This window comes from Rutidosis leptorrhynchoides, chromosome 4, assembly GCF_046630445.1.
Source record: "Rutidosis leptorrhynchoides isolate AG116_Rl617_1_P2 chromosome 4, CSIRO_AGI_Rlap_v1, whole genome shotgun sequence".
Taxonomy (NCBI): domain Eukaryota; kingdom Viridiplantae; phylum Streptophyta; class Magnoliopsida; order Asterales; family Asteraceae; genus Rutidosis; species Rutidosis leptorrhynchoides.
In genome coordinates, this window is record NC_092336.1 from 78,583,942 (window position 1) to 78,647,131 (window position 63,190).

Sequence of the window (63,190 nt, forward strand, 5' to 3'; positions counted from 1 at the left end):
AGTATGTAAAATGTAAAAAGCGCATGTATTTTCAGTCCCAAAATAATTAAAGTAAAAAGGGATGCTATAACTCACAGTGAATAAGCAGTAAAAGTCGTCACAAAAGTGTGCAAGTAGTAAGTCGGTCCGAAAGGTCGTTGATGTTGGGGATCGAGACCTTTATTTATGAACGGATTTGAGTTGTTTTGTTACACGAATTGATTTATTGTATATGTGGTATTTTATTGAATTCAGGTTGATTTCACACATATATAGGCAACTAGTCCTATTCATGTAGTTTAGTTTGTTGGTAAATCCGATTCGTTCCACAGGGAGATGGAGTGTTTAATGGTTTTTAATAGTCTTTGATGTCAAACTTAATTAAAGGGGGGTTTTGGATTAGGAATTTATAATATAACAGTAACAGAAAATAACTTAACTAATTTACTTCATAAATAAAATTACAAGATTACAATAAATAACTTAAAAAGGAACTAAATGAAATTATGCTAATTATGATGCATTAATTATATTACTAGATGGTAATTAGTAAAATAGTAATTTTTAATAAAACTATATGTTTAGAATTTTGTTTTGAGTAATTATAATATAAACTTATTTAAATTAACTAAATGACAAGTTTTAATTATATTAATATAAATTATTAGGAATAGTAATTTAACTAATTACAAACTAATTATAAGTTATAAACTTTTAATTAACACTAATTATAAGGTTAAAACATGTATTAAGGTATTTTATAATAACTAATATTAATTATATAGTAATAACCTAAATATAAATAATTAAATAATTAAAACCCTAATTTTACCCTAACTGGTACTGTAGCCGCGTTATTACCTTACGCGTTTCGCGTATTTATACGCGTATCGCGTATAATTTAAAACCTACACGAATTGTGTAGATCTGATCGTACAGTTTGATAAACAGGCGTACGCGTTTCGTGTAGACCATACACGATTCGCGTATGAGTAATACGATGTGACAAAACTAACTAGTACAGATTCGAGTGTTTTTATGTATTCTTTTTATATTTTAAAATAATAATTCGTAAATAATGATAATAATACGTTCACAAGAAATAATAATGGGATAAATGGGAGTGTTTACTTAAATGTGTCACCCCTAGGTCCATGGATTGTTTTGAGTTTACGCCCTATTTAAAATGTTTTAGTAATAAACTTTATATTTTTCTTTCGAATAAATATAAGGTTAAGACTAACTAAATAAAATCTAATTTTCATCGGATTCTTTTTAGATAGCTACTATTCCTTAAGTATTTAAATTGAGACCTAGCCTAGTTTTGACTTTCGCCAATACCCAAATCGTAACGGTTTCCCTTTTTACAATTTCACTGTCATATAATTTATTGATATCACCCAAACCACCGAAGTTTATTTCTAAATTGGTGTTAATAACTTATCCATAAATTCGTCTAGATCATTTTTAATGTTGAAGCTTAATTTATGTAAATAAAAACAACTTTCGTTATTTAAATTTAATAAATTAAGTGGCAAGGGTTAAATACCTAATTACATAAAAATGGTTCTTTTAACTAGGCTCAATATTAAAAATACTAAAGTTACATTTTTAACTTTTACAAATGGTAACAATCCATTTCACTAGGGGCTCTACATTTAAGCAAACACTAGGGAAATTTAGCTATTCATTACACTAGGGTAAACATAAAAATATAGATATGCAAACATAATAATAACACTAATTTTAACAGAGTAAACTTACTAAAATATCTTCACTTTCATTAACTTCAAACGGTAGGAAAATTACAATAATAACACCCCTTTCACGCGTACAAATACACCCTTAATCACGAACAATACCCCCTAAATATTTGAAACTAATTTTACAGAGTAATAAAATGACAGTAGTATTTATGTATAGTAATTGATATGTGTAAACTTGTGTTGTATTTTTTTATATCTTTTGTGTTGATAGTACTCCGTATTTATCATTGAACTTGAAGTAGTAGTTGAGTCAAAAAGCTCCACTTGCTGTAGCACTTAGACAAAAGAATTGTTTTAAAAACATAAAAGTAGCCGCCCCCTTCTGGAAACTGGAACAGTAATCTGGCCTAACATTACGCGTTTCGTGTATGGCTACACGATTCGCGTATGACCAAAAGGCTACACGTTTCGTGTAGTGTTACACGATTCGTGTAAGACCAATCGACAGTTTTCTTCATTTTTTCCTTTTTGTTTATTCTTTGTTGATCCCTTATTGATATATACCATTTTGGACGACTTGTGTAACCTTTTTCTTCAGTCTTCTTTGTTCTTGAATTCGGATAAACGTTTTTTTTCAATATATATTTGATTTAAACTCATCGTTTTATCGTCGAATCTTCAAATAGCAAGCTCTTGTCTACTTTTGTCGTTTTTCTCGTGAAATGCGCATTGAATGTCTTTGTAGATGGTAAAAACCTATGAAATATAAGTGATATTGCGTCGAATAATATGTATGTTTAGAGCAATATCAGTCGTCAACCTAAGTCAAAGGTTACTAGGTCAGTAGTTTGTCCTCATAAGTTTTAATAGTGCATAAAATAAGTTTAAGTGTCATCATCATCATCATCATTCATCATCGTAAAATCTAAGTAAGTTTAACAAGTATAGAGGTCGAAACAATAGGCTGACTTTGTGAAAGGACCCGTTCATATACATTATAAACGATTCACAATAGTTGATTACATTGCGAGGTATTTGACCTCTATATGATACATTTTACAAACATTGCATTCGTTTTTAAAAGACAAACTTTCTTTACATCGAAAATTGACAGGCATACATACCATTTCATAATATCCACTATCCAACTATAAATTGATTGAATAATAATCTTTGATGAACTCAATGACTCGAATGCAACGTTCTTCGAAATATGGTATGAAAGACTCCAAGTAATATCTTTAAAATGAGCAAATGCACAGCGGAAGATTTCTTTAACACCTGAGAATAAACATGCTTTAAAGTGTCAACCAAAAGGTTGGTGAGTTCATTAGTTTATCATAATCATTTATTTCCATCATTTTAATAGACCACAAAAATTTCATTTACAGTTCTCATAAATATACGTCCCATGCATAGAGACAAAAATAATCATTCATATGGTGAACACCTGGTAACCGACATTAACTAGATACATATAAGAATATCCCCTATCATTCCGGGATCCTCCTTCGGACATGATATAAATTTCGAAGTACTAAAGCATCCGGTACTTTGGATGGGGTTTGTTAGGCCCAATAGATCTATCTTTAGGATTCGCGTCAATTAGGGTGTCTGTTCCCTAATTCTTAGATTACCAGACTTTAATAAAAATGGGCATATTCGATTTTGATAATTCAACCATAGAATGTAGTTTCAATTACTTGTGTCTATTTTGTCAAACATTTATAAAAGCGCATGTATTCTCAGTCCCAAAAATATAAAGGGTAAAAAGGCAAATGAAACTCACCATACTGTATTTCGTAGTAAAAATACATATAACGTCATTGAACAAGTGCAAGGTTGGCCTCGGATTCACGAACCTAAATTAATTATATATATTTATGTGTTGGTCAATATTTGTCTAACAAATTAGGTCAAGTCATAGTGTACCACAATCCTAATGCTCGAGACTAATATGCAAAAGTCAACAAAAGTAAATTTGACTCAAAATAATTTCCAAAAATCTATACATGATTAATATATAGTTTAAATATCGTCATTTTATATTTTTTAAATATTTTTTAAAAGATTTATTAGAGTAAATAATATAATTTATTTATTAATAAATAAAATTTTATATTAAATTTATATAATAAAATATACTTATATATATACTAAGTAATAAAATTTATAGGGTTCATTTAATATCATAAAGATAATATGATAGGTATTATTAAAGTAAGTTATTACACGTAGTAAAATATGTTTGTATCACATATTTATTTGATAAAATAATATCTATAATGATAGTAAGTAAAAGTTGTATTATTTTGTAATAATAATTATTATTATAAAAATATCAATATTTATAATCACTAAGATGACATTATGATAAAACGATAATTCTAATTATGATAACTTTAATATTTACGATAATTTTTAATATTATCTTTAAAATAATAATTCTATTTAAAATAATAATAATAATGATATTTTATAGTAACAATGACATTTCTATTGAAATGATAATTTTTGTTAAAATGATAGTTTTAATACTAACGATACTTTTAATAATAATAGTAATGATAAAAATAATAAGAACGATAATTTTATCTAAATCAATATCTTATAATATTTTAATTTCATCATGATACTCTTACTCATTATTTCCTAATCGTTTCGTTTAATAGCTTTTAATCGTCTTTTATATCGTGTTCATAATAATGATAATAATAGTAATCAAAATAATTAGGTGTTACAAATATTTATTTTAATTACACTAATATTAATAATGAAAGTTACTATAACATTATTAACGATAATACTAATAATTATCTTAATGATAATATAGTAATAATAAAAATAACAATAACAATAACCGTTTTTAAATAATGATATATATATTAATAATGATAATAATAATAATACTAATAATAATAATAATAATAATAATAATTGGATAATAATAATAATACTAATTATAACTTTAACGATAATAACGATAGTAATAATAAAAAAAATAACAATTTTTAATGATAAATCCCTTTTATTGATAAAGATAATAATAATCATAATAATAAGATAAAACTAGAACGACGATAAAAACGACGATAATAATAATCATTTTTAATAAAAATATCGAAAATTCAATTGATTATAACTTCTAATCCGTTCATCGAAACCATTCGATATCTAAAGGAAAAGTTCTTAATTTTTCGCTAGCTTTCCAAGGACATGCATATCTTATACCTTATCTCAACCGCAAGTGTAACTAATTCAAAATTCAACCTAACCTGTCTAAGGGCAATATCAAAAGTACAAGCATGCATAATCCTAAATACTCGAGCACTAGTCAGGGATACACTATTATTGTGTAAAAGTTAAATTATGAGTACTCACGTATCAATATTGAGATTCAATATTGCAGGAAAGGTACGTAGACGCAACGGAAATGATAAACACTATATTGACCTCACGAGCATACCCATGAACCATACTCAATCACCTCCATAGCTATAACCCATAATTTCCTTAATCCTATCCTACTCGAAAAACAATTTCGAAACCACTCGGACAGCACTCCGTCGTAATATTTTATGTATACTAATAATATCTTGAAATAATACGGAGTAAATATATATATATGTAAATCGATTGAGAGAGTTTAGAGAAAAATATTTTCAAGTTTCTATGAAATAATAAAACCTATTGAATTCTATTTATAATAGATTTTTGAATTATTAAAGTGAATTATTAAAGTATGAATTATTAAAGTGAATTATTAAAGTATGAATTATTAAAGTGAATTATTAAAGTATGAATTATTAAAGTGAATTATTAAAGTATGAATTATTAAAGTGAATTATTAAAGTTAAAGTAAAGTAAAAATAAAGTAAAGGTAAAGTATAAAACTATGTACGTATAATACGCGTATAAATATATATAATATTAATTTAAATCGTTATATATATTTAATAAAATAAAATATAAATATCGTTATCTTTATCATACTAGTTAAGTAATAAGTTGTTAAAAGTGGTTCTAGATATTTAAAAAAGTTATATACATTTTAATAATAAAGTTCTTTTTAAACTGAAAACGTTTTTGTACGTTTGAAACTAAATAGATCAATCGAGTCTTTATGAGATTCAATCTTCCACTATCCTTTGTCTAGTTCTCAATGATTGACAATTTGTACTTATTTATAAATCACTTTACCATTTTCCGAATATTGTTAAAATGGAAAGATTTCTCAAATCAACGTGGGCCTTTCAACAGAGACTTGTAATCATAATTCAATATATCTGATAATTCAATCATTTGATCTTATCTTCTAATTCCATTGATAAACATTTTGAAACAGATACAATCATATAAAGTATTTAATCTAATATTTTGTTTACGTTTCAAGTTATAATATATATACACATATACATATATAATCATATTCGTTTAATGGTTCGTGAATCGTTGAAACTTGGTCGAGGTTGAATGAATGTATGAACATAGTTTAAAATTCTTGAAATTTAACTTAACAAATATTGCTTATCATGTCGGAAACATATAAAGATTAAAGTTTAAATTTGGTTGGAAATTTACGGGTTGTCACACTTTGATCAGCTGCTACGGCCTCTACGTAAATCAAAAAGACGCAAAATTAGTGGCTATGGCTCCGTATTGGAGTCCTCTAGTGGCTGACCAATTTGCAGAACCAAACTCATCTTTGTTTGACCGTGGCGACTGTTTAAGTACGAGTAGGTCAGAAATTTCAGCACAATGTTACAACGGCGTAGTGACTTTCGGAGGGCTATAAATCCTAAACCGTATGTCGGATTAAGTCGAAGCCTAAACGAAAAGTCATCTACTCGAAACGAAATAACTGAAAATAAATTTTCCAGAAGTCCAGGAATCTGATCAGATCCCGAAAAACAGTAACAAGTGCTCCGGTGGGGTTCTTGGTGCTTGATGCTCATCACGGTTCTCATTCTTGATGCTTGTAGCTTCAAGTGTACAACTCGTTGATGGGTTAGCATCACCTTGACCAGGATTCTACCATCAACACACAATATGTTAAGACCAAGTAAGAATACAACTCATTTAAGAGTCTTAGATGGATGATGAACCAAGGTTACATCATATCCTTAGTCTTAACACAATTACAAGTTCCATTTACAACTAAAGCTACAAACTTTACTTCAATTAAACAAGTATGAATATAATCTAAATCAAATAAGGTGATGGAACCCTAAGCTAGAGAGCTTGGATCCTTTTCACACAAGTTATAAGATTACAAAGCTAGAAAGCTTGAACCTTTGGTGTTCTTGAAGACCTTGAAGCATAAAGCTTAGATCTTTAAGTTACATGAAGACCATAAACACAAGTTTTGATCTTTATAATAAAGTAATGAGATCATAAGTTAGAAAACTTAGATCCAACAAAAGATATGAAGATTCAAGCTAGAAAGCTTGCATGTTGGTTGTTCTTGAAGAACTTGAAGCATAAAGCTTGGATCTTTAAGTTACATGAAGATTACAAACACAAGTTTGAATCTTTATAACAAAATAACAAGATTAAATTTAAAAGATTTAGATCTTCAAAGTAGGTGAAGATTCAAAGCTAGAAAGCTTGAATCTTCCATGTTCTTGAAGGATTCAAATCCATGTTTGAATCTACAAGATGTAATCAAGATCAAAGCTAAAAAGCTAGATCCTTAGATGATGATGAGGATCACATGAAAGGGAAGGGAAGAAGAAGAAGAAAAATCAATTACTTACACTTTTTAGAGAGAGAAAGACTAGAGAAAGAATTAGAGAGTAAGTGTGTGTGAAATGCAAATGAGAGCAAGTGTAAAATGGATGAATCAAGGCTTGTATTTATAGTGTGGTGATGGTGGTGGTGGTCTTCCAAAACCGTGGGCATGGGGGGACAAAAGGGAAGACAACTCTTGCTTTTTGGTTAATGGTTGTCTAAAGTTGGTGCTTATGTTGGGATCCCATGCAACATTAAGGATAATACTTGACAAAAATGCTAGCATGTTCCCTCTAATAAATGGGCATTTGTTTTACTTATTAATGGGTCACTAGTTACTTATAATTGGGCTAATTAAATAGTGCACTAACTAGTGTAGGGTGGACTAAAGTCCAACAAGGTAGAAAGTCCAACAAGACTAACTAGTAAGCATAAGTAAATTACTAAGCGTAATTAAGCATCCAAAAACCCAATTAATTGTTATTATAAAATAACAATTAGTATTTCGTAGTCATAATATTCCGATTATGACCAAAGTTAAACATGTACGCAGTACGCAGTTCGTTTTAAACGTCAAGTGACACCAACGGTCATAAAGGCTTCCGGGGATCAAGTTAAGTACCCTATGTACTTAAAGGCATGTTTTAACATATAAACGAAAGTAATCCACATGTAGTAAGATCCCAGAGTATAATATAGCTCAGTACACACAAATACGCAGTTTTGTGAAAGCACAAAGCACAAAAGCAAGTCGAAACAGCCGGGTCGTTATATTACCCACCTGTTAAAGAAAATTTCGTCCCGAAATTTTAAGGAGTAACCGACAATAGTACCGTGTTTGAATAAGAAGGAGCGTATCAAAGTTCTGAGGGACTCGTGAGCTCAGAAGTGAGGTATTTACCTTGAAAGGTACTTGAGCATATAAAAGTAAGAATAGGAATATGCCATTAATTAAGTCTCTTGTCCTAAGAGATCAACAGTGTGGTTTCGTTTCTTGCTAACACGAATATGTCATCGTAATATATACCCACAAAAGGAAAGATGATATTTTTAGCCTTACAGGCATCTTCAGTAAGCTGGATGCATGGAATGCATCATGAATGTTACCAAACTCATCTAAAACATTGAGCGCTTATGTCGCAATACAAAGCTGACAGGTAGAATGGAAAACATGGTGATCATAACCATGCGATTTGATGTCTGGATAGTGTTAGCCACAGATTTTGTACTAATCCCTTAATTTCAGAAGGAGACCATAGGTATGAAGAACCCGATATTTAAGAACGTTTCATTTGACTAAATGAACTAAAATTTTAGCTGAAAGTAACTAATCGGACTTATATGCAATGCAAGCCATATTTATAGTGTCTTCAGGACGGTCTGAACGAACAATGAAGGATATCGCCCAGTTTACCATACTGCAGGTGAACTTATCCTTAGATGGAATGGAAGCACAGTTCCATATTGTAACTTTATCCTTTCAGTTACATGTTGAAGTTAGGGTTAACATCGACTAGAACAACATATAGTTGCAACCAACGAAGGAAGAAATGTGTAGAGTAACTATATCCGTGTTACAGACATTTTAAGCAGTCCCTTCCAAGAGGATAACAAGATTCATAGATTCTTAAAGTATTTTATACTACATTTCTGAAATAAAATCGCACGAAAGGTGTAATCTTTGAACGAGAGTGAACTCTTCGAGCGGATTGATCCGAATTTATCCTTATACTTAAGGGGATGCGCGGATTAGAAGATATGTGAACCCTAGGTTATAAAGAATGGTTTACTCCAAGTGAAAAGAATCCCCAAAAATGATTTCTTGTACCTCAAAATAATGAATCCTAGAGATGACGTTTACGAGGGTGTTGTGATTAGTCATGAAATATTGAGAGTAGAAACCCACCTAGTGCCTTTCCTACGATAGGGTGACCACTAAGTATACCCCAGAAAACTGATTTATCGACCCGCGTTTCTGCCATGTCTAACCTTAAAAGGAACATTTTACGAGCGCAGAGACTTTCTAACAAATTTTGTAAATCTGCCATCCAACGTGGCTCAAGAGTTTTTAACAAAGATCTTGATGGTCAGTTTCATCCCTAACGGAGGGCGAGAAGAAGTGTGATCCATACATGGTGTAGTTTAATACGAAAACCTTTAATAAAATCAACTGAGGAAGTTTTGAAAACCTTTAAACGTTTGATGTGACAACATAAACGGAATGAAGTTCCTAGTAAATTTAGAAGTATGTACGACGCGTACCATTTTGCACAAAACTATTTGACTTAAGTTAAACAACTCAATAAAGGAGTTGTTTTTAAATAATGTGAATGTATAACTCAGTATGTACTAACCAAAATAGGTAAGGGTAAACTTATTAACTTCATTATATATGTACATATATGATTTTATAAATCACATAAGTGACAGAAAAATTTTTATTACTTTCGTTTGTCCATAAATCTTATGAGGACCTTACAATAAACAACGTGTAAAATTTTTGATGAACATAGTTTTTCGTATTTCAGAGGTTACGAGTTGAAAAAGGTCAAGTGAAAAATCTTTGAATCATCGGCTGTCATGTTACTAGGTAATGAAAACTAATGAATTAAATGTAGTTTTGATGATTATCAGGGACTTAAGTCTTTGGCCCAAAAATGTTCACGTGCGAAGCCGTTGCTAAAAAGTGAGGTATGAAGGATAGAGTATGAGGATGAGAAGTTAATCGTGAAATGTCCCGTTCTTATTGATTAAAAACGTTCCATATTAATTGATTTCGTTGCGAGGTTTTGACCTCTATATGAGACGTTTTTCAAAGACTGCATTCATTTTAAAACAAACCATAACCTTTATTTCATCAATAAAGGTTTAAAAAGCTTTACGTAGATTATCAAATAATGATAATCTAAAATATCCTGTTTACACACGACCATTACATAATGGTTTACAATACAAATATGTTACAACAAAATAAGTTTCTTGAATGCAGTTTTTACACAATATCATACAAGCATGGACTCCAAATCTCGTCCTTATTTAAGTATGCGACAGCGGAAGCTCTTAATAATCACCTGAGAATAAACATGCTTAAAACGTCAACAAAAATGTTGGTGAGTTATAGGTTTAACCTATATATATCAAATCATAATAATAGACCACAAGATTTCATATTTCAATACACATCCCATACATAGAGATAAAAATCATTCATATGGTGAACACCTGGTAACCGACATTAACAAGATGCATATATAAGAATATCCCCATCATTCCGGGACACCCTTCGGATATGATATAAATTTCGAAGTACTAAAGCATCCGGTACTTTGGATGGGGTTTGTTAGGCCCAATAGATCTATCTTTAGGATTCGCGTCAATTAGGGTGTCTGTTCTCTAATTCTTAGATTACCAGACTTAATAAAAAGGGGCATATTCGATTTCGATAATTCAACCATAGAATGTAGTTTCACGTACTTGTGCCTATTTTGTAAATCATTTATAAAACCTGCATGTATTCTCATCCCAAAAATATTAGATTTTAAAAATGGGACTATAACTCACTTTCACAGATTTTTACTTCGTCGGGAAGTAAGACTTGGCCACTGGTTAATTCACGAACCTATAACAATATATACATATATATCAAAGTATGTTCAAAATATATTTACAACACTTTTAATATATTTTGATGTTTTAAGTTTATTAAGTCAGCTGTCCTCGTTAGTAACCTACAACTAGTTGTCCACAGTTAGATGTACAGAAATAAATCGATAAATATTATCTTGAATCAATCCACGACCCAGTGTATACGTATCTCAGTATTGATCACAACTCAAACTATATATATTTTGGAATCAACCTCAACCCTGTATAGCTAACTCCAACATTCACATATAGAGTGTCTATGGTTGTTCCGAAATATATATAGATGTGTCGACATGATAGGTCGAAACATTGTATACGTGTCTATGGTATCTCAAGATTACATAATATACAATACAAGTTGATTAAGTTATGGTTGGAATAGATTTGTTTCCAATTTTCACGTAGCTAAAATGAGAAAAATTATCCAATCTTGTTTTACCCATAACTTCTTCATTTTAAATCCGTTTTGAGTGAATCAAATTGCTATGGTTTCATATTGAAGTCTATTTTATGAATCTAAACAGAAAAAGTATAGGTTTATAGTCGGAAAAATAAGTTACAAGTCGTTTTTGTAAAGGTAGTCATTTCAGTCGAAAGAACGACGTCTAGATGACCATTTTAGAAAACATACTTCCACTTTGAGTTTAACCATAATTTTTGGATATAGTTTCATGTTCATAATAAAAATCATTTTCTCAGAGTAACAACTTTTAAATCAAAGTTTATCATAGTTTTTAATTAACTAACCCAAAACAGCCCGCGGTGTTACTACGACGGCGTAAATCCGGTTTTACGGTGTTTTTCGTGTTTTCAGGTTTTAAATCATTAAATTAGCATATCATATAGATATAGAACATGTGTTTAGTTGATTTTAAAAGTCAAGTTAGAAGGATTAACTTTTGTTTGCGAACAAGTTTAGAATTAACTAAACTATGTTCTAGTGATTACAAGTTTAAACCTTCGAATAAGATAGCTTTATATGTATGAATTGAATGATGTTATGAACATCATTACTACCTTAAGTTCCTTGGATAAACCTACTGGAAAAGAGAAAAATGGATCTAGCTTCAATGGATCCTTGGATGGCTCGAAGTTCTTGAAGCAGAATCATGACACGAAAACAAGTTCAAGTAAGATCATCACTTGAAAAAAGATTGTTATAGTTATAGAAATTGAACCAAAGTTTGAATATGATTATTACCTTGTATTAGAATGATAACCTACTGTAAGAAACAAAGATTTCTTGAGGTTGGATGATCACCTTACAATATTGGAAGTGAGCTAGCAAACTTGAAAGTATTCTTGATTTTATGAAACTAGAACTTTTGGAATTTATGAAGAACACTTAGAACTTGAAGATAGAACTTGAGAGAGATCAATTAGATGAAGAAAATTGAAGAATGAAAGTGTTTGTAGGTGTTTTTGGTCGTTGGTGTATGGATTAGATATAAAGGATATGTAATTTTGTTTTCATGTAAATAAGTCATGAATGATTACTCATATTTTTGTAATTTTATGAGATATTTCATGCTAGTTGCCAAATGATGGTTCCCACATGTGTTAGGTGACTCACATAGGCTGCTAAGAGCTGATCATTGGAGTGTATATACCAATAGTACATACATCTAAAAGCTGTGTATTGTACGAGTACGAATACGGGTGCATACGAGTAGAATTGTTGATGAAACTGAACGAGGATGTAATTGTAAGCATTTTTGTTAAGTAGAAGTATTTTGATAAGTGTATTGAAGTCTTTTAAAAGTGTATAAATACATATTAAAACACTACATGTATATACATTTTAACTAAGTCGTTAAGTCATCGTTAGTCGTTACATGTAAGTGTTGTTTTGAAACCTTTAGGTTAACGATCTTGTTAAATGTTGTTAACCCAATGTTTATATTATCAAATGAGATTTTAAATTATTATATTATCATGATATTATCATGTATGAATATCTCTTAATATGATATATATACATTAAATGTCTTTACAACGATAATCGTTACATATATGTCTCGTTTAAAAATCATTAAGTTAGTAGTCTTGTTTTTACATATGTAGTTCATTGTTAATATACTTAATGATATGTTTAATTATCATAGTATCATGTTAACTATATATATATCCATATATATGTCATCATATAGTTTTTACAAGTTTTAACGTTCGTGAATCACCGGTCAACTTGGGTGGTCAATTGTCTATATGAAACATATTTTAATTAATCAAGTCTTAACAAGTTTGATTGCTTAACATGTTGGAAACATTTAATCATGTAAATATCAATCTCAATTAATATATATAAACATGGAAAAGTTCGGGTCACTACAGTACCTACCCTTTAAATAAATTTCGTCCCGAAATTTTAAGCTGTTGAAGGTGTTGACGAATCTTCTGGAAATAGATGCGGGTATTTCTTCTTCATCTGATCTTCACGCTCCCAGGTGAACTCGGGTCCTCTACGAGCATTCCATCGAACCTTAATAATTGGTATCTTGTTTTGCTTAAGTCTTTTAACCTCACGATCCATTATTTCGACGGGTTCTTCGATGAATTGAAGTTTTTCGTTGATTTGGATTTCATCTAACGGAATAGTGAGATCTTCTTTAGCAAAACATTTCTTCAAATTCGAGACGTGGAAAGTGCTATGTACAGCCGCGAGTTGTTGAGGTAACTCTAGTCGGTAAGCTACTGGTCCGACACGATCAATAATCTTGAATGGTCCAATATACCTTGGATTTAATTTCCCTCGTTTACCAAATCGAACAACGCCTTTCCAAGGTGCAACTTTAAGCATGACCATCTCTCCAATTTCAAATTCTATATCTTTTCTTTTAATGTCAGCGTAGCTCTTTTGTCGACTTTGGGCGGTTTTCAACCGTTGTTGAATTTGGATGATCTTCTCGGTAGTTTCTTGTATAATCTCCGGACCCGTAATCTGTCTATCCCCCACTTCACTCCAACAAATCGGAGACCTGCACTTTCTACCATAAAGTGCTTCAAACGGCGCCATCTCAATGCTTGAATGGTAGCTGTTGTTGTAGGAAAATTCTGCTAACGGTAGATGTCGATCCCAACTGTTTCCGAAATCAATAACACATGCTCGTAGCATGTCTTCAAGCGTTTGTATCGTCCTTTCACTCTGCCCATCAGTTTGTGGATGATAGGAAGTACTCATGTCTAGACGAGTTCCTAATGCTTGCTGTAATGTCTGCCAGAATCTTGAAATAAATCTGCCATCCCTATCAGAGATAATAGAGATTGGTATTCCATGTCTGGAGACGACTTCCTTCAAATACAGTCGTGCTAACTTCTCCATCTTGTCATCTTCTCTTATTGGCAGGAAGTGTGCTGATTTGGTGAGACGATCAACTATTACCCAAATAGTATCAAAACCACTTGCAGTCCTTGGCAATTTAGTGATGAAATCCATGGTAATGTTTTCCCATTTCCATTCTGGGATTTCGGGTTGTTGAAGTAGACCTGATGGTTTCTGATGTTCAGCTTTGACCTTAGAACACGTCAAACATTCTCCTACATATTTAGCAATATCGGCTTTCATACCTGGCCACCAAAAATGTTTCTTAAGATCCTTGTACATCTTCCCCGTTCCAGGATGTATTGAGTATCTGGTTTTATGAGCTTCTCTAAGTACCATTTCTCTCATATCTCCAAATTTTGGTACCCAAATTCTTTCAGCCCTATACCGGGTTCCGTCTTCTCGAATATTAAGATGCTTCTCCGATCCTTTGGGTATTTCATCCTTTAAATTTCCCTCTTTTAAAACTCCTTGTTGCGCCTCCTTTATTTGAGTAGTAAGGTTAGTGTGAATCATTATATTCATAGATTTTACTCGAATGGGTTCTCTGTCCTTTCTGCTCAAGGCGTCGGCTACCACATTTGCCTTTCCCGGGTGGTAACGAATCTCAAAGTCGTAATCATTCAACAATTCAATCCACCTACGCTGCCTCATATTCAGTTGTTTCTGATTAAATATGTGTTGAAGACTTTTGTGGTCGGTATATATAATACTTTTGACCCCATATAAGTAGTGCCTCCAAGTCTTTAATGCAAAAACAACCGCGCCTAATTCCAAATCATGCGTCGTATAATTTTGCTCGTGAATCTTCAATTGTCTAGACGCATAAGCAATCACCTTCGTTCGTTGCATTAATACACAACCGAGACCTTGCTTTGATGCGTCACAATAAATCACAAAATCATCATTCCCTTCAGGCAATGACAATATAGGTGCCGTAGTTAGCTTTTTCTTCAATAATTAAAACGCCTTCACTTGTTCATCCTTCCATTCAAATTTCTTCCCTTTATGCGTTAATGCAGTCAAGGGTTTTGCTATTTTGGAGAAATCTTGGATGAATCTTCTGTAGTAACCAGCCAATCCTAAAAATTGACGTATATGCTTCGGAGTTTTTGGGGTTTCCCACTTTTCAACGGTTTCGATCTTTGCCGGGTCCACTTGGATACCTTCTTTGTTCACTATGTGACCGAGGAATTGAACTTCTTCCAACCAAAATGCACACTTTGAAAACTTAGCGTACAGTTTTTCTTTCCTCAATACTTCTAGCACTTTTCTCAAATGTTCTTCGTGCTCTTGATCATTCTTTGAGTAAATAAGTATGTCATCGATGAAAACAATGACAAACTTATCAAGATATGGCCCACACACTCGGTTCATAAGGTCCATGAACACAGCTGGTGCGTTAGTCAATCCAAACGGCATAACCATAAACTCGTAATGACCATAACGCGTCCTAAAAGCAGTTTTTGGAATATCATCCTCCTTTACTCGCATTTGATGATATCCAGAACGTAAATCGATCTTCGAATAAACCGACGAGCCTTGTAGTTGATCAAATAAGTCGTCAATTCTCGGCAGTGGATAACGGTTTTTGATGGTAAGTTTGTTCAACTCTCTGTAGTCAATACACAACCTAAATGTACCATCCTTCTTCTTGACAAACAAAACAGGAGCTCCCCATGGTGATGTGCTTGGTCGAATGAAACCACGTTCTAATAGTTCTTGCAGTTGGCTTTGCAGTTCTTTCATCTCGCTGGGTGCGAGTCTATAAGGAGCACGAGCTATAGGTGCAGCTCCTGGTACAAGATCTATTTGAAATTCAACAGATCGATGTGGAGGTAGTCCCGGTAATTCTTTCGGAAATACATCGGGAAATTCTTTTGCGACGGGAACATCATTGATGCTCTTTTCTTCAGTTTGTACTTTCTCGACGTGTGCTAGAACAGCATAGCAACCTTTTCTTATTAGTTTTTGTGCCTTCAAATTACTAATAAGATGTAGCTTCGTGTTGCCCTTTTCTCCGTACACCATTAAGGGTTTTCCTTTTTCTCGTATAATGCGAATTGCATTTTTGTAACAAACGATCTCTGCTTTCACTTCTTTCAACCAGTCCATACCGATTATCACATCAAAACTCCCTAACTCTACTGGTATCAAGTCAATCTTAAATGTTTCGCTAACCAGTTTAATTTCTCGATTCCGACATATATTATCTGCTGAAATTAATTTACCATTTGCTAATTCGAGTAAAAATTTACTATCCAAAGGCGTCAATGGACAACTTAATTTAGCACAAAAATCTCTACTCATATAGCTTCTATCCGCACCCGAATCAAATAAAACGTAAGCAGATTTATTGTCAATAAGAAACGTACCCGTAACAAGCTCCGGGTCTTCCTGTGCCTCTGCCGCATTAATATTGAAAACTCTTCCACGGCCTTGTCCATTCGTGTTCTCCAGGTTCGGGCAATTTCTAATAATGTGGCCCGTTTTTCCACATTTATAACAAACTACATTGGCATAACTTGCTCCGACACTACTTGCTCCGCCATTACTCGTTCCGACACCATTTGTTCCTTTCGTTCTATTAACACCTGGTCCGTAGACCTCACACTTCGCCGCGCTATGACCATTTCTTTTACACTTGTTGCAAAATTTGGTGCAGAACCCCGAGTGATTCTTTTCACACCTTTGGCATAGCTGCTTCTGATTGTTGTTATTGTTGCGGTTATTATTGTTGTTGGGATGATTGTTGTAGTTGCTGTTGTTGTTGTTGTTGTTGGGCCGTTTGTTGTAGTTGCGATTGATGTTGCGATTGTTGGGATAATTGTTGCGATTATTGTTGTAATTGCTGTTGTTGTTGTATTGGTGATTCTTATCACCGTTTTCCTCCCACTTTCTTTTGACTTGCTTCACATTGGCCTCTTCAGCAGTCTGTTCTTTAATTCTTTCTTCAATCTGGTTCACGAGTTTGTGAGCCATTCTACATGCCTGTTGTATGGAGGCGGGCTCGTGTGAACTTATATCTTCTTGGATTCTTTCCGGTAATCCTTTCACAAACGCGTCGATCTTCTCTTCCTCATCTTCGAATGCTCCCGGACACAATAGGCACAATTCTGTGAATCGTCTTTCGTACGTGGTAATATCAAATCCTTGGGTTCGTAACCCTCTAAGTTCTGTCTTGAGCTTATTGACCTCGGTTCTGGGACGGTACTTCTCGTTCATCAAGTGCTTGAATGCTGACCACGGTAGTGCGTACGTATCGTCTTGTCCCACTTGCTCTAGATAGGTATTCCACCATGTTAACGCAGAACCTGTGAAGGTATGCGTATCGTACTTTACTTTGTCCTCTTCAGTACACTTACTTATGGCAAACACCGATTCGACCTTCTCGGTCCACCGTTTCAATCCGATCGGTCCTTCGGTTCCATCAAATTCCAAAGGTTTGCAGGCAGTGAATTCTTTGTAGGTGCATCCTACACGATTTCCTGTACTGCTAGATCCAAGGTTATTGTTGGTATGTAGCGCAGCCTGTACTGCGGCTATGTTTGAAGCTAGAAAAGTACGGAATTCCTCTTCATTCATATTCACGGTGTGTCGAGTAGTCGGTGCCATTTCCTTCAAAATAGTTAAATGGAACAAGTTAATCATACAGAATATTAAGAGTAGTTAATAGTATTTCGTAGCATAATATGAACTCATTTATAAAAGCTTTTTCTTCATATTAGCGTTTTATAAGTTTAAATTCGGGTAGTATCTACCCGTTAAGTTCATACTTAGTAGCTAATATACAATTCAACTACTACAATTCTATATGAAAAACTGATTATAATAATATTTCGCGTTCAAACTTTTACACAATATTTTACAAACTTACAATACCGCTTATTTTACATATAGCATGAAATATAGCACACAATAAATTTGATACAAAATGGTTGTGAAGATAATTCTAGCTAGTACACAAGTCGTTCAGCAAAGGCAATAAAGACACGTAATTCATACGTCCAGAAACAAGTCATGCATTCTGGTTTTACTAGGACTACTTCCCATCCTTGGTCTTGTGGAACATAACCGTTATGGTCGTTGATAAGACAGCGTGTTGTAACGTCGTCAAAGGGACGAGGGTTACGTAATGTCCAACAATCCCGTAACAATCTAAAAACCTCATTTCTTACCCCAATTACCGACTCCGTCACTTGTGGAAACGTTTTGTTTAATAGTTGTAGCCCGATGTTCTTGTTCTCACTTTGGTGAGAAGCGAACATTACTAATCCGTAAGCATAACATGCTTCTTTATGTTGCATGTTAGCCGCTTTTTCTAAATCACGAAGTCCAATATTCGGATATATTGAGTCAAAATAATTTCTTAACCCGTTGCGTAAAATAGCATTTGGGTTCCTCGCAATATATGCGTCAAAGTAAACACATCGTAACTTATGGGTTTCCCAATGTGCTATCCCCCATCTTTCAAACAAAAGTCTCTTATAAACCAAGACATTCTTGGAATGTTCTTCGAATGTCTTACAAACTGATCTCGCCTTAAATAGTTGTGCCGAGGAATTCTGGCCGACTCTAGACAAGATTTCATCAATCATGTCTCCGGGTAGGTCTCTTAAAATATTGGGTTGTCTATCCATTTTGTGTTTTTAAACTGTAAAATAGACAAGAGTTAGATTCATAAAAAAATACTTATTAATACAAGCAATTTTTACATATATCATAAAGCATAAGAACACTATATTACATATATTACACCACACGAATACAACTATCTTATTCCGACTCGCTCGTTTCTTCTTCTTCAGTTTTGGTTCGTTTTGCCAAGTTTCTAGGGATATATGATGTTCCCCTAATACGAGCCGTCGTTGTCCACATTGGTTTAGAAAAACCTGGTGGTTTAGAGGTTCCCGGGTCATTGTTACAACTTAAGGACTTCGGGGGTTGACGATACATATAAAGTTCATCGGGGTTGGAATTAGATTTCTCTATTTTTATGCCCTTTCCCTTATTATTTTCTTTTGCCTTTTTAAATTCAGTTGGGGTAATTTCTATAACATCATTGGAATTCTCGTCGGAATCCGATTCATCGGAGAATTGGTAATCCTCCCAATATTTTGCTTCCTTGGCGGAAACACCATTGACCATAATTAACCTTGGTCGGTTGTTTGAGGATTCTCTTTTACTTAACTGTTTTATTATTTCCCCCACCGGTTCCGATTCTTCTTCCGGTTCCGATTCTTCTTCCGGTTCCGATTCTTCTTCCGGTTCCGACTCTTCTTTCGGTTCCTCTTCGGGAACTTGTGAATCAGTCCACGAATCATTCCAATTTACATTTGACTCTTCATTATTATTAGGTGAGTCAATGGGACTTGTTCTAGAGGTAGACATCTATCACATAATATCAAACACGTTAAGAGATTAATATATCACATAATATTCATATGTTAAAAATATATAGTTTCCAACAAAAATGTTAAGCAATCATTTTTAAAGAAAACACGGTCGAAGTCCAGAATCACTAATGTATCCTAACAAACTCGATAAGACACACTAATGCAAATTTTCTGGTTCTCTAAGACCAACGCTCGGATACCAACTGAAATGTCCCGTTCTTATTGATTAAAAACGTTCCATATTAATTGATTTCGTTGCGAGGTTTTGACCTCTATATGAGACGTTTTTCAAAGACTGCATTCATTTTAAAACAAACAATAACCTTTATTTCATCAATAAAGGTTTAAAAAGCTTTACGTAGATTATCAAATAATGATAATCTAAAATATCCTGTTTACACACGACCATTACATAATGGTTTACAATACAAATATGTTACAACAAAATAAGTTTCTTGAATGCAGTTTTTACACAATATCATACAAGCATGGACTCCAAATCTCGTCCTTATTTAAGTATGCGACAGCGGAAGCTCTTAATAATCACCTGAGAATAAACATGCTTAAAACGTCAACAAAAATGTTGGTGAGTTATAGGTTTAACCTATATATATCAAATCATAATAATAGACCACAAGATTTCATATTTCAATACACATCCCATACATAGAGATAAAAATCATTCATATGGTGAACACATGGTAACCGACATTAACAAGATGCATATATAAGAATATCCCCATCATTCCGGGACACCCTTCGGATATGATATAAATTTCGAAGTACTAAAGCATCCGGTACTTTGGATGGGGTTTGTTAGGCCCAATAGATCTATCTTTAGGATTCGCGTCAATTAGGGTGTCTGTTCCCTAATTCTTAGATTACCAGACTTAATAAAAAGGGGCATATTCGATTTCGATAATTCAACCATAGAATGTAGTTTCACGTACTTGTGTCTATTTTGTAAATCATTTATAAAACCTGCATGTATTCTCATCCCAAAAATATTAGATTTTAAAAATGGGACTATAACTCACTTTCACAGATTTTTACTTCGTCGGGAAGTAAGACTTGGCCACTGGTTGATTCACGAACCTATAACTATATATACATATATATCAAAGTATGTTCAAAATATATTTACAACACTTTTAATATATTTTGATGTTTTAAGTTTATTAAGTCAGCTGTCCTCGTTAGTAACCTACAACTAGTTGTCCACAGTTAGATGTACAGAAATAAATCGATAAATATTATCTTGAATCAATCCACGACCCAGTGTATACGTATCTCAGTATTGATCACAACTCAAACTATATATATTTTGGAATCAACCTCAACCCTGTATAGCTAACTCCAACATTCACATATAGAGTGTCTATGGTTGTTCCGAAATATATATAGATGTGTCGACATGATAGGTCGAAACATTGTATACGTGTCTATGGTATCTCAAGATTACATAATATACAATACAAGTTGATTAAGTTATGGTTGGAATAGATTTGTTACCAATTTTCACGTAGCTAAAATGAGAAAAATTATCCAATCTTGTTTTACCCATAACTTCTTCATTTTAAATCCGTTTTGAGTGAATCAAATTGCTATGGTTTCATATTGAAGTCTATTTTATGAATCTAAACAGAAAAAGTATAGGTTTATAGTCAGAAAAATAAGTTACAAGTCGTTTTTGTAAAGGTAGTCATTTCAGTCGAAAGAACGACGTCTAGATGACCATTTTAGAAAACATACTTCCACTTTGAGTTTAACCATAATTTTTGGATATAGTTTCATGTTCATAATAAAAATCATTTTCTCAGAGTAACAACTTTTAAATCAAAGTTTATCATAGTTTTTAATTAACTAACCCAAAACAGCCCGCGGTGTTACTACGACGGCGTAAATCCGGTTTTACGGTGTTTTTCGTGTTTCCAGGTTTTAAATCATTAAATTAGCATATCATATAGATATAGAACATGTGTTTAGTTGATTTTAAAAGTCAAGTTAGAAGGATTAACTTTTGTTTGCGAACAAGTTTAGAATTAACTAAACTATGTTCTAGTGATTACAAGTTTAAACCTTCGAATAAGATAGCTTTATATGTATGAATTGAATGATGTTATGAACATCATTACTATCTTAAGTTCCTTGGATAAACCTACTGGAAAATAGAAAAATGGATCTAGCTTCAATGGATCCTTGGATGGCTCGAAGTTCTTAAAGCAGAATCATGACACGAAAACAAGTTCAAGTAAGATCATCACTTGAAATAAGATTGTTATAGTTATAGAAATTGAACCAAAGTTTGAATATGATTATTACCTTGTATTAGAATGATAACCTACTGTAAGAAACAAAGATTTCTTGAGGTTGGATGATCACCTTACAAGATTGGAAGTGAGCTAGCAAACTTGAAAGTATTCTTGATTTTATGAAACTAGAACTTTTGGAATTTATGAAGAACACTTAGAACTTGAAGATAGAACTTGAGAGAGATCAATTAAATGAAGAAAATTGAAGAATGAAAGTGTTTGTAGGTGTTTTTGGTCGTTGGTGTATGGATTAGATATAAAGGATATGTAGTTTTGTTTTCATGTAAATAAGTCATGAATGATTACTCATATTTTTGTAATTTTATGAGATATTTCATGCTAGTTGCCAAATGATGGTTCCCACATGTGTTAGGTGACTCACATGGGCTGCTAAGAGCTGATCATTGGAGTGTATATACCAATAGTACATACATCTAAAAGCTGTGTATTGTACGAGTACGAATACGGGTGCATACGAGTAGAATTGTTGATGAAACTGAACGAGGATGTAATTGTAAGCATTTTTGTTAAGTAGAAGTATTTTGATAAGTGTATTGAAGTCTTTTAAAAGTGTATAAATATATATTAAAACACTACATGTATATACATTTTAACTGAGTCGTTAAGTCATCGTTAGTCGTTACATGTAAGTGTTGTTTTGAAACCTTTAGGTTAACGATCTTGTTAAATGTTGTTAACCCAATGTTTATAATATCAAATGAGATTTTAAATTATTATATTATCATGATATTATCATGTATGAATATCTCTTAATATGATATATATATACATTAAATGTCTTTACAACGATAATCGTTACATATATGTCTCGTTTAAAAATCATTAAGTTAGTAGTCTTGTTTTTACATATGTAGTTCATTGTTAATATACTTAATGATATGTTTAATTATCATAGTATCATGTTAACTATATATATATCCATATATATGTCATCATATAGTTTTTACAAGTTTTAACGTTCGTGAATCACCGGTCAACTTGGGTGGTCAATTGTCTATATGAAACATATTTCAATTAATCAAGTCTTAACAAGTTTGATTGCTTAACATGTTGGAAATATTTAATCATGTAAATATAAATCTCAATTAATATATATAAACATGGAAAAGTTCGGGTCACTACAAATCGCTTCTTGACTTTGCAAGATGCCAAACAGGTTATGACTAATATCAAAGTCGGAATACTGATGGTGTTAATATCACTAAATGAGAATCCCTTGGAATAAGTCAGGACTTAGAGTTATGTAAGAAAGAGCATCGCTCCAACGGGTGTGGTCGAAAGCTCTGCATGACGTGGTAGTAAGTGCCTTCATCACATACACACACATGAATCTCTCAATTTTGACGGTTGTAAAGTCTTCATGATGACTTGGATACGAATAAGCAACGAATGATTTTATATAATAAGCAATGAAAATTATATAGAAATCGTAAGGGTGACAATGTAAGTAAAGAAACGAAGTTCTTAGTAAATATAGACTTACTCTAAGTAAAATATCTTTTGATTAAAAGAATTGATATTTAAAGGTGAAAGTAAAATTTCACATGTACTAGTCAAAAATAGTAATTGTTTACTTTATCATATACGATTTCTAAAATTTGTACGGATGGCAATAAAATAAATTCATTTTTATAAAACTTTGATAGACAAAATTTTGACAATAAAATTTGTACAGTAACCTAGTATGTGAAAATTTTTGGCAGACAAAATTTTCATATTTCGAAGGTTACAAGTTAGAAAAAGATTGATGAGGATTGAGTAAAAGATTTTTGAAAATTTCGAGTGATATTTGAGGTAACGAAAACTATTGAATTTAAATGTGGTTGATGGTTATTAGTAGGGCATAAGTCCTTCGACCAAAAATGCTTAAGTGTAAAGTTATTGCTTATAAGTGAGATACGAAAGGTAGAGTATGAGGATGGGAATTAACTACCCATTAATTTTGGAAATTTCGAACTGGTATAACTAATATTGACGTAAGAAGGGTGATGGTGTGATTATCATCAAATAAGAAATCTCTCGGAATAAGTTAGGATTTAGAATTGCGTATGAATGAATATCAAATAAGATTCATGGCTAGTCCTTAAGATAGAATTTGAATTGCCGAAGTGACAGAATACAATTTCCTTTATGTATCGTCGTGTAAGTTTGTCCATTGTATCGGTTTCTTTCATGGCTAAAAAGTGAGCAGATTTGGTGAGGCGATCAACGATAACCCAGATAGTGTCATAACTGCCTACTGTTTTTGGTAGCTTCGGGGTGAAATCCATTGTCATCCCTTCCCATTTCCATTGTGGGATCTCGGGTCGTTGAAGTAACCCATATGGTTTTTGGCTAACCATTCTCGCGAGGTATACGAATAATCTTCTCACTATAAATAACTTTCGCTTTTATCCTTGAAAGCCAGTCCGTTCCAACTATTTCATCAAAGCTTCCTAAATTGATGAGTATTAGGTTAATCCTAAAGTCCATTCCAACCATTACATCAAGCTTCCTAACTTGATGGGTGTTAGGTTAATCTTAAGGTTTATTCCAACCAATTCTTATCGCACTGCCGTGAAAAATTCTATCAATCTTCTCAAATAACATCGGCTTGTGTGTCGGTAACTAATCCTTTCCAACTACTAATTTAAAACTTCCAAGTTTAGTTGACATGAGGTCATTTCCAATGACCCACCTGTTAATTTTAAGGTACTACCTTAAATTACTCCTTTGCCAGCTTACCATTAGCTTGTCCTATAGAATACTTAACTCTCATGGTTGTTAATGGCTTATTAGTCATCACAATAAGGTTCTTAGATATAAGGTTTCTATCGCTCTAGTATTAAATAATTCCAAGACGATAAATCGTTGTGAAGAAACGTACCCTAACTAAAATCAGGATCCATGCGAGTCTCCATAGCTGAGATAATGATTTCTCTACTGTAAGTGAGCCCAAAGTTTTCCCTATTCGAGAACTTTTCCCTTAAGTGTCCAGGGTGTCTATATTTAAAACAAATTTTCGGGTTATCAATTCTGCAATCAAGGCCCTCCTTGTACAGTATCTGGGCTACGTGGTTATTCTTTCCCTACCTCTAACAGACCGGAATGCGTATGCTCAAGTGATTCCTACCAAAATTTCCTTTGAATCACTTCATATTCCTTATATAGTAGCATTGGAACTTCTGCATGATTTACTTCAATATAATCACGCTGGCTGGCGTCATTATATTGTACTAAATCGTACGTTCATTCCAATATTACTCCATATGGTCAATATAACGTGATCACTTCATGTTCTACTCAATTTCATCTAATGGTGCTTTATCTATGCTATCTCAAAACCAAATCTACATAATTAATCTCACGGTTTCTCGGTGTGGGTGCTTAGGTTCCGTAGGTCATGCACCAATGCCTAAATGTCCCGAAATTTCTTCAAAATATTCGGGTTCAGGTAACGTCGTTAGGTTCCTTTCTAGAAATTTAATTTGGGTCTCGCGTCGAGTTGTACATATAGCAAGTAGTAATACGATATGTTTTGAGGCGACTCCCAAGTCTTTGTGTATGGCTGAGCATCAGTGGAAGACACTACGACCTTGTGAAAGGAGATGTCCTCCCGACTTCTCCAATCCCTAAGAGTGTTGGGGACCTAAGTCCAGAAGTGTCGTTAGATCGTCGAGTAGTGGGGACGAATGAAAGAGATAAGTGACAGTCATGAAAGCGTACGGGATACGGGTCAACTTGCGGAAACTGAACAACCTTCTAATGTTCATACATTTTATGTGGCTAATTAGAGTGAGCTCGGGGTATGGTTACTCCGACAAGTCCTCCAATATCTCCTCCTATGAGGATCAACTCTAGTGGGCGTGTAATCTGAGGGGTACTCCTTCTAGATTGCGTGAAGTAATGTTTCGATCTCTGGAACGGTGGAAAGATAGTAACATGTGGATTACAACACTATTTCTTAGGGTTAGACGAGTGGGAAAAGGGTTCAGAAAAACATCTGAACTAGGAAGGATAAGTTCTCAAGTCGGCACAACGAATAGCAGACATGGAGCAAGAGCGTAATCAGGCATAATAACTACAGTAGCCTAGATCGTCTACAGCAGTACATAGCATGGCAATAATAACAGTATTAAGCCGAAGTAACATGCGGAAGCAGATAGTAGCATGCAGTAGCGAGGATAAGCAGTAGCATACAGTAAGTTTACATGGCAGTAAAAGTAAGCAGTAGCATGCAGCAAGTTCGTATAACAGTAAAAGTAAGCAGTAGCATGCAGCAGGTTCCGCAGAAACAAGTAAACAAGCAAGTTGTAGATTAGTCCTATTAGTGAATCCTACTCGGCCTGGTCTAGACTCACTAATGCAACCTAATTCCCTACAACCAATGCTCTGATACCAAATGTGACTCCCCGTACAAAACCATCGTGTACGGATCATCAACAATAGGATCATTACAAGGTCAAACACTATATGCTGTTTGAAAACCAGTTTTGCATTCATGAAAAGATAACGTTTTACAAAAGATAACGTGCTTCCTATGAATAGAAGCATAAACATAAGTATGTGACCCAAAGGTCGTTACAAAGCCATTGTTTGAAAATAACATAAATTACGAATGCAGAAGAAAAGTTCCATGATTGAGACATCTCTAAGTAATGCAGTGGAAATCTAACACAGCAGGTCCATAACAGCAAGTCTATTACACCAAGACAGCAAGTCTAACAGCGGAAGAAACAACGTCTAAGCACCTGAGAAATACATGCTTAAAAAGTCAACACGAATGTTGGTGAGCTATAGTTTGTTTGTAATCAGTAATGCAATGTAGGCCACGAGATTTCAGTGATTCAAACCAGCATTTCAAATTAGTATTTCAAATCAGTATGATAAAGTATATGCTTATCCGTGGGTACCCGGTAACTAACTTAACGTAATATTACCCCCTAAAAGTACACTTGGCGAGTGCGTAAGTTTACGAAGTATTAAACACCCGTTAAATGCTAGCGCGACTAGCCCGAGTGGGGATGTCAAACCCTATGGATCCATATCTAAGATTCGCGTTCACCGGTTCAAAAACCAATGACTAAACGTTACCGAGCTAAGGGGAAAGTTTATGCCGTTGTATAACCCACACATATATAAAGTTTAAGTACTCGTGCCTAGTATGTAAAATGTAAAAAGCGCATGTATTCTCAGTCCCAAAATAATGAAAGTAAAAAAGGGATGCTATAACTCACAGTGAATAAGCAGTAAAAGTCGTCACGAAAGTGTGCAAGTAGTAAGTCGGTCCGAAAGGTCGTCAACCTAAGTCAAAGGTTACTAGGTCAGTAGGTTATCCTCATAAGCTCTAATAGTGCATAAAATAAGTTTAAGTGTCATCATCATCATCATTCATCATCGTAAAAGCTAAGTAAGTTTAACAAGTATAGAGGTCGAAACAATAGGCTGACTTTGATCAGCTGTTACGGCCTTTACGTAAATCGAAAAGACGCGAAATCAGTGGTTATGGCTCCGTATAGGAGTACTCTAGTTGTTGACCAATTTCCAGAACCAAACTCATCTTCGTTTGACCGTGGCGGCGGTTTAAGTGCGAGTAGGTCAGAAATTTCAGCACAACGTTACAACGGCGTAGTGACTTTCGGAGGGCTATAAATCCTAAAACGTATGTCGGATTAAGTCGAAGCCTAAACGAAAAGTTATCTACTCGAAATGAACTAACTGAAAATCAATTTTACAGAAGTCCAGGAATCTGATCAGATCCTGAAAAACAGTAACAAGTGCTCCGGTGGGGTTCTTGGTGCTTGATGCTCATCACGGTTCTCATCCTTGATGCTTGTAGCTTCAAGTGTACAACAAGTTGATGGGTTAGCATCACCTTGACCAAGATTCTACCATCAAAACACAATATGTTAAGACCAAGTAAGAACACAACTCATTTAAGAGTCTTAGATGGATGATGAACCAAGGTTACATCATATCCTTAGTCTTAACACAATTACAAGTTCCATTTACAACTAAAGCTACAAACTTTACTTCAATCAAACAAGTATGAACATAATCTAAGTCAAATAAGGTGATGGAACCCTAAGCTAGAGAGCTTGGATCCTTTTCACACAAGTTATAAGATTACAAAGCTAGAAAGCTTGAACCTTTGGTGTTCTTGAAGACCTTGAAGCATAAAGCTTAGATCTTTAAGTTACATGAAGACCATAAACACAAGTTTTGATCTTTATAACAAAGTAATGAGATCATAAGTTAGAAAACTTAGATCCACCAAAAGATATGAAGATTCAAGCTAGAAAGCTTGCATCTTGGTTGTTCTTGAAGATCTTGAAGCATAAAGCTTGGATCTTTAAGTTACATGAAGATTACAAACACAAGTTTGAATCTTTATAACAAAATAACAAGATTAAAGTTAAAAGATTTAGATCTACAAAGTAGGTGAAGATTCAAAGCTAAAAAGCTTGAATCTTCCATGTTCTTGAAGGATTCAAATCCATATTTGAATCTACAAGATGTAATCAAGATCAAAGCTAAAAAGCTAGATCCTTAGATGATGATGAGGATCACGTGATAGGGAAGGAAAGAAGAAGAAGAAAAATCAATTACTTACACTTTTTAGATAGAGAAATACTAGAGAAAGAATTAGAGAGTAAGTGTGTGTGAAATGCAAATGAGAGCAATTGTAAAATGGATGAATCAAGGCTTGTATTTATAGTGTGGTGATGGTGGTGGTGGTCTTCCAAAACAGTGGGCATGGGGGGACAAAAGGGGAGACAACTTTTGCTTTTTGGTTAATGGTTGTCTAAAGTTGGTGCTTATGTTGGGATCCTATGCAACATTAAGGATAATACTTGACAAAAATGCTAGCATGTTCCCTCTAATAAATGGGAATTTGTCTTACTTATTAATGGGTCACTAGTTACTTATAATTGGGCTAATTAAATAGTCCACTAACTAGTGTAGGGTGGGCTAAAGTCCAACAAGGTAGAAAGTCCAACAAGACTAACTAGTAAGCATAAATAAATTACTAAGCGTAATTAAGCATCCAAAAACCCAAGTAATTGTTATTATAAAATAACAATTAGTATTTCGTAGTCATAATATTCCGATTATGACCAAAGTTAAACATGTACACAGTACGCAGTTCATTTTAAACGTCAAGTGACACCAACGGTCATAAAGGCTTCCGGGGATCAAGTTAAGTACCCTACGTACTTAAAGGCACGTTTTAACATATAAATGAAAGTAATCCATATGTAGTAAGATCTCAGAGTATAATATAGCTCATTACGCACAAATACGCAGTTTCGTGAAAGCACAAAGCACAAAAGCAATTCGAAAAAGCCGGGTCGTTACATGTTTCATGCTATAGTCACAGGGAGGAATATTGATTTTGCACGTTTATACTTCAATGAACTCTTGGTTCTCACTGAAAAAACTCCAAGAGATCATAATGTGCCTTTTATCAGAATCTGAAGTCTTATGTTTGAGCAAGCTATGACTCCTGTTTTGTATGATGGGCTTAGAGTATTTGGTGTGTATGAGTATACATATATGCCAGAATGTAGTGTCAGAATGTTTCACAGCCACATTGTGAATGATCAAGAAGTTGCTCTTACTCCTGCTATGATGCATTGGGTCAATCTTGGCCGTGCAGACCAACTTACAGATTATGAGCAATCAGAGTCTGCAGGGGCATCTTTTTGAATTAGGGTCTGAAGCAGATCACAACAATGGTCAACAACAATCTTTAGAATATGAGCAATCAGATTCTAACCCCACACAATCTCCACCCCATGTTGTTTCACAAACAGAGCAGGCTGAGGAAATGCATGAGAAAATTCCACCTCATTCTAACCCATCTTCACCCACTGCTACTGAGCAAATTTCCCACTCAACCCACCTTATGAACTCACCAGTTCATACAGAGAATACCACTATAATTGAAACCTTAGATAATACAGCACTTGTGGATTCACCTCTAAAATTCACTAGGCAAAGTGCTTCTAGTACTACTCCATCACCTCTGCTAGAGATTGGTGAGAGGAGTGCTTTGACCCAACCTGAACCTGGTAGGATAGTTAACTTGGATACCCGCATTACAGTCACTGAAGAAACCCACTCAGTTGACTTACATGAAGAAGTCCTAATCCTGGACTCAAATAACCAAATCCAAAAACCAGCTGAAATGGCCAAGCCAACTTTTGCCCCAGACTTAAGTCTGCCACTACTCACCCAAAATGTTCCATCCTTACACATTCTTGCACAGGCTGCCAATATCACACTCATGTCACAGGGTGAGATACAGGCCTCAAATCCTTCTATGTCCAAAGATCAGCTTTCTTTACAACAGGAAGGCTGTGAGGATATACCAACCCTACTCACATCCATTGGCACTACTTCTCAGACTGAGGCACAAGTCACCATGGTTGGCATGCATCAGGCTTTGACCAGGTTGACTAAGGAGTTTGATGACAAGCTTTCTGTTGTGCAGTCTAAATTTAATAATCTTAACTTTAATAATAATTTTGTTTCTAAAGATGAGTTGATGGAGGTGAGGAGGTTGGTTGGGGTTGTGCAGGGGTTGACTGGTTCATGTGGTTCAGGGTCTGTAACAAAGATTAATCAAAGGTTGACAGAACTAGAGAAAAGAATGGCTGGTGTTGATGAAATAAAAGAATGTTTTACTGGGTTTGCTTCTGATATTTCTTCCATCAAGGCTGAACAGGCTGAAATTTGGAGGTTCCTATCTACTCTTCCTTTGGATGATGTCAAAAAGGGGGAGAAAAGAAAAAGATCAGATGATGCAGGTATTGCAGGTATTGAGGGGGAGTAATCTAAGAAGACTCACATTGAGGGGGAGCAATCCAAGAAAACTCAAATTGAGGGGGAGGATATTACTGAAAAGGGTGCTGGTGATAAACAGGGTAGTTCTGGTGGTGTTTTAGTTGCTGCTACACAGAGAACTGATGGTGATCTTAGGGCTCATATGAACAAGAGGTTCAGATTCAGAAGATATGATGGTGATGTTGTGAAAGTTGAGGTTGAAAAGTCTGAATTTGAAGGAGTGATTCTCTTGCTAACAATGACTCATATGCCAGACAGAAGATTGAGGGTGAAAATAAATCAAATAGTTCGATTGAGTTTTTGTGAATGGAGAAGCATAGCTGTTTGTATTAGGGAGTATGCAGGAGATCAAGTTATTGTGAATGAAGTATTAAAGAGTGTGCATGTTGATTCACTTGGTGTTTGAAGAAAGGTTCATCAGTACTAAAGATTATGAGGTATTTTGTGAAACTTTTAATCTGGGAATGAAAGAGAGAAGAGTTAAGGGACATATTGAAAGATATGTTGTTCCTGAGCATATGGAGTTTGTTGATAATAAGTATGTTGAATACTTGGATGGCTTGATGATTAAAACCACTGGAAATCAAAAGATGTTGATTAGGTGTGATCAGTTTGAAGAGGCAAGCATTGATATGCTGATTAATCTATTGTCCAGGTGTGAAATAGAGCAAACATCTCCTTTCAGGGTGCAATTGTTGAAACACTTGTATAGCAAGTTGAACATGTTGAAGAAAATTCCTCATATGAAGAGCAAGTGTAAGCTTATTGAAAAGGAATATGCTAAGGTGGTTAATTAGGTGAACAGGTTGTTTTGACATCATCAGATAGGGGGAGATTGTTGGAAAAAGTAGAAATAATAATCTGATGAGTCAAAAGTATTTTGCAGATTTTAGAGTCTGGAGATTTAGAGTCTGAAGGTGCAGACTCTGGAAAATACTAAAGTCAACGTTGAAGATTTCTTGAAGCCTAAGCTAAAGAATATTCTGGAGATATGTTTGCAGATTAAGAAGATATGTTTTGAAGATTTGATTTTATCTCCAGAGTTGACTTTCTAGTTAATAGCAAATTAGTTTGGTTTTTAGTTTATTTTTTCCATATTTATAGCTAAGTGGTTTTGGAAACCAAATCTCCAGATTTGGTTTTTACCTGTATAAATAGGGACGTATGTTTCATTTGTAAGGTGTACTTTTGCACTATCAATATAATCAGTCTTTCATTCTATTATCGTGTTCTCTCATTTTCTGCACTTTAATTCTTATTCATTGTATAAAGTGAGAGTCTGGTGTTCATAGTTGTATTACTGTGAACTAATAAAATGAACTAAACCTCATTTTTGGGTTTTTAATTTCCCCACCTAACCCTTAGATAAAAACCCCAACTTGCTGAAACCAAAACCCTAATATACTTCTTAATTCGATGAAAAGATTAACTACCTTTTGATAACGGCGACGTGTTACTATGGGATGACAAGCGATGCAGTTGAGTGTGCCACGCAGATAAATTGTGCCACGCGTTAGAACAGAAATTTCAGCCACTGAGATTATACCACATGGCAAGAGAAAGGGTTGCTGAGTAGAAGATGGAAGCCAACCGTAGAAAGATATTTTCTTACGTGAATGACCAGTGAAATTACCATTATACCCCTGCTACAGTAAAAACCCCTCTCTTATGAGTAGGTAGATATTTAAATATTTTTCGCAATAAAAAAAAAATTGTGCGGCAAAAAATAGAGTAAATTTTAGACGTGAGTACGTGACGCAAAATGATTGGAAGATTGCCAATCCTTTTGTAAAACGTGACGTCCGGATAGCAGTGACATCTTCTGTCAATCATTCAATTTTAATTCCCAACCCCGCCCACAAGACCACAATTTTACATTTTACATTTTTTTTTTATTTTTTTTTTCTGTTTTATGTATCGAATCGAATACTAAAAGTATAACAATTGTGGGTTATCAATCCAGGGTTTCGTTTTTAAGCAATATCAGCAATTTGTTAGCAGCAGTGACTTAATTGAATCATATGGATCCTTTCGAGAATACTAATTGGATCGACTACGACACATTAATGAATAATGTTCCATCCACAGATTTTTATTGGGGTGATCACAGGTAACCTCATATACACACACATATACAATGCTGATTAATGAAAAAAAGTAGTATTTGATTGTATCAATGTGTAACACAATTAGGATCTTTTAATCTGTAAATTCAGATTCCAGGGTTTGACATGTTGCTGATTTTGAGTAAATGTATGTAGAAATTCGAATATTCAATAGATTTATGGTTAGTCTCATGGTCATAGATATTATGAGAATCGTAAAGTTGAGGTGTGAATGTACTATTTGATTGAAAGTTGGTTTGGTGTTGCAGTGGGACAATACAAGTAGATGCTTCACTTGCTAGCCTTGCACAAGTGGAGGAGTGTGCTGTGAAGGAATGTTCGAAAAAGAGGTATTATTATTGTTTTGTTTTAACATAGTGTGATTAAGTTAGGTCAAAGCGTAAAACGCCATTTTCATTTGGTTAATTTGCATATCATTTGGTTGGGTCATGGGTTATTAGTTACTGATGCTTGTATTGTATAACTAGAAATGAACATGATTGCATACATGGTAAAAGAATGTCAACAGAAAACACGTGCAAGTATTGATAGAGTGTCACTAGCTGGTACTCACATGCATTAGGCGTTAACCATGAATTGGTATTGAATGTATTAAATGATGAACATAGTTACTTGATCAAAAGAGGCTAAAGTCATGTACTATGAAAAGCAAAAAGAACAAGCTAACTAAAAAGATCAGCAGAAATTGCTCAGAGCTATCCTTAATTTTCTGGAAAGAAATCGGTAAAAAGAATCACTGATAAACCAGGAATCTAAAACATCCTTGAAAATACATCATAAGAGTAATTGTATTACTCGGTAATATAATATCACATATCTGGTTTGGAGGAAAAAAATTAATATTATAAGTAGTAATCAATAGATTTTTTATTCATTAACATGTACATTTTTGTTATATTTTAGTTCTGAATTTATTAAACTAACTGACGTTGGGACTAATCGGCTATTGTACGATTAATGGCAGTGTTACAAGTTTGGTTTTGATTAAAAGTTTACTTGGTTGTAAGTTTAGAATATTTAGTTAGTAGTATTAAATTATTTGCTGGTTTTATTAATTAATTAGGTAGCTTTGACTTGGTAATTTGGTGACAGAGTATTGAAGTGAATTACCGTTCTGTTTAGCCGTTGAAGGGGTAGTGGTATTGAGCTATTTTCAAGCGCACATAGGTCTTGTGGCTATATATTTTCAGCCCTGATGTGAATTAAATAACAACACTTTTTGGTTATCTTTTCTTCTTTTGCAGAACACACTATAATACACTGGCCACATTTCTTTCTGTTAATACATTTGTTTCTGAATTTGATAAAGACCTGATCCAACAACTTACACATAGCCTTTATATAGATGTAAATTTAATGGCTGTCAGTGGGATTTTGATTAAGCTTGGTCGAAACATACTTTTAAATGTAATTGTGGTTCTGTTTGACGAAATTAAAATTCTTGGCCTTCATGTAATCTCATTTGTATGACGTTTTTCAAATTTTATATTTCATTTGTATGACCAAATTAATATTTCATGGTTTTGTTAAAAGCCAATCGTCCTTACACAAATACATAATAGTAATGATATGACAAGTGCTTTGGTTAGAATCATTTACTTTTAAGCGTCCTTACTCTAAATGACAATTTGTATATCATTTGCAACGACACATTTTTTAGTTTATGCCGTGTATACAATTTCCATCTCTTCCTTTTCTTTCATCTTATGTTTTGAGTAATAATGTATAGTTGTTTTATTCTGTTGAATTACATAACAGGGTGCGTAGTACTTCATGCAACAGGGCCGAAAATAAAGCATGTCGTGAGAGGCAAAGAAGGGAAAAGCTGAATGAGAGGTGCTTTTTCATTTTTCTAAATACTTTATGACAATGAAAATTGTTATTTAGTCTGCACCTTGAGGGACTTGAAAATATGGATGAATATATATATATATATATATATATATATATATATATATGAAACCTACATTTTAACTATATTTTTATGATGAAATTTCAGAATCAAGGATTGACCATCAATGTGTTATTAACACACTTTACTGGCCTTACCCCTAGGCCATTGATGTGTGAAATCCGACCTTTTAAATTTAAATTAGAATATACTACTAACAATATCACACATATAGGCAACTAGTCATATTCGTGCATTAATAATTTATTGGAAAATTCGGTTCGTTTCAAAGGGAGCAATGCATTTAATGAAACTTATTACTTCTAATTAAGCTATAGACAATATGTTTTAAATGGTTTCAAATTAAACCAAATTAGCAACTAAAGTGATAAAGTAATATAACAACTTTAGACAGAAGTATTCACTTAAGTTCATTCCCTATAGCTGGTTGCATTTTAAAACTAGTAATTAATGTGTGAAAAATGACGCGAGATAGCCACCAAAGCTGTGAGTTAAAATCCCAAACTTGAAGTATCAAAAAGCTCCAAAATTGTGGCTGCCTCCAAAATAAAATTAAAACTAAACTAAACCTTATAATTTAAAAAACAGGGGTTTAATGGGTTTTTCTAAGAAAAAATTCGTTCAGACATTATAACTAGCTTTAGAAGTCCGGGCCAGAAATCTGATAGCCGCCATATGGCTTCATCAGCCGGCGGCTCGCTATCTATATCACCCAGCCATGGTTTTAAAAAACGGTTGAGGCGTACGCCTCGAGGCGCGCCTCGGTGCGATTTGCATTTTTTGCGTTTTAAGATCTCTAACCGCCGTATTCTCAACAAACCCTGCGGCTCAGGTGGTGCAATGGCTTCTGTTTGAATATGATTATGTCCAGCCGTCATATTGAATGTATAGCCAGCGGCTAGAGGTGTTTCAGCTCAAATTTTCTTCGTTAATTACTCATTTAATGCGTAACTCGGCTATCTTCCATACTCGAATGTATAAATCACCATTTAAGCAACATAACACAACATTGCCCTCGTTAACACCTAAGTTAAATTCACATAAGTACCAAAAGTTCACGAATTGTACTAATACAACGTGTTCGACATTGCCTATAAAATACTAATGAAAAGTGTATAAACCAGGCAATGTCAGTCATATTTTGTATACCGAGTAATTATAGTAATTTTGATACATCGTTAACTACTTGTACAGATTCTTGGAATTGAGCTCTACTTTGGATCCTGACCGGCCTGCCAACACTGATAAATTGGCTGAACTTGGAGATGCTGTCCGAGTTCTGAATCAGCTGAAATCTGAATCTGAAGACTACAAAGATGATGAAATCAAAGGATCCGTTGGAAGACAAACGCTCTTCGCAACAAATGATTAAAACACAAACGTGAATTAATCGATAAATATTCACGTAACACGTACGTAAACAAGAATGGCAGAATTAATTCTTTTATAAAAATAATATTATTGATGATTAATCACGAGTACATGGTGTATCCATATTTATAGGATAGAAACAGACTAATTGGCATAGGATTACAATTCGTGAATTCCTATTCAATTAAGGAAACACAATAAAGTAAAATTAATATTAATATTATTTAACTAAACACGTAAATTACTAGGAATCTTCTTTGTTGTTTTCACGCCAACATCAACTGACTTATCAACCCGGTTCCACGTCGTATTTTGGTACCACATCAGTCTTCCTTACCTGAAAAGAACTCGCCCTCGAGTTCCAACTCAAATAAAACGATATACCCGGGTCAAAGACAAACCAATCAATGATAACTCGGTGAATACTGCAACTCAAATAGAATGTTATGCCCGGGTCAAATGAGAACGCACCAATGACAAATTCATCATTGTAATTCCAAATGAGTTTGCGACGACCTCTTGTAAAAGTATCATGCTCTAAAACCCTTTGACCTCTTGTAAAAGAACTCGCCCTCGAGTTCCAAGTCAAATAAGACGATATACCCGGATCAAAGATAAACCTATCAATTACAGCTCCAACAGTGCAACTCAAATTTAATGATATGCCAGGGTCAAATACAAACACACCAATTATAAATTCGTCATTGCCATTCCAAATAAGTTTGCGACGACCTCTTGTAAAAGTATCATGCTCTAAAACCCTTTGACCATTCTCCCCTTCTTGAAAAGAACTCGACCTCGAGTTCTCAATGCACGGTTTATACATGAACAAATCTCCTTTATTAACAATCTGACTTGCATCTATGGAGTTATTCAAATAAGCATATGATATTTTCTTGCCCCCATAATCTTTTGAAATCTCTACAACTACACCTTCGTCATGGATACCTTCCGAACTCGCGGCTAAATTACATATTGATAAATTCTCTTCTATTAAATTAGAGCCTAACGAATTTGGATCTTCTTCAACACTAACAACTATATCATTCTGCATCTCCTCCAAAATAATTTCTTTTTCTGGACACGATGATATATTTTCTACCTGACTCTCTTCAACTATTTTATCACACTTGTCCATACGAGAATCAGAATCTGATTTCTTCAACCTCTCTATTAAACTTTTCATCGAATCAAAAACTTCATGTGTATCGAGATGCTCTTTAACAGGTTGACTCTGCTGGTAGAGTTGTGGCTGATAGTATGGATGATAGTAGGGCAGTGGTGGATAGTAGGGTTGATGGTAGGATTGTGGTTCATAGTAAACAGGGCGCTGGTGGTATTGAGGTACACCATATTGGTAGTATTGTTGTGATTCGACCCAAGCATCATAAGTAGCTCTTCGGGTTTCCTCTTCAAGCCATCGTTGTTTTGCACGTTCGTTGGATTTGTTAACTATATCTAACGTGTTCTTGAGTCTTTTTAGGGCGGTAGCGAGATCGCAACTTTGATTACCCTTATCGGCCATTGAACAAGAAAAGAAAAGAAGGAAAAAAATCTCTTTTTTTTTTTCGCGAATGAACAGTACCAAATAGTAAAATTCTGACGCGTGAACAGTACTTTCTGACGGATGAACAGAAATTGAGCAGCGATTTCTGACGATGAACAGTATCCTCGGATGAACAGTGACGATGAACAGTGCGATGATGATGAACAGTAACACGAATTTTTTTTTTAGAACTTTTTTTTTTTTGAGATAGAATATCAAAATCCAAACGTGGGAGAGACCCAGCTAATCGAATTAAGATATGGTGGATAGGTTATCAAAAATCCAAACGTGGGAGAAACCCAACTAATTGGAATTATGATAGATTGGATCGATTGCTCTGATACCAATTGATGAAATCAAAGGATCCGTTGGAAGACAAACGCTCTTCGCAACAAATGATTAAAACACAAACGTGAATTAATCGATAAATATTCACGTAACACGTACGTAAACAAGAATGGCAGAATTAATTCTTTTATAAAAATAATATTATTGATGATTAATCACGAGTACATGGTGTATCCATATTTATAGGATAGAAACAGACTAATTGGCATAGGATTACAATTCGTGAATTCCTATTCAATTAAGGAAACACAATAAAGTAAAATTAATATTAATATTATTTAACTAAACACGTAAATTACTAGGAATCTTCTTTGTTGTTTTCACGCCAACATCAACTGACTTATCAACCCGGTTCCACGTCGTATTTTGGTACCACATCAAAAGAGATGAATGAGAAATTATTGGAAGAGATCAAAACGTTGAAGGTTAGTATATGTATTTGTAGTGGATACAAATACACACAAATATGCTTATATGTGGTGCAAGATCTTGTATAAACATTCTACCTAGGATCTTTTTTTTTGGACAACTGTTAGGATCACTCAGGGGGACTTAACCACCCATGCGTTCATCTCCTACACAGTTATACCGCCCCCAACTGCGTGTCCAGGAGGTAACCCGCACCAAATCCCATACGGGGCATGGACGGTAAAACCCCCCCTCCCCTTTACCCCCCTAACGCGATGTGGGAAAGGTGCCATGGGTGGAACCTCATGGCAGAGATGAAATTTTGGGTTAATATGTAGCCCACGGGAGTCGAACTCCTGACCTCCCCTAAAGGAGGCAGGCCATCAACCGCTGGACCACATCACAACTTCACATTCTACCTAGGATCTTCTTTTTCTTGTCAGTTTTTTTTTTTTTTTTTTTTTTTTTTTTTTTTTTTTTTTGGCTACAAGATCCTTATATGACCTGCAAAACTGACAGGCTGAGAAGAATGAACTCCGTGAAGAGAAACTAGTTTTAAAGGCCGAAAAAGCAAAAATGGAGCAGCAGGTCAAATCGATGACCAATAGTGTTTCACCACCTGGGTTTATGACACCGCATTCAGCTGCATATCAGGCTGGAGCGAGTAAGATGCCCGTTTTTCCAGGCTATGGTTACGTTCCAATGTGGCATTATTTACCTGAATCAACAATTGACACATCTCATGATCATGAGCTGAGGCCACCTGCTGCTTAGATGCTGAAAAGGACTTCTAATGACAAATTTGTTAGTCTCATTGTAATTTGTACATACAAGTGCTCAATTGCGTTTTCATTTTTCTGTACTTTCGGTATTTCATTTTTGGAGGCGATTAGAGTTGATTGTAGGAGGAATTTGTTGAATAGAAATAATAATTGTTCTCCAATAATCTAGAAAAGCCCCTTTCTTTGTAATAATTGTGACCATTTTCGAGAAATTCAAAACATTTGAGGTCCTTTGGGGAGAGTTTAACAGGGGGAGTTGGCCAAAATGAGTTATGACCTGTTATCATATCATATTTTGAATTTTGATTCCATAAACGGCTCAATGTTTTACCAAGGCTAAACTGAACATTACCATATTATAATTATATAATATATATATATATATATATATATATATATATATATATATATATATATATATATATATATATATATATAGTGGAAGGATCAAGAGGGAAGTAACCAATCGGGGGAAGGGGGTGAAGCAAATTTTTTTTTTTTTTTTCGTTTTTTTAAAAAAACTTTGTTCACGAACATTATAGATTGGATGAAAATAAGAACATTCAGAGAAGACACTTCGTGATGAATGTTATTATTTTGACGGGAAAACGCTCGAAGAAGTAATATATAACAATTATCGTGTTTTTCGAGCGTATGTTGAGGTTTTAGACATTAGGGTTTAGATATTAGGGTTTATAGGGTTTAGATATTAGGGTTTAGAAATTTAGGGTTTAGGGTTTCGATTTAGGGTTTAGATTTAGGATTTAGATTGAGTTTTTAACACGAACGGTTTAGAGTTTAGGGTTTAGGGTTTAGGGTTTGGTGTTTTGGGTTTATGGAATAAACCCAAAACACCAAACCCTAAACCCTAAACTCTAAACTCTAAATCGGGCTAAATTTTACTTCACAAAACATGAAGAAAAAAAAAACGTTAACATTCTTCACGAACAATATTATCTTGAATGTTATTTTTGTCGATCGTTTTTCCGCCAAAATAATAACATTCATCACGAAGTGTCTTTTCTAAATGTTCTTATTTTCATCCAATCTATAATGTTCGTGAACAAAGTTTTTTCAAAAAACGATTTTTTTTTTTTTGCTTCCCCCCGCTTCCCCCCGATTGGTTACTTCCCCATTGATCCTGCCCCTATAGTGGTAGGATCAAAGGGGAAGTAACTAATCGGGGGGAAGCAAAAAAATTTTCTTTTTTTTTTCGTTTTTTGAAAAAACTTTGTTCACGAACATTATAGATTGGATGAAAATATGAACATTTAATAAAAACACTTTGTGATAAATATTTTTATTTTGGTGGGAAAACGCTCGAAGAAGTAATATATAACAATTAACGTATTTTTCGATCGTATGTTGAGGTTTTAGATATTAGGGTTTATAGGGTTTAGATTTTAGGGTTTAGAAATTTAGGGTTTAGATTTAGGGTTTAGATTTAGTTTTAACATGAACGGTTTAGAGTTTAGGGTTTAGGGTTTAGGGTTTGGTGTTTTGGGTTTATGGAATAAACCCAAAACACCAAACCCTAAACCGGGCTAAATTTTACTTCATAAAACATGAAAAAAAAAAACGTTCACATTCTTCACGAACTATATTATCTTGAATGTTATTTTTGTCGATCGTTTTCCCGCCTAAATAATAACATTCATCACGAAGTGTCTTTTCTAAATGTTCATATTTTCGTGTGATCTTGATGCCGGGAAAAAAATTCCAAAAAAAAAACGAAAAAAAAATTGCTTCCCCCCACTTCTCCCCGATTGGTTACTTCCCCATTGATCCTGCCCTTATATATATATATATATATATATATATATATATATATATATATATATATATATATATATATATATATATATATATATATATATATATATATATATATATATATATTTCTATTAAATCTTTAAAATGATGATGTAATAAATAAAGATTTTCTAAGCTTAAAAAAAATTCAAAATAAAATTAAAAAAATCTTAGAGCACCATGATGATGTCATTAATTTTAATTAAATAAATAATTAGAAAATAAAATAACTATACAATGGTAAAACGATTAAAGATATTAAATTAGAAAAATAAAAAAATTAGGCATCTCCTAAATAGACGCTAACAATAAACAAATTTTCCTCTATTATAATTTGTGATTCTGCCTATTTTATTTTTCAACAAGCAGCTTTTCTTCTTTACAATCAACTCAAATCTCTATTTCTCTACAATCAACTCAATTCTCTATCGTATCCTTGCAAATACGATTATTAATCATAAAAGGTTTGTTGTTTAACTTTTATATTCAATCGTTGATCGCTACTTATTTATATAATTAATTTTTTGATTTTGATATAACGTTATCGTTTGTTCATATATATATATATCCGATTCGGACATCTTTAATATGTGTGGTACGAAATCCAATGAATTACTAAAGCAATTATTATTTTATTCTTTACTGCTCTAATGATCATTATGTGGTGTGTAAGTGATAATTTAACATTTACGTTCACTTAATACCTAAACATATCATTAAACTGTTTCGTTTGAACAAACCCATGATTCCACAGGTCATTTCACTAGTATATATATTATTATTTATTATTATTATTATATTAAATTAGAAAATGACAATAGGTACTGTTGAATTGAGATACACGCTTAATAAAATCTAAATTCTAAGAGCAAAGTTGAATGATATAGCAATGAATATATTCAATTAGAAAATGACAATAGGTACTGTTGAATTGGGATACACGCGTAATAAAATCTAAATTCTAAGGGTAAAGTTGAATGATATAACACTACAACCCAACTTTGACTTTATTAAAAATCGAGCTTTACAGGTGTACCGGAATATTGTATTTTTTGTTATGTTAGATTTTTTAACGATAAAATATTATAATTTGAAACATATAGTTATGTACAACGAAAATGTTCACACCTGTAACAGCGCGCGGTGACAATTCTACTGTTCAACTAGGACCAAGCCGTAATAACCACTCTCGAGGGTAAAAAGCTTCACCTGTATTTTGCTTATTTAAAAACGATGTTTTAAAATTCTTTTTCCAATCTAACTTTTCTAATAATTTTGTACATGACTTCATTTATTTTTTCATTACCCCTTTTTTAATATTTTTTGAAAAAATCTTTTACTTTCCTTCTCTTTTCCTTTACAATATTCTTTTTTACTTCCACACTTTACTGCTCCAATAACAAGAATATTCAAATTATGTTGATTTTGACTATTTTAGTTATTTATTTGAAACATACTTTCTCTTTGATTTTTTTATGATTATTAACGTTTAAGTATTTAATTTAAAAGATATGTTTTGTACAACAAAAATTTGGCTAATTATGTTATATATAAAAAAATAAGGGTTCACCGCCGCAACGCGAGGCTCAGCAAAAAAACTTGTTAACTATTAGACAAAAATGATGAATAGTACTAGGGGTATTTTCCTCATTTTGCCTCTTTTTTTTTAAACTAACTTCCACTTTGCCAAAAAAAAAAACCCCACACTTTGTTGAGACATCAAAACCGACCCCCCCAAACAGTGGGTAGAGTGCCAAATCAACATTTTCATAAAAAATCTTAAATAAACTCCACCCAAATATTCAACAGGTCATATCTTCTCGCTCGTAACGACTTAAATTTTTCCGGCATCATCGTTAAACTCGAAATAATTTTACGAACATGCCACTAACTATACACAAAACGGATTCTTTTTAAAAAAGGTTAAATATTTGGGTACTTTTCATACACGTTGATTTTGCGTTAAATTTTTAAAAGTCGACAATTCCATAGCGAAACGCGGAGATGCACATATATTGTTAATATAAAATAACATTTAAATCTTTCACGGGTTATACCTTTTATTTCGACTCGGGTTGCGCTTCAACGACATCATCGTTAGGAAACTCGATCCATTGATTCTCATAAAACACTTGAAGGCCACCAACATGGTCTTGCAAAAGAATCGTGATGAAATAACTGAAAGGACCCGTCCTAATCCATCCGGACGAAGTCCATATCGATTATAAACAATTTCCAACAGTTGATTACATCGCGAGGTACTTGACCTCTATATGATACATTTTACAAACATTGCATTCGTTTTTAAAAGACAAACTTTCATTTACATCGACAATTGACAGACATGCATACCATTTTATAATATATCCAATTATAATTGACTTAATAATAATATTGATGAACTCAACGACTCGAATGCAACGTCTTTTGAAATATGCCATGAATGACTCCAAGTAATGTCTCTAATATGAGTTAATGCACGGCGGAAGATTTCTTTCGTACCTGAGAATAAACATGCTTTCAAGTGTCAACCAAAAGGTTGGTGAGTTCATTAGTTTAACATAAATAATCATTCCCATCATTTTAATAGACCACAAGATTTCATATTTCCATTTCTCATAAATATACGTCCCATGCATAGAGACAAAAATATCATTCATATGGGTTGAACACCTGGTAACCGACATTCACAATATGCATATAAGAATATCCCCATCATTCCGGGATCCTCCTTCGGACATGATATAAATTTCGAAGTACTAAAGCATCCGGTACTTTAGATGGGGCTTGTTGGGCCCGATAGATCTATCTTTAGAGTTCGCGTCAATTAGGGTGTCTGTTCCCTAATTCTTAGATTACCAGACTATATAGGGGCATATTCGATTCGATAATCCAACCATAGAATGTAATTTTCGAGTACTTGTGTCTATTTCGTAAAACAGTTTTAAAAACAGCGCATGTAATCTCAGTCCCAAAAATATATATTGCAAAAGCATTTAAAAAGGGAATAATGAAACTCACGCATATAAAAAATAGTAAAACAGTTAATAAAGCATTTGCATGTATTCTCAGCCCAAAAACGTAAAGAGTAAAAAGGGCAAATGAAACTCACGCATATAAATATTGTAAAACAGTTAATAAAGCATTTGCATGTATTCTCAGCCCAAAAATGTAATGAGTAAAAAGGGAGCAAATGAAACTCACCTAATGTATTTTGTAGTAAAATACATATGACGACATTTAACAAGCGTAGGGTTGTCCTCGGATTCACAAACCTATAATATTCATATATTTATTAAAACATATACTTGTAATCAAATAAATTCATATATTATATCCTAAATTACATATCTTATATATATAAAATAGTTAATATTTATATAGTTTAATATTATATTTAAAATCAATAATTTGTTATATGTAAATATTTATATAAATATTCTTACTATATATATTTATATATAATATTATGGTAGTTGTAACATATATACTACTATAAAAAAATATATTTATTTGTTATAATAATATTGTTAATATAAAAGTAGTAGCAATAATAATAATAATAATAATAATAATAATAATAATAATAAAATACTACCTTTAAAGTAACAAGCTTTCAAAAAAGAAAACAAATCAAATGCCACTGCCCTGAATCGAACTCACAACCTCCTGTTAAACACAAACGCCCTGAACCGTCCCTCTGTCTTTGCTTTTGTGTTATAAGCCTGGATTAAATATATATATATTACCTATATATCTATCTCAGTTGTCTTCCTCCTCATCTAAAACTCAAAAATTCCATTGATCATAATCACGACACCATCATTATCTTTCATATGTATCATCGAATTTTATTCCTCGCTATTGTAAACATCTCAGGTGTCATCCATTTATCTCTTCAATATTACACGACTACCCTAATATCCAATCACATTTTGGGCTTCGGCTCAATGGAAGCTTGGATCATATCGGTCCAATAAAAATAAACACACTCGTCCAATAACCAAAAGCATGGCCCGTTACATCAAGTGGTTTATATCTTGATAGGTAATAGGATTTTTAATTGGCTGGGGGTTATAACCGAGGCATAAAGCATGCGAATTGTTTAAAGAGAACAAGTGGTTTCATAGTTTAATAGTTGTGGCCACAAGAAAAAAAAAAAAAAAAAAAAAAAACACGCATGCAGTAGCTTTATCATGTATTCACAAGATTGCATAGTGGGGTTCATACTTTAATAATGGATGGCCAAAAAGAAGAATAAAAGAACACGAGAGAAAAATAAAAGAACCACAATATTGTTGTATACAATATCATCACTTTTTTTCAACTTGTTCGTGAAACCAAAGCAAGAGGAAAAGTTACTGCAGTTTTCGATTGAAATAAATGAAAAGTAAAAGCAGGTGTAGCAGGAATAATACGTTCGATCAGTAGTCTGATCAAGGGTGTTTGCAGTAGGTTTTAATGAGGAAGATCGAATAACCATAGTAGTAGGAAACGAAAAGAAGAAAGAATTTGAAGAGAGAGAGAGAGAGACATAGCGGGTTATGATCTTGGTGGTTCATTAATTGATTACGAAAACAAATCAACACAGAATTCATGAGTTGCAGAAAGAAAATATAATTATAGAAAGAGGGTAGCGGTGGTGATGATTATAAGATGGTTATCGATTTACTATTGCTCCGTATGTGATTAAGTTGGGTAAATGTTCGGGTGTTGCAATGGTTATGGTTTCGTGACTGTAGAACCGTAAGTGTACAGCCGTAGCAATCATGGAATGAAGGTTGTTATGGGTGAGATGATTTTCTTGGTGGTGGTGGTTAAATGGGTTTAATCAAACAAGAAAGCAAGTGGGTTTAGGTCAGTTCTTTAATGAAAATAGTTGATGTTATGGTGTTTAGAAGTTCAACAAATATTGGTTTTGTTTTGATGGCCATCGAATACATGGAGTTATATAATATAGAATTTAAATGTAAGTCTTTTTTGTGGTCGACATAACTGGAAGAAGGAACAGGGAAGTAAGAAAAAAAATAATTAAAGTTGATTTGGATTGTTAACAGAATTTGTTTTGTATCTGATTAGATTATGACATGTAATTAAATTAGAGACAGGAAGAATCTCCTAGCTAACAGAATTTGTAAAGATGGTGAAGTGAGAAGGTTGATGGTTTGTGGGTTTATCTCTATATGCCTATGTATTATGTATTACATATTATGTATATGTATATATATATATAATATGAGTGGTAAGGAGATGGGTTTGGAGAAAAAAAATAGAAGATGAATATGCACAAGTGGTTGTGTTTTGTTCCCATTTTCAAAGATGGTGAAGATAGATATACAAATATATAGATAGCTACATATAGATATTTTTCTCAATCAAAACAAAAATGATCGATTATTTCAATCACTCTGGACCCAGCTCAACAGAATTTAACTTCTTGTAGTATTGAAAGAATAAAGAGTGAGAAAGATGTGTAATGTTATAATTCAGTAGGCTTATAACTACCTTTAGTGGTTTGATTCTTGATGTTATAATTCAGTAGGCTTATAACTACCTTTAGTGGTTTGATTCTTGATGTTATAATTCAGTAGGCTTATAACTACCTTTAGTGATTTGATTCTTGATTTAGAATACTAATAATGAATTGTAAGAACAAAGATGATAATGGAGAGAAAGAAAGAAACACTTTGTAAGTGTGAGAAATGGTGCAAGTTTAATGCTTGCATTCATGAGTATTTATAGCCTAAAATCTCAATATAAAAATACATACTTTGTGTACCAAAATTGACTATATGTATACACCAAAATTGACTATCCATATCTATATTATTATTATTATTATAACACTCCCCCTTGGATAGCAATTTTATTTTGTTGAAGATCAACTATAAATTACTGCCTCGTTAAAAACCTTGCTAAAGAAAACCCAGTGGGAAAAAACTTTAACTAAGGGAAAAAGAGTGCAGCATGGAGTTGACTCCCCCTCAAGTAGACATCGCTTCAGCTGTTACATCTTTTGAACATGTCTCATGCCAATGTTATGAACGTGTGTTCTGAAAATAGCAGTTGGAAGTGCTTTCGTGAAAAGATCAGCAGAGTTTTTGCTAGATTGCACATATCTCATTTCAATCTGGTTGTCCTTAATGAGATTTTGAGTGTATGAGAAGAATCTAGGTGGTATGTGTTTTGTTCGGTCACTTTTGATATACCCTTCTTTCATCTGTGCTATGCAAGCTGCATTATCTTCATAGATAGTTGTTGGACTTTTATCGCGTTCTAGTCCACAAGAATCAGTAATGAGTTGTGTCATTGATCTCAACCAAAAACATTCTCGAGTAGCTTCATGTAATGCAATCACTTCGGCATGATTTGACGATGTAGCAACAAGTGTTTGTTTTTGAGAACGCCATGATATTGCAGTACCTCCATTTAGGAATACATATCCAGTTTGAGATTTTGCTTTATGTGGATCAGATAAATAACCTGCATCTGCATAACCAACCAAATCTTGTTTTGATTCGTTAGAATAAAATAATCCTAAATCAGTAGTTCCTCGAAGGTATCGAAATATGTGTTTGATCCCATTCCAGTGTCTTTTGGTAGGAGCAGAGCTGAATCTTGCCAACAAATTAACTGCAAAAGAAATGTCAGGTCTTGTACAATTTGTAAGATACATAAGAGCTCCAATTGCACTAAGATATGGTACTTCTGGTCCAAGAATGTCTTCTTGATCTTCACATGGACGAAATGGATCAGCTTCAACATTGAGTGATCTAACAACCATAGGAGTACTTAATGGTTTTGCCTTGTCCATATTGAAACGTTTCAAAATCTTTTCAGTATATGTTGTTTGATGTACAAGTAAACCATTAGGCATATGCTCAATTTGTAAACCAAGGCAATACTTGGTTTTTCCGAGATCTTTCATTTCAAATTCTTTCTTTAGAAGTTGAATGGCTTCATGGATCTCTTTATTTGTACCTATGATGTTAAGATCATCAACATAAACAGCTATGATCACATATCCGGATGTTGTTTTCTTAATGAAAACACAAGGGCAAGTAAGATTATTTGTATACCCTTTGCTTATCAAGTAATCACTTAATCGGTTATACCACATACGTCCCGATTGTTTTAACCCATATAAAGATCTTTGTAATTTAATCGAATACATTTCTTTGGGTTTTGCATTTGATGCTTCTGGTACCTTAAATCCTTCAGGTATCTTCATATATATATCACTATCAAGTGATCCATATAGATAAGCAGTCACAACATCCATGAGATGCATTTCTAAATTTTTAGAAACTGCCAGACTGATTAAGTACCTAAAAGTAATTGCATCCATAACAGGAGAATAAGTTTCTTCATAATCAATTCCCGGTCTTTGAGAAAAACCTTGAGCTACAAGTCTAGCTTTATACCTTGTAACTTCATTTTTCTCATTTCTTTTTCGGACAAAAATCCATCTGTATCCTACAGGTTTCACATCTTTAGGAGTGAGAATGATGGATCCGAAAACTTTTCTTTTATTGAGTGATTCTAATTCAGCTCGTATTGCTTCTTTCCATTGAGCCCAATCATGTCTATTTTGACATTCAACCATAGATGTTGGTTCTGGATCATCATCATTATTCATGATGTCATATGCAACATTAAATGAAAATTTCTCATCAAGATTTTTCATTTCATTTCGGTTCCATAATATTTTTGAATATGCATAATTGATTGCAATTTCTGTATTGACATCATCAATCTCCTCTGCAGTAGGAGTACTGATTTGTGGTTCTTCTTGAACACTTTCTTTTACTTCATTATCAGCTGATTTTCTTTTTCGAGGATTTTTATCCTTTGAACCGATTGGTCTTCCACGTTTCTGACGTGGCAAAGATTCATGAGTGACGTTATTGCCAGCTTTTGGAATTTCAATTCGAGCTGGAGTATTTACTGCTGGTATATATGATTTTGTCACCGTTTTTGTATCTGTAAATGCATCAGGCAATTGATTTGCAAGTTCTTGTATATGCATTATCTTTTGAACTTCTGTCTCGCATTCTTTTGTGCGAGGATCAAGATACTTTAATTGAGGTTCACACCATGAAACATCATTTTCTTTATTTTTCATTTCTCCCCCTAATCTAGGGAACAATGTTTCATTAAAATGACAATCAGCAAAACGTGCTGTAAAAACGTCACCCGTCATAGGTTCAATATACCTTAATATTGAAGATGTTTCATATCCAACATATATTCCCAACCTCCTTTGAGGACCCATTTTTGTACGTTGTGGTGTCGCAATTGGAACATACACTGCACAACCAAATGTTCTAAGATGGGAAATATTTGGCTCTTGACCAAAAGCAAGTTGTAGGGGGGAATATTTATGACTTGCACTTGGTCTGATGCGAATCAATGCAGCAGCATGTAAAATTGCATGACCCCATATAGATACAGGGAGTTTTGTTCTCATTATCAATGGTCTAGCGATTAACTGTAAACGTTTAATCAATGACTCGGCTAAACCATTTTGTGTATGCACATGAGCAACAGAATGTTCAACAACAATTCCTATAGACATGCAATAGTCATTAAATGCTTGAGATGTAAATTCACCAGCATTATCAAGTCTCACCCTTTTAATGGTGTAATCAGGAAAATGAGCTCTCAATTTAATAATTTGGGCAAGAAATTTTGCAAATGCCACATTACGGCTTGATAACAGACAAACATGAGACCATCTGCTAGATGCGTCTATTAAAACCATGAAATATCTAAATGGTCCACATGGTGGATGAATTGGTCCACATATATCACCTTGAATTCTTTCAAGAAACATTGGTGATTCTTTCTCAACCTTAAGTGGTGAGGGTCTAGTTATCAATTTTCCAAGAGAGCAAGATGTACATGGAACCATTGTATCATGATGGATTTTTCTATCCTTTAGTGGATGTCCATGAGTACATTCAATAATCCTTTTCATCATTGTTGATCCTGGATGGCCTAATCTGTTATGCCATAAACTGAATACACCAGGATCAATATATTTTTCGTTAACTACCATATGTATTTCTGGTACATTTATATGTGTATAATGTAATCCAGAACTAAGTCTTGGCAGTTTTTCAACCACATGACTCTTGTCAGTGATACTTAAATATTTCTCATTTTCTGTTGTCACTGACTGATAATCATACCCGTTAAGGTATATGTCGGAGAAACTCAATAAATTTCTGCTTGACTTGGGAGAAAATAAGGCATCATTTATTAAAAATTTTGTACCATTTGGTAGTATGAAATTTGCCTTTCCTATCCCTTTTATCAAGTTAGCAGGTCCTGATATTGTATGTATAGTTCCTTCCGTTGGTTTTAGATCAATAAAATATTTCTCGGATTTAAGTATAGTGTGTGTAGTTCCACTGTCTGCTATACAGAGATCTCCACCACTTGATTGATGTTGTATTCCAGCAAAATTCATATTGAACTTCATATATAAGAAATAAATAGTGAGTACATTAATATTACACAATATTTTAAACGCAAATAGATAGTACTGAAACATTTAGCAAACATAATGACAAAGACAGACGATATTAAATCGTTTATTTTTCAAAAGACACACAACTTAAACATTCAAGAAATCTTCATATAAATCAGATGGTTTCTCAGTGACTGTTGGATCAATATTATCCACAAAATTTACTTCCTTTTCTTTACCTTTCAGCGAATCCTGATACATCTTAACAAGATGTTTAGATGTTCGGCAAGTATTAGCCCAGTGGCCCAATCTACCACATCTGTAGCAAGATTCTTCAGAATTTTTAGAAGAATTTTCTTCAACATCTTGTTTAATGGGCTTGTTTTGTGGTTGATATTTATATTTTCGTGGATTACTATTTCTTTGACCACCACGGCCACGACCACGACCACGTCCACGCCCATTACCATTACCATAAGGATGGTTTCTACCATAGTTATGGCTTTTGGCATGATGATGGTGATGGTTATTATAACCACGACCTTGCCCGCGTCCTTGTCCCTGTTTATAATTATTTGCAGTATTTGCTTCAGGGATTGCAAGTGTACCAGTAGGACGGGATTGCTGATTTTTCATTAATAGCTCATCATTTTGCTCTGCAACTAAGAGATATGAATTAAGTTCAGGATATGTTTTGAACTTTAGCATTCTCAAATTTCTTTGCACTGTGATGTTTGCAGCATTCATTGTGGAGAAAGTTTTCTCCATCATGTCTGCATCACTAATTTCATGTCCACAGAATTTAAGTTGTGAACATGTATTATACAGAGCTGAGCTGTATTCATTTACTTTCTTAAAGTCTTGGAACCTTAATGTTCTCCATTGTTCCATTGCAGCTGGAAGTAAAATTTCTCTTTGATTATTGAATCTGCTTTTGAGACCTTCCCATAAAACATGGGGATCTTCTACAGTCACATAATTATTTTGTAAGCATTCATCAATATGTTGATGAATAAAGCAACATGCCGTAGCTTGTTCTTTTTCAGAACAAGTGTTGTTTTCATTTATGGTTTCAAGAATGCCCATTGATTTAAGATGCATTTTTACTTTTATAACCCATGGCATGTAGTTGTTTCCAGTTGATTCTAAAGGAGTAAATTTAAGCTTTTCCAGATTCGACATTTTCTATTATCAAAAATTAAAACAAACATCATGATAAATTAGAGTCAATTTATATTCATAAGTATATAAACATTAAACATAAATTTAATATAACATAAATGATAAGTAGGTGACAGTGTCGACCATGTGTAAGCAATCATAAATAAATGTTATATAACAAAAATATAAATATTAGTAAACATAAATGAAAATTTGGCGACAGTGTCGACCATATATTTTTTCAGGTGGTATAACCGACCTATATCATTCTGGTGGTATAACCGACCATATATCATTTTGGTGGTATAACCGACCATATATCATTTTGGTGGTATAACCGACCATATATCATTTTGGTGGCAGAGCCAACCATATTTAGTATTAAGATTATCGTGCTGATAACGTGTTATAATTCAGTAGGCTTATAACTACCTTTAGTGGTTTGATTCTTGATGTTATAATTCAGTAGGCTTATAACTACCTTTAGTGGTTTGATTCTTGATGTTATAATTCAGTAGGCTTATAACTACCTTTAGTGATTTGATTCTTGATTTAGAATACTAATAATGAATTGTAAGAACAAAGATGATAATGGAGAGAAAGAAAGAAACACTTTGTAAGTGTGAGAAATGGTGCAAGTTTAATGCTTGCATTCATGAGTATTTATAGCCTAAAATCTCAATATAAAAATACATACTTTGTGTACCAAAATTGACTATATGTATACACCAAAATTGACTATCCATATCTATATTATTATTATTATTATAACATGTAACAAATTACACTCATAAATATATGTTCTTATGATTCTTCAAATAATTAGTATTGACATTTAATAAATCTAAATATATTACTAATTACTAATATTAATAATACAATTAATAATAATAATATTATTAATAATAATAATATTATTGATAAAGATACTAATAATAATAAATGATAAAAATAATAATATGATAATAATAACTTTAAATAAACAAGCATGAAAAGTTTTAGTAATTATAATAATACTAATCCTAATTAAAATTAAAATTTTATTTCGAACTAATATACATTTGTATTTTTAAATATATATGTATTTATTTTACAAATAGTTGTTCGTGAACCATTGAGAACAGTTGAAGGTCAATTGAATAAATGAAACAGTTCAAAAATTTTGAGACTCAGGATAACAGACTTAGCTTATCGTGTCGGAAACATATAAAGATTAAAGTTTACATTTGATCGGAAATTTCCGGGTCATCACATCGCTATCGGTATGATTAGGGGTTCCGATTGTTAACTCAGGTTGTGGACATGAAGGATAATAATGGCCATTAAGAACAAGCCCTTCAGCACACCCCAAAGTCAAAAAGATGATTAGGGTCGAGCCCAAGAGCCTCAGATATTAACCGGAACAAACAACATCCAAGCTTCATCATGTGGTTCGAGTACTCTGGCCATATATCTCTATACAAAATATTGAACCTGGATTAATTAAATATAAAATGATGTGAGCAAAATGAAAGTTCTCCGTATTACGGAGTACTCTATATTCCAGTGAGGACTGGACCTGCAAGGTCGTGGTAACTCATATGGTTGAGGAGCATCAGGAGCCATGATACAAGCAAACGAGTCTCTCCAGCTAGTCACATGTGCCAAGTACAAATCAAGGTTGCTATTATACACCACCCTACTCTTTCCACTATAATTTCTTGTGTACCACTGCTTCTTTACATCCGTATCTTGTTCGAAAAACGCAACACCCTTTTTCGCATCCTCTAAAATGCCAACTGGTACACCATGATTCACAATCTGAAAAAATCCCCAACTCTCCAACGCATCTTTCACTTTCTCGATCACCACCTTTCGCTTGATCAAATCCTCGTTGATTCCAGTGGCGATTCTAGGATCAAAACTCAGTGGGTTCCTATACAATTTGAGTGCTACTTTGTAATTTTTTTCTCTAAAGAATGGCTATTTTTTCCATAAAAATCACCAATTTTAAAAATATATGAGGTCTCTATGAATTTAATGGTGTCCTATACCATTTTTGTAGTATTTTATATATAAAAAAATTTAGTTAATGGGTTCCTTTGACCCCACTTGACATCAAGTGGAGTCGCCACTGGTTGATTCCCTCCAGATCAATCGTCGGAAGAGTTGGTTTTGATCCAGATGTTTGGTCGGAATAATTGAGGTTTTCGGGACAAGGCAAAATGGAATATACGAGGGACTTGTGTGATTCCTGAATCAACGAGTCCTTTGACTCCTGTTATGGTTTCGTCGAATGGTTTTAGCTCGGTCTCACGGTCATAATCCGGTTGGATTATTCCCGGACTCATATTGATCAGACCCATCTAGTCTCGATCTATGTTTGGTGGCTCTATTACTGGCTATACAAATATACCAACGTCTGTAACTTTATCATCAAATTAAATCAATCAAGTGTACGTACCTTAGGTACGTAAACATGACTGTGTTCACTGTTTAACCATACAATCTTGATAGATTATAACCTTACAGACCCCACATGTAAGTACCGTTAGATGAAGCCCAACTGGGCCTGGTCTAGCCAAGCTTTCTTCAAGCCCAATTTGTGTGACATATATCCCCGAATTCATCAATTTGCATTTTTTTTTTTTTAAGATTGACAAACTTACTAAGTAGCTCACATATGCATATACAATACATACAATTATACAATATTATGCATATTTAAACATTTTGCACTTTTGGTATATCGTTTCTAGAGACGATTTGAGTTGATTGTAGGAGGAATTTGTTGATGAATACAAATTAAAGAACAATGGAATACCTAAAAATAGGGTTTGTTGACTTCCAACAAGCTAGCTAGATCCTGAAATGCAAAAGAGCGGAAGTGCCATCAAGTCCTTTTTCCCTGAAGTAGTCAACATATTCTTTCACCGTTGTGCCTCTATACTTGGCGGGGTTATCTTTCGAAAGCAGCTCTTTGATCGGTTCAAACACCTTCTTGGTTGGAATAGTGCTTGTTGAAAAGAACGACGCCAATGATACTCTCGGACCGATCTTATTCGCCAACACTTTATGTTGTGAACTCACAAATTTATCATTTGTAATCAACTGAAAAAAAATTTCACAAACATAAATACCATTTATCTAGTAGTAGTGTACATAACCATTACAAGATAGTCCAGTGGTTAGGACCCTGAGTTCCTTGCAAGAGGTCTCAAGTTCGAATCCCGCTTAGGACGAATATTATTTGTGGTGGCCAGGGAAAGGTTGTGAGTAACTAGTTCTGCACATCAGAGTAGTCGGATTCCTCGCCCTCCCGGATAGCCCGAACAGGGAAAACCCTATACCTTTACCTGTTAGTAGTAGTAGTAGTAGTAGTATGCTACACTTTCAACTTTTAAAACCAATGAATTGAAATCAAACAAAATATTTATAGGTTGATAGATAGACTTATGCCTGTAGAAGGTCACCGGCGTTCACTACGAGAGCTCCTGGAATTGGGGGAACGTCGATCCACTGATTCTCGTAAAGCACTTGAAGGCCGCCAACATGGTCTTGCAAAAGAATGGTGATGAAATCGTTGTCGGCATGATTGGGGGTTCCAATTGTTAACTCAGGTTGCGGACATGAAGGATAGTAATGGCCAAGAAGGGCAAGCCCTTCGGCACACCCCATGTCAAAAAGGTGATTAGGGTCGAGCCCAAGAGCCTCGGATATTAACTCGAACAAACAACATCCAAGCTTCATCATTCGTCTCGCGTAGTCCGGCCATACATCTCTGTACAATTTATACAGGCACACATAGTTAGCGGCTAGTTCTATCTTCAACTTCTATAGTTATATGAAAATCATATTTTCTTAATCGTAGTATAAGCATATGCTAATTCTATCATCATATTTCCAACTAAAATCTGTACCAAAATTATTAAAAAGATGGGCAGATAGCGATGATAAATATATTCGACAATATATCATGGAATCAACCTGATTTAGTAATCAAAACTGTTTTATTTGGTTTTAAATCGGTTGTGGGCTATATATATTAATAATGTACAATAATAAATTATTAGTGGAATTCGATTTTCAGTTAAACCGATCTAAAATGTCTAACCGAAAGCTGAATTCATATTGTGAACCGAACCGAACCGAAATCAAATTCACATTCAGTTTTCTTCTCTCACCGGGTTTGGCTCGGTTTCATATTAAACAGTTTGAAACCGAATAATAATAAACATTAATTATGGAAGAAAAAAAATTGATGTGTGAGACCTGCAAGGGAGTGGCAACTCATGTGGTTCAGGTGGATTAGGAGCCATGATACAGTAAAACGAGTCACGCCAATTAGTCACCGGTGCCGAGTACAAATCAAAGTTGCTGTTATATACCACCCTACTCTTCCCACTCACATCTCTTGAATACCACTCCTTCTTTACATCTGTATCTTGTTCAAAAAACCCTAAAATACCCTTTTTCACATCCTCCAAAATGTCAATTGGTATTCCATGATTCACAATCTGAAAAAATCCCCACCTCTCAAACGCATCTTTCACTTTCTTCATCACCTCCTTTCGCTTGATCGAATCCTCGTTGATTCCATCCATGTCGATGGTCGGAAGAGTTGGTTTTGACCCAGATGTTTGGTCGGAATTGAGATTTTCGGGACATGGCAAGTGGAATATACGAGGGACTTGTGTTATTCCAGAGTCAACGAGTCCTTTGACTCCGGTCTTGGTTTCGTCGAATGCTTTTAGCTCGGTTTTACGGTCGTATTCCGGTTGGATTATTCCCGGACTGGCATTCAGACCCATCTAGTTTCTATGTTTGGCGGCTATACGACTATAGTAACGTGTGTAACTTTATCCTCAAATAGTCAATCAAGTGTGCCTACAAGGTGTACACGTGTTTTTTTTGTTTATCCAGATAATATTGATAGTGTTATAAATCAGTAGGCTTATAACTACCTTTAGTGGATTGGTTCTTGAATATAGACTTTGAAAATCTTAAGAACAAGAGTATATGAGTAAAGAGAGAAAGGAAGAAACACTATGGATGTAAGTGTGAGAAATGGTACATCTTTACAAGCATAACTCATGGGTATTTATACTACAAAAAGATACTATGGAAGTGACCCCAAGTTGACTATAAAATTGTACCAAAATTGACTATCCATACTTGCATTATTGTAGTTCCATACTTGCACAATTATTATCATAACACTCCCCCTTGGATAGCAATTTTGTTTGTTAAAGATCAACTGTAAGTTACTGCCTCGTTAAAAACCTTGGCCAAAGAAAAACCCAGTGGGATAAAAACTTTAGCTAAGGGAAAAAGAGTGCAGCATATAGTTGACTCCCCCTCAAGTAGACATTGCTGAGCTGTTACATCTTTTGAACTTGCCTCATGCCAATATTGTGAACATGCGTTCTGAAAATAGCAGTTGAAAGTGCTTTGGTGAAAAGATCAGCAGAGTTTTGATGGATTGAACATATATCATTTCAATCTAGTTGTCCTTAATGATGTCTTGAGTGTATGAGAAGAATCTAGGAGGTATGTGTTTTGTTCGGTCACTTTTGATATATCATTCTTTCATTTGTGCTATGCAAGCTGCATTATCTTCATAGATAGATGTTGGACTTTTATCGGGTTCTAGTCCACAAGAATAAGTAATGAGTTGTGTCATTGATCTCAACCAAAAACATTCCCAAGTAGCTTCATGTAATGCAATCACTTCGGCATGATTTGATGATGTTGCAACAAGTGTTTGTTTTTTAGAACGCCATGATATTGCAGTACCTCCATTTAGGAATACATATCCAGTTTGAGATTTAGCTTTATGTGGATCAGATAAATAACCTGCATCTGCATAACCAACCAAAACTTGTTTTGATTCGTTAGAATAAAATAATCCTAAATCGGTAGTTCCTCGAAGGTATCGAAATATGTGTTTGATCTCATTCCAGTGTCTTTTGGTAGGAGCAGAGCTGAACCTTACCAACAAATTAACTGCAAAAGAAATGTCAGGTCTTGTATAATTTGTAAGATATACATAAGAGCTCCAATTGCCCTAAGTTATGGTACTTCTGGTCCCAGAATATCTTCATGATCTTCACATGGACGAAATGGATCAGCTTCAACATTGAGTGATCTAACAACCATAGGAGTACTTAATGGTTTTGTCTTGTCCATATTAAAATGTTTCAAAATCTTTTCAGTATATGTTGTTTGATGTACAAGTAAACCATTAGGCATATGCTCAATTTGTAAACCAAGGCAATACTTGGTTTTTCCGAGATCTTTCATTTCAAATTCTTTCTTTAGAAGTTGAATGGCTTCATGGATCTCTTTATTTGTACCTATGATGTTAAGATCATCAACATAAACAGCTATGATCACATATCCGGATGTTGTTTTCTTAATGAAAACACAAGGGCAAGTAAGATTATTTGTATACCCTTTGCTTATCAAGTAATCACTTAATCGGTTATACCACATACGTCCCGATTGTTTTAACCCATATAAAGATCTTTGTAATTTAATCGAATACATTTCTTTGGGTTTTGCATTTGATGCTTCTGGTACCTTAAATCCTTCAGGTATCTTCATATATATATCACTATCAAGTGATCCATATAGATAAGCAGTCACAACATCCATGAGATGCATTTCTAAATTTTTAGAAACTGCCAGACTGATTAAGTACCTAAAAGTAATTGCATCCATAACAGGAGAATAAGTTTCTTCATAATCAATTCCCGGTCTTTGAGAAAAACCTTGAGCTACAAGTCTAGCTTTATACCTTGTAACTTCATTTTTCTCATTTCTTTTTCGGACAAAAATCCATCTGTATCCTACAGGTTTCACATCTTTAGGAGTGAGAATGATGGATCCGAAAACTTTTCTTTTATTGAGTGATTCTAATTCAGCTCGTATTGCTTCTTTCCATTGAGCCCAATCATGTCTATTTTGACATTCAACCATAGATGTTGGTTCTGGATCATCATCATTATTCATGATGTCATATGCAACATTAAATGAAAATTTCTCATCAAGATTTTTCATTTCATTTCGGTTCCATAATATTTTTGAATATGCATAATTGATTGCAATTTCTGTATTGACATCATCAATCTCCTCTGCAGTAGGAGTACTGATTTGTGGTTCTTCTTGAACACTTTCTTTTACTTCATTATCAGCTGATTTTCTTTTTCGAGGATTTTTATCCTTTGAACCGATTGGTCTTCCACGTTTCTGACGTGGCAAAGATTCATGAGTGACGTTATTGCCAGCTTTTGGAATTTCAATTCGAGCTGGAGTATTTACTGCTGGTATATATGATTTTGTCACCGTTTTTGTATCTGTAAATGCATCAGGCAATTGATTTGCAAGTTCTTGTATATGCATTATCTTTTGAACTTCTGTCTCGCATTCTTTTGTGCGAGGATCAAGATACTTTAATTGAGGTTCACACCATGAAACATCATTTTCTTTATTTTTCATTTCTCCCCCTAATCTAGGGAACAATGTTTCATTAAAATGACAATCAGCAAAACGTGCTGTAAAAACGTCACCTGTCATAGGTTCAATATACCTTAATATTGAAGATGTTTCATATCCAACATATATTCCCAACCTCCTTTGAGGACCCATTTTTGTACGTTGTGGTGTCGCAATTGGAACATACACTGCACAACCAAATGTTCTAAGATGGGAAATATTTGGCTCTTGACCAAAAGCAAGTTGTAGGGGGGAATATTTATGACTTGCACTTGGTCTGATGCGAATCAATGCAGCAGCATGTAAAATTGCATGACCCCATATAGATACAGGGAGTTTTGTTCTCATTATCAATGGTCTAGCGATTAACTGTAAACGTTTAATCAATGACTCGGCTAAACCATTTTGTGTATGCACATGAGCAACAGAATGTTCAACAACAATTCCTATAGACATGCAATAGTCATTAAATGCTTGAGATGTAAATTCACCAGCATTATCAAGTCTCACCCTTTTAATGGTGTAATCAGGAAAATGAGCTCTCAATTTAATAATTTGGGCAAGAAATTTTGCAAATGCCACATTACGGCTTGATAACAGACAAACATGAGACCATCTGCTAGATGCGTCTATTAGAACCATGAAATATCTAAATGGTCCACATGGTGGATGAATTGGTCCACATATATCACCTTGAATTCTTTCAAGAAACATTGGTGATTCTTTCTCAACCTTAAGTGGTGAGGGTCTAGTTATCAATTTTCCAAGAGAGCAAGATGTACATGGAACCATTGTATCATGATGGATTTTTCTATCCTTTAGTGGATGTCCATGAGTACATTCAATAATCCTTTTCATCATTGTTGATCCTGGATGGCCTAATCTGTTATGCCATAAACTGAATACACCAGGATCAATATATTTTTCGTTAACTACCATATGTATTTCTGGTACATTTATATGTGTATAATGTAATCCAGAACTAAGTCTTGGCAGTTTTTCAACCACATGACTCTTGTCAGTGATACTTAAATATTTCTCATTTTCTGTTGTCACTGACTGATAATCATACCCGTTAAGGTATATGTCGGAGAAACTCAATAAATTTCTGCTTGACTTGGGAGAAAATAAGGCATCATTTATTAAAAATTTTGTACCATTTGGTAGTATGAAATTTGCCTTTCCTATCCCTTTTATCAAGTTAGCAGGTCCTGATATTGTATGTATAGTTCCTTCCGTTGGTTTTAGATCAATAAAATATTTCTCGGATTTAAGTATAGTGTGTGTAGTTCCACTGTCTGCTATACAGAGATCTCCACCACTTGATTGATGTTGTATTCCAGCAAAATTCATATTGAACTTCATATATAAGAAATAAATAGTGAGTACATTAATATTACACAATATTTTAAACGCAAATAGATAGTACTGAAACATTTAGCAAACATAATGACAAAGACAGACGATATTAAATCGTTTATTTTTCAAAAGACACACAACTTAAACATTCAAGAAATCTTCATATAAATCAGATGGTTTCTCAGTGACTGTTGGATCAATATTATCCACAAAATTTACTTCCTTTTCTTTACCTTTCAGCAAATCCTGATACATCTTAACAAGATGTTTAGATGTTCGGCAAGTATTAGCCCAGTGGCCCATTCTACCACATCTGTAGCAAGATTCTTCAGAATTTTTAGAAGAATTTTCTTCAACATCTTGTTTAATGGGCTTGTTTTGTGGTTGATATTTATATTTTCGTGGATTACTATTTCTTTGACCACCACGGCCACGACCACGACCACGTCCACGCCCATTACCATTACCATAAGGATGGTTTCTACCATAGTTATGGCTTTTGGCATGATGATGGTGATGGTTATTATAACCACGACCTTGCCCGCGTCCTTGTCCCTGTTTATAATTATTTGCAGTATTTGCTTCAGGGATTGCAAGTGTACCAGTAGGACGGGATTGCTGATTTTTCATTAATAGCTCATCATTTTGCTCTGCAACTAAGAGATATGAATTAAGTTCAGGATATGTTTTGAACTTTAGCATTCTCAAATTTCTTTGCACTGTGATGTTTGCAGCATTCATTGTGGAGAAAGTTTTCTCCATCATGTCTGCATCACTAATTTCATGTCCACAGAATTTAAGTTGTGAACATGTATTATACAGAGCTGAGCTGTATTCATTTACTTTCTTAAAGTCTTGGAACCTTAATGTTCTCCATTGTTCCATTGCAGCTGGAAGTAAAATTTCTCTTTGATTATTGAATCTGCTTTTGAGACCTTCCCATAAAACATGGGGATCTTCTACAGTCACATAATTATTTTGTAAGCATTCATCAATATGTTGATGAATAAAGCAACATGCCGTAGCTTGTTCTTTTTCAGAACAAGTGTTGTTTTCATTTATGGTTTCAAGAATGCCCATTGATTTAAGATGCATTTTTACTTTTATAACCCATGGCATGTAGTTGTTTCCAGTTGATTCTAAAGGAGTAAATTTAAGCTTTTCCAGATTCGACATTTTCTATTATCAAAAATTAAAACAAACATCATGATAAATTAGAGTCAATTTATATTCATAAGTATATAAACATTAAACATAAATTTAATATAACATAAATGATAAGTAGGTGACAGTGTCGACCATGTGTAAGCAATCATAAATAAATGTTATATAACAAAAATATAAATATTAGTAAACATAAATGAAAATTTGGCGACAGTGTCGACCATATATTTTTTCAGGTGGTATAACCGACCTATATCATTCTGGTGGTATAACCGACCATATATCATTTTGGTGGTATAACCGACCATATATCATTTTGGTGGTATAACCGACCATATATCATTTTGGTGGCAGAGCCAACCATATTTAGTATTAAGATTATCGTGCTGATAACGTGTTATAAATCAGTAGGCTTATAACTACCTTTAGTGGATTGGTTCTTGAATATAGACTTTGAAAATCTTAAGAACAAGAGTATATGAGTAAAGAGAGAAAGGAAGAAACACTATGGATGTAAGTGTGAGAAATGGTACATCTTTACAAGCATAACTCATGGGTATTTATACTACAAAAAGATACTATGGAAGTGACCCCAAGTTGACTATAAAATTGTACCAAAATTGACTATCCATACTTGCATTATTGTAGTTCCATACTTGCACAATTATTATCATAACAGATAGATTGTAACCTATAACCTATACTGGCCCTACATGTAATTACCACTAGTATTCTATTCTATAAAAGAAGTCCCCAAAAGCAAATTTGCTTACTTGTTTTTGAGTAACACACGCACCTCAGCTCTATTTATTTATCGTTTCATTAAAATTATGCGCACAATTTTTATTAGGTACTGTATATCACAATACAAATAGAAAGATGATTGAGCAAAAAAATAATTAAAAAATTTTAGTTATTTTTTTTTTGTCTAAAATAAGCATAACGATTATTATTAAAATGAGAGATAACTTCATCGAATAATGAAGGATCTCAAGAACGAATACAACATTACCAAAAAAAACCACTACAAGGAGATTACAAACAAACCAACGATTAATAACAAAAATGCCAAAAGTACCCAAGAAAATGTCAAACGGCTTTAGGAATAGTCAAACCGTTCTTTAAATCCGGACGGTTAGTAATCCCATCCTCTTTATCGATGCAAACACTTTTTCCAATCCTCGAATTGAATTGATAAATAAGCATATTTTCCGACTCGCTACCAGCGAGGTGCCCGATGACGGAGGGATTAAACCACGGTCCGCAAATCTCGGAAGAAACCTCTATGATCCTCCTTCAACATACAACAT

The 63,190-nt window shown here is 33.8% G+C and overlaps 2 protein-coding genes and 1 pseudogene across 2 annotated transcripts; 1 reads left to right on the forward strand and 2 right to left on the reverse strand.

The window, feature by feature from the left end:
- Positions 1-32,961: 32,961 nt before the first annotated feature.
- On the forward strand, positions 32,962-39,637 carry LOC139840754 (transcription factor bHLH104-like). Its single transcript, XM_071831003.1, has 6 exons — positions 32,962-33,050; positions 33,315-33,395; positions 34,825-34,902; positions 36,173-36,286; positions 38,620-38,668; positions 39,171-39,637. Exons 1-6 carry the CDS (start codon positions 32,962-32,964, stop codon positions 39,423-39,425), a joined length of 666 nt encoding a protein of 221 aa, XP_071687104.1. The 3' UTR covers positions 39,426-39,637.
- Positions 39,638-43,305: 3,668 nt separating this feature from the next.
- Positions 43,306-54,226, reverse strand: LOC139840755 (1-aminocyclopropane-1-carboxylate oxidase homolog 3-like; annotated as a pseudogene).
- A 1,059-nt stretch (positions 54,227-55,285) lies between these two features.
- Positions 55,286-56,730, reverse strand: LOC139839815 (1-aminocyclopropane-1-carboxylate oxidase homolog 1-like). Its single transcript, XM_071829981.1, has 2 exons — positions 56,133-56,730; positions 55,286-55,641 (listed from the first exon to the last, which is right to left on the reverse strand). Exons 1-2 carry the CDS (start codon positions 56,669-56,671, stop codon positions 55,314-55,316), a joined length of 867 nt encoding a protein of 288 aa, XP_071686082.1. The 5' UTR covers positions 56,672-56,730; the 3' UTR covers positions 55,286-55,313.
- Positions 56,731-63,190: the final 6,460 nt, after the last annotated feature.

Bases quoted from the DNA above. Each gene is read 5' to 3' on its own strand.
- LOC139840754 (XM_071831003.1), top strand. From the start codon at position 32,962: ATGGATCCTTTCGAGAATACTAATTGGATCGACTACGACACATTAATG. The intron at 33,051-33,314 runs GTAACCTCATAT...TTGGTGTTGCAG, and splicing joins TTTTATTGGGGTGATCACAG to TGGGACAATACAAGTAGATG. The intron at 36,287-38,619 runs CTACAAAGATGA...TTTTGGTACCAC, and splicing joins CTGAAATCTGAATCTGAAGA to ATCAAAAGAGATGAATGAGA.
- LOC139839815 (XM_071829981.1), bottom strand. From the start codon at position 56,671: ATGGGTCTGAATGCCAGTCCGGGAATAATCCAACCGGAATACGACCGT. The intron at 55,642-56,132 runs GTCTCACACATC...TAAATTGTACAG, and splicing joins GAGTTGCCACTCCCTTGCAG to AGATGTATGGCCGGACTACG.